The 72,089-nt window shown below is 46.0% G+C and overlaps 1 protein-coding gene across 3 annotated transcripts; it reads left to right on the top strand.

The window, feature by feature from the left end:
* The first annotated feature begins 12,148 nt into the window (after window positions 1-12,148).
* LOC146074185 (uncharacterized) lies at window positions 12,149-61,179 on the top strand. 3 transcript variants are annotated; one of them, XM_083182014.1, is made up of 2 exons: window positions 12,149-12,919; window positions 53,277-61,179. In XM_083182014.1, exon 2 carries the CDS (start codon window positions 53,441-53,443, stop codon window positions 56,225-56,227), a length of 2,787 nt encoding a protein of 928 aa, XP_083038140.1. In that variant the 5' UTR covers window positions 12,149-12,919; window positions 53,277-53,440; the 3' UTR covers window positions 56,228-61,179. The 3 variants fall into 3 exon arrangements, with proteins under 3 accessions (XP_083038140.1, XP_083038142.1, XP_083038141.1); XM_083182016.1 differs by lacking the exon at window positions 12,149-12,919 and adding an exon at window positions 36,290-36,408; XM_083182015.1 differs by lacking the exon at window positions 12,149-12,919 and adding an exon at window positions 37,398-37,543.
* The last annotated feature ends 10,910 nt before the right edge of the window (window positions 61,180-72,089 follow it).

The raw sequence follows: 72,089 nt of genomic DNA, 5'->3' as shown, positions 1-72,089 counted from the left end.
GATTCCACACACTTGTTGGCAGGCAGACCAGTGGAAGCAGTGTGAATGGGGCAGACACTAGAATTTCCCAAGTCAAAGGTGCAGTATGAAGTGAGTCTGTAGAGCTGAGTTGCTCTGTGCCCTGCCAAAAACCTGGCAATAAAAACCCGGGTTTTTGCAGGGACGGAATGAGAACATGGTATCAGTGATAGAAGTGGAAGGTGATAAACAACCAGCCAATCAGCTCCTACCTGTCATTTTTTAAACCAAGTCTGTAACATGATAGGAGCTGATTGGTTGGTTGTTTATCACTCTCCTTTTGATCACTTCTTGAAGCTTAGTACATCTGGCCCTTTATCCTTTTACATACTGACAACTTCTAATGATGCAATTTATGTGAATTGCATCACTAGTGTTCATTCTAGCACCATGCTTCTTTCAAAAAACCTTGCAGCATCTCTTTCCTGCCTGGGGTGTTTTTCTCTGCTGTGGTGCTGCTAGCACAGTTCTGGTTCACATCAGTGTTGAAATACAGACCACACTGTTCTAGAATGAATGCTAATCATCACTATGGCTCTGCCCTCTGCAAATTGCAGGAAAGATCCCAACCCTTTTACTTAAGGTGGCCATGCACACGCAGATTTATCTTCAGATCTGGCTGGTTGGAACAAAAACATGGTTATGGAAGAGAGAAAATGAGAGTTGACCATTTGCTTGGAAATGCTGGAAACTTACAAACTGTCACTCATCCATAACCATGTTTTTGTTCCAACCAGCCAGATCTGAAGATAAATCTTACTAGTGTATGGGCACCTTTAGGGCGGTATTCAATGAGGCAGTTTCGCCAAGTTTTATGGCGAATCTGTGATTTTTTCATGTGTCGGCGATTTTTGGAGCTCCAAAAGCGAATCACCCTATTCAATGAGCTATATTCGCCGATGGCGACCGGCAAATGAAGGACAATTCGCCATATGTTATTCGCTGCAAATCGCCGGGCTTTGTCAATAGGATTTTTCATTGGGATTCGCCGGGATTCGCCATGATTCGCCAATAGTGTATTCAATGAGAAGTTGGCGAATTTATTTCTTGATTCTTATCGCCGTTCTTCATCGAGTTTCCCTCGTCATCTTTTTATGGTGAACTTTTATATGAACTTCTGAAATAATTGGTTTTAAGTGTTCAATTTAACTCTGCAAGTGTAATCTAATATTATTTGCTGCCCTTGTGTGATTTTATGGTTGTAGAAGTGCTATATAAATATATATTTAATTTTTTCTGGTATTTTTTTTTTCTCCCACAATGCATTGTTATTACCCATGATTCACCTCAATTACCCATGAATCTCCTCCCCACCTCACTCCTTCGTTTGGCCTTTGAGGAGATTACACAGCTTTTGCAGTCTGCTGCAGAGGCGGAACTACCATTGGTGCAGCAGGTGCATTGCACCGGGGCCCCTGAGGACTAAGGGGCCCTTTACTGCCTAGACCAGCAGCTTGTACCTCTGTCACCCACTGTTGTGGGGCCCAAATTGTATTTTTGCCCCTGGGCCGACCACTCACAAGTTCCGCCACTGGTCTGCTGTATTGGAATAGTTTTTTCAGGGTAATTTGCATTTTTTTTGCATTTCACTGCAATTTCTTAAACACTGACTACAGTAATGGAGCTGTTTAGGGATACGCCGGATTGGCTGAGATTCGCCGTTAGGGGCGGCAAATCTCAGCCACGTTGAATAGAGTGACTCGGCGAGTCCCGGCGAATCCCCATGCATGGCGAAACGCCGCAAAAAAGCCGGCAAATTGATGGCGAATCTAAAAACAGTATCACCGTGACTGGCGATAAAAGTCATTGAATACCGCCCTTACTCTCACTATCTTCTGAAGCACAGGAGGAAAATGTCACAAGTATGGTATTAGTGCAGCATACCTCCCAACGTGACCTTCTCCAGGAGGGACAGAATGCTCTATGTCTGGTCTTTCATTTTAATTAATTATTGCTATCACCTGTTCTAAACAGGTTAATGGACAAGAAAGGTGTCTCACCACAGGTGATGGTAATCATAAATGAAGAGGGAAGTCCAGAAACAGAGCAAGGTGTCCCTCCTGGTCATGTCGGGATGTAAGGCGCAGTACTGTCACTGTTCGATCCTAAATATGTGTGATTTGTACTATCCCTGGTGCGATTACGAACATGTGCGATTTGTGCTATTCACGTTTGTGCAATTACAAACAAAAGTAAAATATCTTGTAAATACTGTTTGCATACTATAAAACAGTGGTAGCCAACTCCAGTCCTCGAGAGCTACTAACAGTTCACGTTTTCTAGATCACCAAGCTGGGACACAGGTGTATTCATCACTCATTGACACATTATAAATGATGTACATCACTTGTGATTCTGTGAGGAGACCTGGAAAACGTTAACTGTTGGTAGCTCTCGAGGACTGGAGTCGGATATCCCTGCTATAAAAGAAACTGTGGGTGTGCGCCACAGAGTGATAAAGAATACAGGTGAATTGATGTCAGCAAGTGTGAGTACAGTCTCTCTGCTCTGTTATTATTTTTAAAATAACAAATAATAATATTGAAATAATCAAAATGATTTATTATACTGTATAATTACAGGGTAATCATTAATTATCCCATTTCAGCATATTTATAAAAAACAATGTCTTTAGGCGTGAAAAGTCACATAAGAGGAGCCAATGTTTTGCTTTAACACCGATACATTGTTATATTATGCATGAAGAAAACCTGAATTGTATTGTACTATTGCACTCCTACAAGAACTATTGCTCTGCTTAAACAATTACATGAAGTCTGCCACTTTGGACACAAATGGAATGATAATAACTAACAACCAGCTGAGCAACTTATTTTCTAGAGTGTCATTAAAGACAAGCTAAACTGTTTATATTTGCATAAAGCTGTTGACACATGGTGTGATTCTGGCTATCGATTTTGACTATATAGCCGTGGTTCCCAAACTGTGTGCTGTGGCAACCTGGGGTGCCTTGGGGTACTTGCAAGGGTGCCCTGGGTTTAAGGTTCAGGACCAATTCAAATAATTTATGGTCAATTTAGTAGACAAAACCATTGCTGGTAGTTGCAAATTTTAAACTATGTGGACATAAAAAAGGAAATCCGTTCCCTTAACCTCATAACTGACTCTAAGGGCGGTATTCAATGTGAATACCTGCGAGGTGCAGCGAATCCTTTTTAGGATTCGCTGCACATTCGCCACGTTCCGGAGCCTCGCCGGCTCCGGTATTCAACGAGTCAGGGGGCTCGCTGCCCCTGACCGGCGAATATGAGCTCCTGCGGCGAACGCCGCAGGGAGCCTGAGGACGGTGGCAGGCAGAGAGATGGAAGTCTCTCTGCCTGCCCCAGAGCGTTTGTGGTGGGGAGGTGGGATCATAACGATCGGGTGCAGTGAATATATGAATATCTAATGAGCGGCTCGGCTCCGGCGCCCCCTGCTGGCTGCTGTGTAAAAAAAAAATATATATTTTTTTAAATTAAATATATATTCATGTGCTTACAGCACATGAATATAAATAGCATGCCCCGCCTCAGAATAAAATTCCTGATTTTTTTGACACCAAATGTAAAAAACAAAACACTTTATTTTAAAAGTTCACATTCCACTTCTCCATAAAAAGATAGCGATTGCTACTTGGTGAATCATGGCGAAAAAAACCTTCAAATGTATTCGCCATCTGGTCATTGAATAGGGTGATTCACCTTTTTAGTCAAAAATTTGCCAAACAGCATAAATTCGCCATAAAAACCTGGCGAATCAGGCTCATTGAATACCGCCCTAAAGGTGCACACACACGGGGGCGATTTAGTGCAAAATCGCGGGGAAATATGGTCGCTGAGCGACCATATTGCCCGCAATGGGAGTGTGCACCGGCGATATATCGCCGTGTGCGCGCTCCCGTTTTTGCCCCTGTGGTGATGATCGCTGGTCGCAGGAACATGCTCCTGCAACCAGCTGATTTCCACTGCCGGGCTCCCCCGGCAGTTTCTTTTTCATCAGCGACCATCTCTGGTCGCTGATTTAAAGGAGAAACTGAGCAATATATTGCTCAGCCATATATTGCTCAGCCATATATGGGTGAGCAATATATCTCCCCCGTGTGTACACAGCATAAGAATGACATATAAACACAACTTATGTCATTTTATATTTACTTTAGAATTTATTTCTAACAACATTTTGGCCTAGAAGTGCCGTGAAGCGAATCTGATACTTTAGGGTGCCGATATTCAAAATAGTTTGGGAAGCGCTGCTATATAGTCAAAATCTAATAGAAAGTATGAATCGCACAGTGTTTAGCCTGATGCCATGCCGATTCACTGCCGAATTAGCATGGCATGTGCTCCCCCTGTAGTCTATTAATCAAATAGAAAAACGGAGTGTGCAGGAAAGTCTGTCTTGACTATTTAGCCTGTACAATGTTTTTGGCCTAGGCTCAAATTGCAAGATAGTTTAAAGCCCCGTATACATGGGGTGACTCCGGCATCCGTGCTGAGCGTCGTGCTAAGCACAGATCGCTCAGCACACATAGCGGCATACAAGCGATGCACCCACCATGTGTGCTGAGAGATCTGTGCTGACCGGGTAGTTTTACCTATTATTTACAACTTATAAGCAAAAGCCCGCAATCTAGTTAATTCAGAAAGTCGCTGCCTAGACAGAAACAAAAACTCCCCTTGCAAAACAGAACTATTGAACAGTTTATTCATCTGCGCCAGTCTAGAGCTTCCACGGTACTCTTTACTTAGCAAGGCGGCCATCGCGGGCATTGAATGCACTAAAAAATCGGGTGCGACGCGATGCCCGCGATTTCCCATAGGGAACAATGTTAAATGTCTCAATTGACCCGATTTTCCTGTTCAATGCCTCAATTGACCCGATTTTTCCATAGGAAACAATGTTAAATGGCCCACAGAGGCCAAATAGGCACCCTGAAGTGTGAAATGGCCCCCACAATTGTTAACGCCACCCCACGATCAACGTGAACCCGAAGCGTGACGACCTTTTCATACCCCCACTATCCACGTCGGAGTGGAGTTGAGAATAGAATAGTGTGGCGAGCGCAGCGGATACCTGTGAAGCCCGCGAAGGGACACGTTTACCTGTGAAGGTATCCGCGTCCCCTCGCGGGGCACGCTGTGCTCGGCACGCTTCGGGCTCGGTGGCTCGCTGTGCTTGCCACACTATTCTATTCTCAACTCCACGCCGACGTGGATAGTGGGGGTATGAAAAGGTCGTAGGACGCGTACCGCTGCGCTCGCCACGCTTCGGGTTGACGTTGATCGTGGGGTGGCGTTAAAAATTGTGGGGGCCATTTCACACTTCAGGGTGGCTATTTGGCCTCTGTGGGCCATTTAACATTGTTTCCTATGGAAAAATCGGGTCAATTGAGGCATTGAACATGAAAATCGGGTCAATTGAGACATTTAACATTGTTCCCTATGGGAAATCGCGGGCATCGCGTCGGTCGCGTCGCACCCGATTTTTAGTGCATTCAATGCCCGCGATGCCCGAGATTTTTTTACCTGCGATGCCCACGATCAAAATCGTGGGCGCCGTGCTAGGTAAAGAGTACCGCTTCCACTAATAGGCTCATGAACCAGGCTGGAAGTGGTCATTGCTGATGTCAGAAACCCACCTGAAAAATGTCTGGGAATGCCTGCGCTTTAACAAAAGAAGCCAGGTTCCTGTCAATCAAACTGCGGCTACTCCCTGACTTCTATGCAAGCAGATATGTATTCACTAATTGCTGTCACGCATGCACAATGCAAACGCTGCACACATGCCTCTGATCAGCAATCCATAATGCTGATATTCATGGAGCAACTACCCCACCCCCCAACACTGCGGGACACTGCTGCCCATGGGTGGGACAGAGGGCCGTCCCAAAGAAACATGTCCCATGGAAATCGGGACAGTTGGGCGGTATATCAAAATGTAAGAGCTGATAGCCAATAAGGTGCGGTTTTTGAGATCCAAGTAAAACCGAGTGAATCCAAACCACACTCTAGCATTAAGTGATACACACTGTAATGGCTTGGTAATTACTGCGGCCCACCAGTCCTGTTTACCTGTTATTTGATAGTTAATAGTTTCATAGACTTACAAACCACTAGTTTGACTACATAAAGGCCAGGGAATGAATGCCGCCTACAATTCTAATCACCTGTTATATGATACATAAAAGCTTCATAGAACACACTAAGTAATATACACTGTACAGATGCAGGCCAGGAAATGTATACTTCCTACAAAGCCCACAAATGCTTAATAGTTTCATAGACTTAGAAAAACACCATCCAGTCTGTAAAAACACAATATTTTGTACCCTGTGGTATAGCATATTTTTTTACCATCAAATTTAAAATTCACGGAAAATGACCTACAAGTGCATAATACCACATGAGTCTGACACTCTAAAGCACACTATGGGCGGGATTCTCTTATATTCGCGGCAAATCTGTTTATTTACCGCGGGTTTTTCGGCACATTTACGCGCCGTTAGACTTCCTCACTTCTCCATATTCTCTAACTTTTCAGCTACCGCAATCTGTTTGCGGTAACTGACCCCTCTGCGATCCCCAGCTTCGGTGTCTAGTGCGCATGCACCCGCTGTGTGCTGAGCGGACATGCGTACTAGCACCTTCCGGATGCTGAGTAGCACAGTGATTTAAGTGTGCGCGTCTGTCTGACAGGGCGGGTATACTATATATATATATATATATATATATATATATATATATATATATATATATTATATATATATAGCAATGCGGTCCGGCACTCACTCCAAATGGTCAGCTGCCCCAGTGCCCATACAAACAATGGGGTACTTGAAAGGAAGAGACTGGCACTCGAGGGTCTTTGTAAAAAAGCAGTGTATTCACAGGTAAAACATACAACGTTTCGGGGCTGCGCCCCTTTGTCAAGGTGTATGTTACCACATACACCTTGACAAAGGGGCGCAGCCCCGAAACGTTGGATGTTTTACCTGTGAATACACTGCTTTTTTACAAAGACCCTCGAGTGCCAGTCTCTTCCTTTCAAGTATATATATATATATATATATATATAAGGAGAAGACCGGAAACAAGCACTATAATATGTGTAGATATCTACGCTGGGTGCCCCCACTAGAATAGCATAAACATGTTTTGGAGGAGATGCCGCACTCTCAGCAATAAATAAGAGACCGTAAAAGCAGGTATTTTAGGCTACATGTATATCTATATATATATATATATATTTAATTATGGGTTCATAAAATAAAATAAAAATATACCTCTCACACCTCATGAGGCACATCGTTCCCCAAGAGAGGTGATGAGATTTATCACTGCACTAGGCCATATCATAGTGACCCCCTTTTTAGTTTCAGGCATTTACATACATATATTAAATAGTCTAGCATAAAGTAGTCGATGCCCTTCCTCGATACAACCCTTAGTGCAAACCCCTCCACTGGATATCCTACCACAGTGCACCCCGAAATTGGACATGGATATCCAACCCAGCCCCCTCCTTATTTACTTATTTCAGTGTATGTAGCATATCACTTAAGCCACTTAGAGTCCTGTAATCCCCCATTAGAGTATAGTTATTGGGGCCTATCCCCCAGTACATATTTACAGACCACATACAGTAATGTCCACCCCCCATGCACTATACACTTCACATTATAAGAGGTCCCCCCTTTTTTATTGTTTTTTTCTATTTTCTATTTTTTATTTTTTTTTATTTATTATTTTTTATTTTATATTTTATTTATTTTTTATTTTATATTGTATATTTTTATTATTAGAATAACCCCTTATCACACAATTAAGGAGAAAGTCTCTCACATATTTCTGTGGAGTACCATACACATTGGAGAGTACATATTGGGGTACCATCCTATAACCCATTCAAAAGGCCCCCATACACTAGCCGATTTTGGTCAGATTTCAGCCAGATCAGTCGGATCTGGCCGAAATCGGACCAAAATCGGCTAGTTTTGATGTCCCCTCAGATCCGATGCGCGGTCCCGTGCGCATCGGATCTGCGTCGGGTGGTCGGACCTGCTGCACGTCCGACCACCCGACTTGGGACCTAGTGGGGCGGTGGAGGGAGCAGGGGGGGCTGGGGACGCTGCGGGGGACACGTCTGTGTCCCCCGCTGCTGGGGACAGCGTCTGTGCGGCGAGAAGGTAGAGGGAGCAGGGGGGGCTGGAGACGCTGCGGGGGACACAGGCTGCATAGAGCCGGGCAGGGGGAGCCGGCCGGGAGCTGTCAGTAATGAATAAAAAAAAAAGCCCATACAATGAATGGGCGGCCTGTGATTGGCTGAGCGCTCTCTCAGCCAGTCAGCAATTGGCTGAGAGAGCGCTCAGCAGCCAATCACAGGCTGCCCATTCATTGTATGGGCTTTTTTTTTTATTCATTACTGACAGCTCCCGGCCGGCTCCCCCTGCCCGGCTCTATGCAGCCTGTGTCCCCCGCAGCGTCTCCAGCCCCCCCTGCTTCCTCTACCTTCTCGCCGCACAGACGCTGTCCCCAGCAGCGGGGGACACAGACGTGTCCCCCGCAGCGTCTCCAGCCCCCCCTGCTCCCTCTACCTTCTCGCCGCAAAGACGCTGTCCCCCGCAGCGTCCCCAGCAGCGGGGGACACAGATGTGTCCCCCGCAGCGTCCCCAGCCCCCCTGCTCCCACCAGCTCTCACCTCTTAGCCCCCCCCCCCCCCCCCTGCTCCCCGGGTTTTTTACATGTGATAAATCGAGACGATTTATCACATGTAAAAAATGGCACATCAAGTGCCAATCTAATCAAGCTCCCCCGGGGAGCAGCCGGGGAAGCTCAGGGGGAAGTCGGGGGCGACTTGTCCTAAGGACAAGTCGCCCTAGTGTATGGGGGCCTAAACACAGATTATTTTTCACTATGGGTCCCTATCATAATTATAGCACTCACTTTTTTCACTACATCACCATTGCCACACTTTCACAACATTGTATCTTAATAAATCTTCTCTAAAGGCCCCCATACACTATGCGATTTTCGGCCGATTTCACCCGATTTCGGCCCTTTGGGACGATAAATCGGGTGAAATCGGCCGAAAATCGCATGTGTTTGACATCTGATCTGATCTGATGCGCGGTCCCGTGCGCATCAGATCGGATCAGGGCGTCGGACCTGCTGCACATAAGATGTATCGGAATCTGACCCATCATGGGCACATCGTGGGTGCTTTTTAGCACCCACGATGTTTCAGATCCGATATATCATTATGTACAGCTCCAGGTACCTCCTTCCGTGCGGCTGTCCTCCAACCCGGCGCAGCAGCAGAAACACGTCACTGGGGGCAGGCACAACGGGAGCCATAGCAGCAGCAACAGGTGCACTCAGCGTGACAGGTCGTCCTATCGACGCTCACAGTACATTGACATTCTCTGGAGCTCAGCCTGAGCTCCGTCCTCCCTGCCCGGCAGAGACAGAGCATTCCTGGAACTAGTCTCTACCATTCCTGTAGGTAGGAGGGAGGGAGGGAGGAAGCAGCAGAATATTTGTGCTTAGAACGGGACTCCCCCTCCCCTCTGCTCAGTGCTGGAGGTAACGGTGTGGCCAGCAGAGCCCGACCCCCCCCCCCCCCCCTTCCCTCTCCCCTGCTGCTGGAGGTCGGTCAGTGTCCGTGCAGGCAGAAGAGCCCAACACCCTCCCCTCTCCCCTGCTGTAATTACACAGGCATATCCCTATTAGCTGTCTGACAGGCAGCAGCATGGACTGTCCTGTGACACTGTACCCAGTGGGATAGGTGGCAGGACAAACACTGCCCCAGTTTACCTGTGCCAGTGTCACATTGGAGCAGTGCTGGACTGGCAGTACTACCCAGTGCCAGCCTGCATTGTCTCAGTGTCTCTGGGGCAGATATATTATAGTGGTGCTTATCGCACCACTATAATACTTCCTGCTTCGCCTCATTAGCGAGGCAAAGCAGGAGGGGAGACCAACAAGATGTATTAACATCTTGTCTGCAAAAGCGGGGGAGCGCTAACTCCCCCCTCCGGCGATGTCCCCTCTTGGAGATAGCGCATCAGTTTACACTGATGCGCTGTCTCCTGTCCCCCGGCCGGCTGGACTGGGCATGCTCGGGATCTCACTACTTGCAAGATCCCCAGCACAGCCCAGAGCCAACAGCAGGGACATCGCTGTCCCTGCTGTTGAGATAGGGCTACGCCAGCCTGCTGCTGGCGCAAAACCAGCAGCGGGCTGAATGGTCAGCAGTGCTGACCGTTCATACATTCAGCCTGCTATCATTTAGATAGCAGCGCCGATATGAACAGAGGCGCATAGCGCCCTTGTCATTTACCGCATGCTGGCTCCTGAATACAATGGGGAGAAGCGGTTTCAGTGCACATAACATGCGCTGATACCCCTTCTCCCTCATATCGATCTTTAATACATCTGCCCCTCTGTACCCAGTGTGCTAGGTGCCAGTCTGCATTGTCCCAGGGACGCTTTAAGGCCCCCATACACTATGCGATTTTGGACCGATTCCACGCGATTTCGGCACTTGGGCCGATAAACCACGTGAAATCGGCTCAAAATCGCATGTGCGCATCGGACATGCTCATCGTACCGGATCAGGCAGTCGGACGTGCAGCATGTGTGATCATGTCCGACCTCCTGCTGTGGGCGGGCAGCGGCGGCTCTTAAATGAGTGGCCGGCGGGTTGCGGCCACGGCAGTGATCATCAGTGTGCTGTGTGCAGCGGGCGGGCAGCAGCGGCAATTACAACTTTAAAATAATGTGTCCATTGACTGTCCGTCTTCTGATTGGCTGAGATAGAGCACTCTCAGCCAATTAGCGGCCTCCGGAGGGAGGCCGCTGATTGGCTAAGAGTGCTCTATCTCAGCCAATCAAAAGCCGGACAGTCATTCGACACATTATTTTAAATTTGTAATAGCCGCCACTGCAGCGGTGCACACTGATGATCATTTGAGATCCGCCGCAGCCCGCCCCCACTGCTCCTCACAGGAACCGCTGCTGCCCCCTGCCTGCTCCTCACCGGCACCGCTGCTGCCCGCCCCACTGCTTCTCACCGCCCTGCAGCTCCCCGTTTTTTTTTTACATGTGATAAATCGCATGCGATTTATCACATGTAGAAAATTGCACATCAAGGGCAAAATTGTATGTGAGCCTCCCGGGGAGCTGTCGGGCAGCTCGCAGGAGAATTGGGTCCGAATTGTCCTTAGGACAAGTCGGCCTAATGTATGGGGGCCTTTAGCCAGTGTGCTTGGTGCCAGCCTGCAATGTCCCATAGACGCTTTAGCCAGTGTGCTAGGTGTCAGCCTGCATTGTCTCAGTGGCACATCCAAATTTGCATCAGATAAATCACATGTGATTTATCTGACGCAAATTGGATGTAAAGAATGGCACATCTAGTGTCAAATTGTATGTAGGCCTCCTGGGAAGCAGCCGGGGAAATTCAAGGGAAATCAGATGCAATTTTACAGGTAAAGGCCCCCATACATTAGGCCGACTTGTCCTAGGGACAAGTCGGACCCAATTTACCTGCGAGCCGCCCGGCAGCTCCCCGGGAGGCTCACATACAATTTGGCACTTGATGTGCCATTTTTACATGGGATAAATCGCATGCGATTTATCCCATGTAAAAAAAAACCCGGGGAGCTGCAGGGCGGTGAGCAGTAGTGGGGGCGGGCAGCGGCAGTAGTGGGGACGGGCAGCGGTGGTGGGGACGGCCAGCGGTGGTGGGGGCGGCCAGCGGCGGCGGTGGGGGGGGTCAGCGGCAGCAGGGACGGGCGGCGTTTGCGGTGAGCGCAGTGTACTTACACATAGCAGCAGCGGCGGGGACGGGACGCGCAGTGGCGGCTATTATATTTTTAAAATACTTGTCAAATGACCGGCCGCTCTCTGATTGGCTGAGAGCTCTCCGGCCAATCAGAGAGCGGCCGGTCATTTGACAAGTATTTTAAAAATATAATAGCCGCCACTGCGCGTCCCGTCCCCGCCGCTGCTGCTATGTGTAAGTACACTGCGCTCACCGCACACGCCGCCCGTCCCCACCGCCGCTGGCCGCCCCCACCGCCGCTGGCCGCCCCCACTACTCCCCCGGTGTCTGTATGCATATGCCTGTCAGGTGGCAGGCATATGCATACAGGGAGGTCGGACGTGATCGTATGTACAGACCGTCCGACCTCCCTGATCCGGTCCGATGCGCACGGGACCGCGCATCGGATCGGATCAAATGTCACATACCTACGATTTTGGGCCGATTTCATCCGATTATCGGCACAAAGTGCCGAAATCGGATGAAATCGTCCCAAAATCGCATAGTGTATGGGGGCCTTAAGTGTAACCACGGAGACCGTGGAGCGCATACTGTCACTGAACACGCGTTCAGTAATGCGCTCGCAGTCTCCCCAAATAGAATGTGACACACACTGACACGCACAGCGTGATCAGTAAAGCATCCCTTTGTCCAAGCCGGTGTAACCACGGAGACCGTGGAACGCATGCTGCTACGTAGCACGTATCAGTAATGCGCTCCCGACGATGTCACTCAGCTACCCATCAGATAGGAGAGCTACAGCCCCGTGACCAGCACTCAAACAGAGGGCTGACACGCAATCTGGAACGCACAGCATTCCCAGAAGCACGTGCTATTAAGCTAAAATGCTTCATGTTTTACACACCAAGAGCCCAGACTTTCTAGAAGAATTTATAAATGGCCTTACCACGTAAGCCACCCACTTAGTATTGGATAAACTAGCCCTAATAGCCCTAGCATTGCAATGCCTCACAGCCGAAAAACAGGAAGTGAGGTCAGACACGTACTGTTATAAAAAGCCCGACAGGGCAGAGGGGAATTATCTCCCCACGCTGACCGTGACATCTGCACATTGATTCGGGTAGGTTGCGCTCAATTGGTCTTATATACCTATTGTTATTGTACAAACTGTTCACTATATGTATGACATGCATTATTATGATGTGTCTATGGCATGGAACTCTGTATTATACATTGAAGGCATGTACTATGATGATAGGAAACAGTTGTACCAGGCACATACAGACCGTGCATCCCCTTTTTCTTGTTTATCTCCTTCCTTGTATTACCACACTGAACATTTATTGTACTGTATGTAGATGTGAACTGACACATGTATATGGAACATTGGTGAAAAATTGTATTGTAACCTATTGTATTGAAGTGCTATTGTAGTATCCAGCCAGCAAGCATTTATACCTAGCCTGATGCTGTGTACCACTATATGTATACATCTGTTATATAATCTAGCCAGCAAACATTTTTCATTAAGCCTGGCTTTATGTATCACCATATGTACCCTGCTGTAACACTATCTAGCCAGCAAACATTGACTAGCCAGTGTCTAGCCAGTAAGTAATTCCATAGAATGTCACCCTCAGTGCCTGAGGTAGGACACAAACTTTGTTTCATGTTTTGAAACCTTTTTTTTGAACATATTTGTGTGTATTTCATGTGGTTGATGTGTTTAAACAGCATAAATGCAAGATACTTCAAAATACATAATTGAAATATAAAAATATTGCGAAGTACGGAATAATCCATTATCGAAAATTCTCCTGGTCCCGAGCATTTTGAATAAGGGATACTTAACCTGTATCTCACCACTCTTGGTTTAACAAAAGGGTATTAGCAGATTTCTTTCAATGAAGCTGCTAAAGCAAAAAACAGCCTTCTCTATCCAAGAGGGATTATTTCAGTATAAAATTATGCAATTTTCTTCACATGGTGCCCCAACAAACTTCCAAAGAGCTTTACACAAGTTGCTGCGGCCTGAGGCGTAGCTAGGGTAGAGCCGGCGGAGCACCAGCTCCGGGCGCCGACATGTCACCTGGCACCGGAGCTCTGCCACCAGCTCCCCACTGTGCCTGTGTAATACCCCTGTGATGGGGCATCACGGCAAGTGACTTTGGTTGATGGCTCCACAGTAGGGGGGGGGGGCGGAACAAGGAGCCCACATTGGCCATGAAGAGGAGAAGTTCCTGGTCCCTGGAGAGGAAGAGGAAGCACGGGGTCGGGGGTCAGCGCAAAGAGGAGGAGGAGAGTGAAGCTGCGTGGCGAGGGGCAGGAGGAGGAAGAGCAGCAGCGTGGCCAGCAGTGCGTGGGAGCAGAGCATGGGAGCAGAGCAGAGAGTGGGACGGAGCAGAGATTGACAGCTCCAGTCCCCGACACCCGACAGCAGCGCCCGATACCCGGCAGCCGCATCACCGCACCAGTCCACGGCACCTGGCATCATCAGACCGCAGCACCAGGCGCCACCTGGCCGCAAGTCCTGGTGGCCACAGGAGAGAAGGAGAGCCCAGGCCCTGCACCCAGCCTATGTACCCAGCACCTGGCTGGCCGCAGTACCCAGTGTTGCCCAGGCACAGCAATCCGCGTGCCTAGCAACAGCCAGAGCGGCAGGGAGCCAGAACCTACCTGGCCACAGCAACTGACCCCCCACATCAGGCAGCGACCAGTGACGGCCCCCAGCATCCGGTGGCACAGAATCGGAAGGTCTGGAACCAGACCACCCCAGACACCAGCCCAGGGCACGTGAGTTGGCTAGTGTGGCTCTATCTCCAAGGGTACCCAGAAGAACAGGCAGGACTAATCCCTGACCCCCATCTGTGCTATTACATTATTTTTCAGGTGCTTTTTATTTTCACTTTCATTTTTCTTTCTTCTTTCTCCTTTTTAACTTTCATTCAATCTAATAGCGCTCATTTTCACCCTCATTTTTTATCGCATTATTTATTGAGCAGCTTTATTCTATTAGTAGCGCAGTGTTAACCCCGTGCAAGTCTGTGGGGACAGTTAAAACCCGGCGAGCGCTCTCACTGCGCCGGTTTGGGACGCCGGAGGCAGAGATGCGGCGCCATGACGATGGGGGGGGGGGAGGGGGCATGCGAAACATGCCCTTGCTCCGGGCACCGTGGAACCAAGCTACACCACTGGCTGCGGCATATTTAGACAACATTGTCTTGTTTAGCTCTGACCTGAAATCACACATACTGTATTGAGAGTAGAGGCAGTGTTAAGGTCTCTATGGGCATGCGGGTTTACCATCAACCTTGGGAAATGTGCCTCCGGGATGGTGGAAGCAAAATATTTGGGGTACATTGTAGACAGAGGCAGTGGCATCAATAGGGTGACACCAAATAGAGTCGCACTCACACCCGCATCCGCTCTGCAGTAGGCAAGCGGTGTAGTCAACCTAGTTATATATTAATGTAGTGCTATTTTATCTCTATTTCTTATTGATTTCAATAGGACAAGGCGCCCATTTTGAAGGCGTTTTTGTCTCCAGTTCTGAAGAGGGTCATTTTTTTATTTAATATTAAGCTCAAATAGAAGAAAGGCCAGTTCTCTGCTACATATAAATACTATTAAGGATAGGCAAGCGCATAGGGTGTGCCTGACACCCCCATCACCAGGGCCAACACTCTCCCTGAGGCTGTCCTGTTGCTGTCTGTACTGCGCCTTTCACACTGTCTGACAGGTAGCAGCTGCAGCAGCTAGAAGCTCCTCTCCCCCCCCCCCCCCTGTGACAGATGATGCTGAAAAGGGGGTGGAGCTACCTGCAGCAGAGGGAGCAGAGCTACAAGTGGCAGAGGGGGCAGAGTTACCCACAGACAGCAGCGTAACTATAGCACCGCAGCCCCCGCCACCGCGGGGGGGGGGCGCTGTGCATGTGGGGGCGCTGGGGGCTGCGGTGCTATAGTTACACCCCCCCCCCCCCCCCCAATCCCTCGCAGACTTACCTATCGCGCTGGTCCCGGCGGCTCCGTTCTTCTGCTGAGGACCACCACAAAATGGCCACCCCCATATAGCAAGCAGTTCTCTGAAACTGTCTGCTGTATGGGGGCGGCCATTTTGTGGTGGTCCTCAGCAGAAGAAGAACGGAGCCGCCGGGACCAGCGCGATAGGTAAGGCTGCAGGGGATTGGGGGGGGGGGGGGGGTTTGCATGGGCGGCGGGGGATTGGGGGTGCTTGGCGGGGCGGCGGCGGGGGGGGGCGCCCAAAACTTAGTTACGCCACTGCCCACAGAGTAGGAGATCCACAGAGATGATGAGTATTATGTATATGGAATTACGGGGGAGGGGTAATCATGTATATGGCACTACAGGGGGAGGGGTAATTATGTATATGGCACTAAAGGGGGCATTATGAATATTCACTATGGAGGGCATTATGTAAATGGGCCTATGGGGTTCAGTAAGTAAATGTCACTATTGGGGGCATTATGTATATTGCACTATGGGGGGCAATATTTATATGGCACTATGGATGGCATTATGTAAATGGCACTAGTGGTGGGCACTATGTACATGGCACTATGGGGGGACATTATTTATATGGCACTATGGGGGGCTCCATATATATATATATATATATGGCATGGCCATGGGAGGGGGGGGGGGGTTTACACTATATAATTACATAAATAAATAATAAAGTATATTATTACACTTTACAATAAATCTAAAATCAATAAATCTGTCTGCTGGCAGCGAATGAAACTACATATAATTATTTTTCACACATACAGAAACACAGAGGCAATCACACATACAGAAACACACAGAGACTAGCTTTCAAAGCTTTTACTTCGAACGGGCATAGCTAGTATGTGTATATATGCTGTATATACAGTATATATATTTTTGTCCCTCTGTAGGCAGAATGTACCAAGCACGGTACACCAGCCACCCATTGCGCCAATACTAAAAGCATATGTACTAACCTAAGCGATTAGTAACGCAAAGGGAAGGTATCCCCATAAGAGCTGCCTTCTGCAGTGCACTCCGGTGCCTAAAGGGAGGAGGCCCAGTAGAGGGCCGGGTGACACCATGAGGCACTACACTGGGTGACACCAACCCTAGTGACACCCCTGGGCAAAGGACAAGTTAAACCTCAGCCTAGTAAGGTCGAAGCAGTTGTCACTTGGCCTAAACCCAAATGTAAGTCACAACTTAGGACATTTCTTGGTCTGGTGGAATATTACAGCAGGTTTGTTCATGATTTTGCCACTAGAGCGGCTTCACTAACTACTGTAAATGTCTTAAAAAACAGTCCCCAGACAACTGCTTGGATTTAGGACAAGCTTTGTGCACTGAGCCTGTCTTGCAAGCTCCTAAACTGAGTAAATCCCAACTGCTCCTTTTTAGTTACAATAATTTAAATCGCCATACACAGGGGGAGATTCTCTAAAGCTTACCGCAGCGGTCCGAGGTCCTTCTCCTCCCCGAACACTGCACCGCATATTCTGTGTGCAACCGTCGGTGGGGGAGCGGTCTCTGCACTTACGCATCCTGAAGTGTTTCTCTGTGCGCGCGCCTCCCCATTCATTAGCATAGGGCAGACGCGCACATCACATTCTCTGTGCCATGCTGCGGTATTCCCCACGGCTTATTTATTCGCCTCCTCACACTGGCGAAGAGGTACTTTAGGGCTGCTGAATATTGTGCAATCCTGGAACTGTGTCATTTCTTTTATTTGTTATCCTCTATGAGGCATTTCTTATATAGGTTTATTAAAGTTGTATTTCTTTATTTTTAAGTGTTGTACTAATTGTTTGCTCAGGTCTTTTTTTGAATCTTTGGGGAACGATGTGCCTCATGAGGTGTGAGAGGTATATTTTTATTTTATTTTATGAACCCATAATTAAATATATATAGATATACATGTAGCCTAAAATACCTGCTTTTACGGTCTCTTATTTATTGCTGAGAGTGTGGCACCTCCTCCAAAACATGTTTATGCTATTCTAGTGGGGGCACCCAGCGTAGATATCTACACATATTATAGTGCTTGTTGCCGGTCTTCTCCTTACATACATACACACATACATACATACATACACACATACATACATAGAAAGAAACAGGCTGGCACTCGAGGGTCTTTGCAAAAAATCAGTGTATTCACAGCAGGTGAAATCCAACGTTTCGGGGCTGCGCCCCTTAAAAGGGGCGCAGCCCCGAAACGTTGGATTTCACCTGCTGTGAATACACTGATTTTTTGCAAAGACCCTCGAGTGCCAGCCTGTTTCTTTCTACATTACCCCCATTTGATGGGCACCGGGGCAGTTGTTCCAGAGGAGTGAGTGCCGGACCGCATTGTTGTATATATATATATGTATGTATGTATAGCATATGTATAGTAGAGCACTACTCTAAGACCCCGCCGCTAATGGGAGTCTAATGTAAAGGATGAAAAAGAGAAGGTGTAGAGGTGCGCTCTGGAAGTGGTTTCACCAGTCCACAAATTGTAAAAGTAAATACAAAATATTTATTTAACACAATAAAATAATTTAAAATACATTTGTTTGTAATCGTTTTACAGAAATTTTCGGTGGATCATTGTAGTCCAATACAAGATTTCGACCATAGGTGCAGATTGATCATAAGAGAAACCCTACGCGTTTCGTCCCCTAGGGACTTCTTCAGGGGTAGTACACCAAGATCTAAAAGGTGGTGAAACAATGCCGTAAATAATTAAAAAATAAATGAAATTTCGGAAAAGGTTCGAAAATATTTTCCGGACCTCAGAAGCGGGAGGAAGGAACATATGAGGGAAACAAGAAGAGAGAGAGGAGGGGGTGGGTAGTTCTACACGTGGAACTATAGAGGAAATAATTTCCAGGTCCACCTCAGTGCAAAAAAAAAGTATGAAATGAACATACCAATGGACTTTTACACCTTGATAAGGTGCAGATATTTTGGGAACACACTCTTGGGTGTGTACTTGGGGTAGTGTGGTCACCGCTGTTGCTCTAACAACCCCGTGAGGCTCCACTTAATGTATAGTGTAACGATTTCTGAAAGCCAATACAATACTAATGAATGGGTTGATCACCTGGATTCATAGGAACCAATAAAAATACTGATGCGCCAATTCATCACACCAACTTATAGTCACAACCAAATTCACATCCCGTATGTTGTAACAATACAATCCCTTCCAGAGTTTCTATATTATTGTCGTATCAAGAACAGGGCAAGTGATGGGAATATCCTAGTTGGTTGGAGTGTGTTCTGCTGCCGTAAACATGTAACATGATAGGGTACAGTCCCATAACATTCAGGCAGGGCACAGTTGTATAAATACATACCAAAACAGGGGGTGCAATATAACACCTCTCCAACTGATGCCTTTTTCAACTCTGCAATCGGTTCTAAATGGTAATAAATACCGGTCTGTTATGAAGTTGTTCAATATTACAAATGGATGCATAAAGTGATACAAAGCGTCAAGTTGGATGGGTTGAGATAAATAGACTTTTGCGATATTTTTCGCAAAAACGGCCGAAATCGCATTTTTTTCCATTTTCGCATATTTAATGAGCTGCGAAAATGTGAAAAAAGTGCGATTTTTGCCAACAAGTTGGACACACTGGAAATGCGATGGCTGCTTTTCGCAGCACATCGCATCCAGATGTTTTCACATGAAAAAGTATACAAATCGCATATTTAATGGTATGCGATTTGTATAAAGGGTACTCTTTACCTAGCACGGCGCCCATCGCGGGCATTGAATGCACTAAAAAATCGGGTGCGACGCGATGCCCGCGATTTCCCATAGGGAACAATGTCAGGGCCGAAACTGTATTCTGAAATGAATTATATATTTATAAATGATCCCTCTAGAAACTATATGAACCTGAAAACAGGGACAGTGCGCGCCGAGGGGGCACGCTAAAAATTTAGGGCATGTTTTTTTTTGGGGGGGGGGGGAGAAGTGGTGTGGTCACATAGTGGTATCAATTCACATTATAGCACACACCGTAATGCCCAGTACACATTACAGCACACACCGTAATGCCCAGAGCACATAACACCACAAACCGTAATGCCCCCCCAGTACACATTATAAGCAATGGTTAATTGCTGCTGCCACTGGATAGAACACTGTCCCTGAATGATACACAATGTGCCACACACGGCAATGTCCAATATGTCACAAACATACCTCCCAACACTGGAGGCAGAGGAGAGGAGGCACGCGCCCAAAATTAGAGCGTTCACCTACTACCATGGTACTCCTGCGAGGCTACATCCCCCATTTTTTCCGCTATGAGGGCATGGTCAGCTCTCTAAGAGCTGTAGCCACATGGGGTGCGGCCATGGAAAATGGAGGTGTGATACACATATGCCCACAATAGTGCAGTGCCAGATACACATGACCCCAAAAGTGCAGTCCGTGATGCCCAATATACCTATGCCGCATACTGTGATGCCCATTATAAATATGATCCGCACCGTGATGCTCCATTATATATATGCCCCACACCTGGATGCTCATTATACATATGCCACACACATGATGTCCATTATACATATGCCCCACAACGTGATGCTCCATTATACATATGCCGCACACCGTGATGCCCATTATACATATGCCGCACACCGTGATGCCCATTATACATATGCCGCACACTGTGATGCCCATTATACATATGCCGCACACTGTGATGCCCATTATACATGACACACACTGTGATGCTCCATTATACATATGCCACACACCGTGATGCCCATTATACATATGACGCACACTGTGATGCCCATTATACATGACACACACCGTGATGCTCCATTAAACTTATGTCACACACATGATGCCCATTATACATATGCCACACACCTTGATGCTCCTTATTAATGAGCATCAAGGTGTGGGGCATATGTATAATGGGCATCATGTGTGTGGCATATGACATGTTTAATGACTCATTAAACTTTAATGAGTCATTAAACATTTGCCACAGTGCACACATGATATCCATTATACATCAGTAGGTATGCAGGCTGGAGTCAGACACAGTTTAAAAATGAAACATCGATTACCAGATGCAGGGAGATGATTGGGAGGAGCAGCGGCGTTGACGGCATGTCATGAGGCATGAGGGAAGGAGGAGGAATAAAGCGCGATTTCTAGCGCTAGGGATGGGAAGGCAAGTGCTGCTGTGCTGTGTGCTGTTCCCTCACTTGGCGGCAGGAGGTCAGATAGTGACCTCCTGCCTCTCCGCCGTCGGGAAGTGCGTCATCGCTTGGCGGCAGGAGGTCACTATTTGACCTCCTGCCGCCAAGCGAGGAACCGCTACACAGCGGCAGCCCGGCAGGAGGTAAACTTTACCGTAAAGTAAGCGCCGAGCCACTGAGCACCCGGCGAGCTACCCGTCGCTCGCAAGCGACGGGTTAGCTAACAGACACAGTTACAATACTGCGGGCCAGCAGCGGGACTCGGGCTACATCAGTCCCCGAAACCCCGCTGGCTGTCTCCCAGACCTGACAGCGCCCCCCCCCCCCCTCCAGCGCCCGGTGCGCGTGACCCCCCAGCCCCCCCCTAGTTACGGCCCTGACAATGTTACATTTCTCAATTGACCCGATTTTTCTGTTCAATGCCTCAATTGACCCGATTTTTCCATAGGAAACAATGTTAAATGGCCCACAGAGGGCAAATAGGCACCCTGAAGTGTGAAATGGCCCCCACAATTGTTAACGCCACCCCACGATCAACGTGAACCCGAAGCGTGGCGAGCGCAGCGGTACGCGTCCTACGACCTTTTCATACCCCCACTATCCACGTCTGCGTGGAGTTGAGAATAGAATAGTGTGAGAGCGCAGCAAGCCACCGAGCCCGAAGTGTGGCGAGCGCACGCGGATACCTGTGGGCCGCGTTTACCTGTGAAGGTATCCGCGTGCGCTCGCCAGGCTTCGGGCTCGGTGGCTCGCTGCGCTCGCCACACTATTCTATTCTCAACTCCACGCCGACGTGGATAGTGGGGGTATGAAAAGGTCGTAGGACGCGTACCGCCGCCCCTCGCGGGGCATCCTCTCCGGCAGACGCGCTGCTCCCGGCTGGTACCCGCTCTCGGAGTGAAGAGGCGCAGAGATTTTCATCTTCCGCGCCTTTCCTCCGGATGATTCTATTGGCCGCCTAGCGGCCAATCAGGAGCCGACTTTCTCTGAGAAGAGGCGCGGAAGATGAAACATCTCTGCGCCTCTTCAGTCCGAGAGCGGGTACCAGCCGGAAGCAGCGCGTCTGCCGGATAGGATGCCTATGTCGTCGCCGGGGACCAGGTGAGTAGAATTTCCTTCCTCAGGTACCCCTGTGGACTACTTCGGATCCTGGACCCCGGATTCTTCAGCCCAGGAGCCCCGGAACCAGGACCAAGGCCCCAGAACCGGACTCTTCTGCCCAGGAGCCCCGGAGCCCAGGACCAGCCCCGGAACCAGGACCAAGGCCCCGGAACCAGACTCTTCTGCCCTGGAGCCCCGGAGCCCGGACCCAGGACCCAGGATCCAGGGACCAACCTACGGGCTCAAGGTAGGTAAGTATCAGTGTGTGTGTTATGTGTGTATTAAACTTTTATTTTTCTGGGTGTCAGTGTGTTTTATTTAACTATTTTTTGTACTGTTGAACTACAAGTGCAAGCGGGCCCTTTAATGCCCCGCATGCTGGGACTTGTGGTTCTCCAAGTCCCAGCATGCGGGGTAGGCTTGCTGGGACTCATAGTTCTACAGTAGAAAACAATAGTTTATATTGTTTTTTTTACAGTTTACATCAGCCCGATGCCCACCGCCCAGGGGCATCGGGGACAGCCCCGGACTTTCAGCATGGGCTGGTAAGTCCTGGAGGGGGGGGACCCCTTCATTGGGGGGGTCCCCACTTCCCCAGGACCCCTGCCCATGCTGACCAGCCAGGGGGTTAATGCTTTGGCCGCGGGACTTATATAATAAGTGTCCCCCGGCTGTGGCGGTACCCTGCCGGTTGGGTTGGCTGGTTGGGTCTGGTGCTGGTTCTTAAAATACGGGGGACCCCTAGTCATTTTGTCCCCCGTATTTTGGGAACCAGCGCCGGACCTTGAGCCTGGTAATGGTTTCATTAAATCAAGGGGACCCCTATTTGTCGGGTACCCTGACAATGAGCCTCAATGAGCCCGGGGCTGGTTATGCTCTGGCGGGGGACCCCGCACTGTTTTTTTTTTATTTTAATTTGCGCTTTCCTGCAAACGTGCGATTTTCAGACATGAAAATCGCACATTTTCAGGACTAAAGACATCGCACCACCTCGCACCTATTCGCACTATTTGGCCCGTTTTTCGCATCTCATTAAATATGTGAAAAACGGGCCAATCTTGCGATTTTAAAAAGGGCGAAGTGGTGCGATTAAAAAAAAAATGCGCATTCATGACAAACCATAGAATGTCACCCTGAATTTGAATGCAAAGCAATCATTTTCTTGCACATATTTAGTGCCAGTTAAATATCATGTCCGCAGTAGTGCTGTTACAGATGTCCCCAGTAGTGCTGTTACTACTGGGGACATGATATGTCCCCAGTAGTAACAGCACTACTGCTGTCATTTTCAAACCAAGCCTGTAACTTCACAGGTAGGAGCTGATTGGCCGGTGATAAAAACCAGACACTTTATCACCTCACCGAGCTTAATACATCTGCCCCCTGAGAAACCCCCAGAGATTTACTTTATGAAAGTCTTTGCAGAATCTTAAAGCCCCTGATGGCGTAGGAACTAAAGCAATGGGGTTATTCCAATTACTTTTCCATTCCTCTATGACCCTTCGTTGTAGCATCACCTCCACCTCTCGTTTAATTACTACCCCGGATGGAGTGAAAATATCATGTTATGTGATCTGGGTCATTCCCAGAATGGCAGGAAAATATATATTGGTACTATGCTAATTAAATTCACCATTTCCCGTTTCTGGCTAGGATTAAAGGTGACTTCAATGGGTACCTGGCATTCTTGGTCTTTCTTGACCAAGATTTTAACAGGTTTAATTGGTAAATTTGACTCTTTCCTTCTACCCTCCAGTTGAACCTTGTAACTGACCGGTCCCGCTGTCTCTATGATCTCATAAAGGCCCCGCCACTGAATACAACTTGCTTTCAGTAGTGGGCACAAGCACTAGCACTCTGTCTCTGAGTTTAAAGGACCGGTTGACTGCAGTATCGTCATAACTATGTTTTTGACACTGTTGAGTCATATTCATGTGTACGTTCAAGAGTGGCGCAATCAGCCTTAGACGGCCATACAAGTAGGACACAAATGGAATGATGTTAGGTTCCTGGCATGACTGTTGTTCCCACCCTTCTTTTAAATATATACAAAATCCCTCCAGATTGTCTCCCATAGAGGAATTTAAAGGGACCAGCTAAACCCTGTAGAGGATTGGGGTACCTCTCAAATTGCAACCATCAAATAAGGTTGGAATAGGTCCCAGTCTCACTTTTCCTTAAGGCCCCCATACACTATGCGATTTTGGGCCGATTCCATGCGATTTCGGCACTTGGGCCGATAAATCGCGTGAAATCGTCCCAAAATCACATGTGTTTGACATTTGATCCAATCCGATGCGCGGTCCCGTGCGCATCGGACCGGATCAGGAGGTCGGACGTTCAGCAGGTACGATCATGTCCGACCTCCTGCAGTGGGCTGGGGGGGGAATGAGTGCCCAGCGGGGGATGCCGGTGACAGTGGGGCGGGCGGCGGTGATAATCACCGTGCTCTCACTGTGCAGCTTGCTTGCAGCAGCGTCTCTGGGTGCAGCGGGGGATGCCGGTGACAGTGGGGTGGGCAGCGGTGATAATCCTCATGCTGTCACTCGGCGGGCAGCGGCGGCTATTACATCTTTAAAATAACATGTCAAATGACTATCCGCCTTCTGATTGGCTGAGATAGCGCACTCTCAGCCAATCTCAGCCAATCAGAAGGCGGTTAGTCATTTGACATGTTATTTTAAAGATGTAATAGCCGCCGCTGAGTGACAGCATGAGGATTATCACCGCTGCCAGCCCCACTGTCACTGGCATCCCCGCTGCAAGAAGAGATGCTGCTGCCAGCAAGCTGCACAGTGAGAGCACGGTGATTATCACCGCCGGTGCCCGCCCCACTGTCACCGGCATCCCCCGCGGCACCCAGAGATGCTGCTGCCAGCCCCCACTGCCGCCGCTGCTCACCGGCACCGCCGGTGCCCGCCCCCACCCCCTGCTCCTCACCGCCCGACAGCTCCCTGGTTTATTTTATGTGATAAATCTTATGCGATTTATCACATGTAAAAAATGGCACATCAAGTGCCACATTGTATGTGAGCTTCCCGGGGAGCTGCCGGGCGTCTCGCAGGAGAATTGGGTCCGACTTGTCCCTAGGACAAGTCGGCCTAATGCATGGGGGCCTTTAGACACTGTCCTCTTTATCATCTGTTTAAAGGTCTGATTAAATCATTCTACTAGCATAGATATTTTATAACCTTAGAGACAAAAGGAGTAAGTTGGTCCGTTAAGAAATCTTTTGGCATTCCCAGGTGGTTATCCTTTGTAAGAAACTCTCAAGCAATAGTTCCAGACAAGGGCATAACAACCATAGGTGCAGGGGGTGCAGCTGCTAGGGTGCCCAGAGCTCAGAGTGGCCCTATTAGCCTGTCAAAGTATCATGTGCTATATACATTTTTCAGTATAAGATGATAATTAGGGCCCTTACAAAATTTTGCTATGGGGCCCACATGTATGTAGTTACACCACTGGTTCCAGCTTTTATATTACCCAGTGGTATAGCCTCCTATCTGGTAGCATAAACCACTACCACTAATATGCAATGATGCCCTCTAGCAGATTTTTCCACCGGCCATAATCAGATAAATACCAATTCTCTCAAAAGGCACAGCAATTATAGGGAGGGGTACCAGGGGAACCCTAAACACTAGCAAAGGTGTTGTCTTCTGAAACACTGCATTCCTGACAATAACCCTTTTCTGCTGCATGGATGCGTTGGAAAAAGAGGTACTCTTTACCTAGAACGGCGCCCATCGCGACCATCGTATGCACTAAAAAACGGGTGCGATGCGATGCCCGCGATGGCCGTGATTTCCCATAGGGATCAATGTTAAAAGTCAGATTGGACGCGATTTTAGTGTTCAATGCCTCAATGCCCGCGATTTTTCCATAGCCGCCGCTGAGTGACAGCATGAGGATTATCACCGCTGCCAGCCCCACTGTCACTGGCATCCCCGCTGCAAGAAGAGATGCTGCTGCCAGCAAGCTGCACAGTGAGAGCACGGTGATTATCACCGCCGGTGCCCGCCCCACTGTCACCGGCATCCCCCGCGGCACCCAGAGATGCTGCTGCCAGCCCCCACTGCCGCCGCTGCTCACCGGCACCGCCGGTGCCCGCCCCCACCCCCTGCTCCTCACCGCCCGACAGCTCCCTGGTTTATTTTATGTGATAAATCTTATGCGATTTATCACATGTAAAAAATGGCACATCAAGTGCCACATTGTATGTGAGCTTCCCGGGGAGCTGCCGGGCGTCTCGCAGGAGAATTGGGTCCGACTTGTCCCTAGGACAAGTCGGCCTAATGCATGGGGGCCTTTAGACACTGTCCTCTTTATCATCTGTTTAAAGGTCTGATTAAATCATTCTACTAGCATAGATATTTTATAACCTTAGAGACAAAAGGAGTAAGTTGGTCCGTTAAGAAATCTTTTGGCATTCCCAGGTGGTTATCCTTTGTAAGAAACTCTCAAGCAATAGTTCCAGACAAGGGCATAACAACCATAGGTGCAGGGGGTGCAGCTGCTAGGGTGCCCAGAGCTCAGAGTGGCCCTATTAGCCTGTCAAAGTATCATGTGCTGTATACATTTTTCAGTATAAGATGATAATTAGGGGCCCTTACAAAATTTTGCTATGGGGCCCACATGTATGTAGTTACACCACTGGTTCCAGCTTTTATATTACCCAGTGGTATAGCCTCCTATCTGGTAGCATAAACCACTACCACTAATATGCAATGATGCCCTCTAGCAGATTTTTCCACCGGCCATAATCAGATAAATACCAATTCTCTCAAAAGGCACAGCAATTATAGGGAGGGGTACCAGGGGAACCCTAAACACTAGCAAAGGTGTTGTCTTCTGAAACACTGCATTCCTGACAATAACCCTTTTCTGCTGCATGGATGCGTTGGAAAAAGAGGTACTCTTTACCTAGAACGGCGCCCATCGCGACCATCGCGACCATCGTATGCACTAAAAAACGGGTGCGATGCGATGCCCGCGATGGCCGCGATTTCCCATAGGGATCAATGTTAAAAGTCAGATTGGACGCGATTTTAGTGTTCAATGCCTCAATGCCCGCGATTTTTCCATAGGAAACCATGTTAAATGGGCCACAGAGCCCAAATAGTCACCCTAAAGTCTGAAATGGCCCCCACAATTGTTAACGCCACCCCACGATCAACGTGAACCCGAAGCGTGGCGAGCGCAGCGAGCCCGCGAGGGGCGGCGGTACGCGTCCTCCGACCTTTTCATACCCCCACTATCCACGTCGGCGTGGAGTTGAGAATAGAATAGTATGGCGAGCGCAGCGAGCCACCGAGCCCGAAGCGTGGTGAGCGCAGCGAGCCCCGTGAAGGGACGCTGATACCTTCACAGGTAAACGCGTCCCTTCGCGGGCTTCACAGGTATCCGCGTCCCCGCGCGGGCTCGGTGGCTCGCTGCGCTCGCCACACTATTCTATTCTCATCTCCACGCCGACGTGGATAGTGGGGGTATGAAAAGGTCGGAGGACGCGTACCGCCGCCACACTTCGGGTTCACGTTGATCGTGGGGTGGCGTTAAAAATTGTGGGGGCCATTTAAGACATCAGGGGGACTATTAGGGCTCTGTGGCCCATTTAACATTGTTTCCTATGTAAAAATCGCGGCCATTGAGGCATTTAACACTAAAATCGCGTCCAATCTGACTTTTAACATTGATCCCTATGGGAAAATCGCGGGCATCGCGTCGCACCCGTTTTTTATGTGCATACAATGACCGCGATGCCGTTCTAGGTAAAGAGTACCGAAAAAGAACCTCAACTGTATGCATTAGAGAGTTTTCTCCTCCCCTAAATGGCCTCCCTACAGATGCACATGTGCAGCTCATAATACCATCTGCACGAATTTGGGGGGAACTAACAACCCTTTTTTCCTGTAAAGTGGTAACATGATATAACAAATAATTTTTTTAAAAATAAGATATGAAACACCTTCTGGTGGCAGAGCTGCAACCACCTTACCATTCACCACTTTCACACTTCAAAGGCATGAACCAAATTTCCATTATCCCATTGTTCTTGCCCAAAGTCCTGCAATGACACTTGCTCACCAGCAGGGTTCCACTGGGCCTCTGTCTCTATTTTCATCAAGCTGTTCAGTGGACTTGGTAGCTCTCCCAGACTTGGTAGTTCTCCCGGCTTTTGTATTCCCTTGTCTCCAGGCTCCTGAGACGCCTCTACTGCTGGCCGTTTTCTAACATTATGCCAAGTAATCATCTTCTGCAGCAACGGAAATCACAGCCAAGGATCAGCAGATAAGGTGGTCTGGCAGTCACTGCAGCTACCACCTTTAATGGTTGGCCTCTTACTATCAGGGGTAGTAGGCTCTCCTGGACATCACCATGTATACACACCTGGTCAAACCCCAGATCAACCACGTTAGCAGAGATGATGGTATGTTCACTGCCATTGTCAACTAATGCCAAGATCTCCTGGGTTTCCAACTGTACCATTATACGGAACATGGTGGTCTCTGATGGGGATATGTTTCCAGCAGACATGTTGACCATAGGTCAAGCTGCTTTCCCCGCGCTGCAATCCATGGGTTCACCTGCCTTGGCCAGTCCAGCCATACGGGATGCGGTTAATTTGCCGGCGGTTGGGATCCCGGCGGTCGGAATCCCGACACTGGAATCCCGACTGCCGAAATCCCGAAACTTTCTCCCTCCGTGGGTGTCCACGACACCCATAGAGGGAGAATAAAATAGCGTCCGAGCGTAGCGAGGCACCGGGCCCGCTGCATGGCGAGCGCAGCGAGCCCGCAAGGGGGGGCGATCCATGTCCCCCCCTTGTCGGGATTTCGGCGGTCGGGATTCCAGTGTCGGGATTTCGACCGCCGGGATCCCGACCGCCGGGAAATCGTATCGGATCCCAGCCATACATGATTGGCTTGCCACAGTCAAATCACACAGTGGGAGATGGGGCCTTAGTCTTAGCAACTGGTACCTGGATTCTGGGCTTTGGTACTGGTACAAACCCCTGTGTATCTGTAAGTGCCCATTGTTGCACTGTGCAGTTGTCACAAACCGTGGGTCTCAGCCCCGTCTGAGACCACGTCCATTACCTTCCCGGTGGTCAGCGGTGAGAGTAAGGCCTCTGGTAACTGTCAGCGCCTGGCGAGATGTCCCATGTTTGGCTGATGTTGACCCGTGCAATCGACATGCCGGCACGCTGGAGCCCGCGCGTCATGGGCGCCGCCATGACACATGCGCTCAGCTGACCAGAGGGTCCAATCCCGCGGTCCAGCCAGGGTGACCTCTGACCCGCACACCTGCACACCTCTCAGGTGTACTCACTCTTTCCCTGGACTGATTGGTGCTGCTGACGCTAACCAATCAGTGCGCAGCAAGGGGGATATATTCCGGCTTCTAACTCACAGTCATCGCCTTGAATATGTGTTCATCTGACCTCAGTCCCTCCCGTGTTCAGCTGTTTCCAAAGGCTCCTGGTTATCCGGTCTCCCCGTGTACCTCTCGCAGTTTCCTGCATACTACCTGGTTTGTCATCTCCAGAAGACTCCTGCCATTCCACTCTGCAGTCGAGTATTACTCCTGTTACCATCTTTACCTGGCATACCATCTCCAGAAGCCTCCTGCAAAATAACCATCGTGCAGTTGAGTGATCTCATCGACCCTGCTGTCGACATCAGTGTTGACACTTTCACACTGTGCCCTCCAGAGACTATTCCAATCCCCAGTGTCTTCAATATCACTACCACCCTCCGCCTACGTCCAGAGGACCAGGGCAGAGGGCCGCGACCTGCCTGTCAGACGCAGCGAAGTCCATATCCCCTTGCGGGGGTCTCTGGTGAATACCGCTGGCAGGTTAGACTCCGCGCCTCTGTTTCTGGTTTCAGCCAACACTCTGGTACGCAAGGCAGTGCCTCTGTGCATGTCATTCATCAGGCCTCCGGCCTTCCGCTACACAGCGCCCTCCACTGGTCCACCACGGTCAGGGTCGGGAACACAACAGACCCAGAACCTGACAGTATATTCAAGGCCGATGGACTCGGCCCAAGACCCAAGTGTGGGACCAGCGGTTCTTCAAAATGTTGCTGCCAGAATGGAGACCCAAGAAGCTACTCAGCAGCAGGTGATTAAATTCTTACAAGATGTATCCAGTCGGTTGGACACCCTGCAACAGTCCCTGTCGACTTCTGTGTCAACCACTACCGTAAGATCAGCAACACCAGCTTTATCATCCCGTCTCCACCTGCCAGCACCCACCAAATACGATGGTGACCCCAAGACCTGCAGAGGGTTTATCAACCAGTGCCAAATTCAGTTCGAATTGGTTCCTCATAATTTTCCTACGGCCAGAATTAAAATCGCATACATGGTGTCATTATTAACTGGCTCGGCCCTGAAGTGGGTATCACCCTTATGGGAAAAAGCAGATCCTCTGCTGACAGACTATGACCAATTCCTCCTGACCTTCCGCCGCATATTCGACTTGCCAGGTCGACCCGTGTCAGCAGCTACTGACATCCTCCAGGTCAAGCAAGGGTCCCGCCCCATGGGGCAGTATGTAATCCACTTTCAAACTCTCGCGTCTGAATTACAGTGGAACAATGAAGCCCTGACAGCTGCCTTCTGGTTAGGAGTTTCTGACCGGATCAAAGATGAGCTGGCATCTCGCGACCTTCCTACCCCCTTGGAAGATCTCATATCTCTATGTGTCAAGATTGATCTACGTCTTCGTGAGAGAGGACTAGAAAAACACAAGAAGTTAATTCCCAAAGTTTCTCCCAAGATTCGTTCTGAGTCTCCTACGCGTGAAGAACCAATGCAAGTGGGTAGATCACGACTGACTCCCGAAGAACGCACCCGTAGGCAGCGCAATCGCCTGTGCATATATTGTGCTGCTCCTAGCCATTTCATTAACAATTGTCCCGAGCGTTCGGGAAACGACCGGGCCTAACCTGCAAGGGAGGAGTCAGGTTGGGTCAAGTGGCAAAATCTCCTCCAGAATATGACTTTGTCTTACCCGTATCTTTGAATACCCCTACTGGTACCCATTCCAGTACCGCCCTGGCAGACTCCGGCTCGGCCGGGAACTTTATTTCTCAGGACCTGGTTACTAAACTGAAGATTCCAATGGAACCATTAGTTCCACACCTAGCTGTGACAGCAGTTGACGGCAGCAGAATCCCAGGCAGTGAGGTTCGCTTCTGTACCAGTCTCCTCACCCTCAGAGTCGGCATGCTGCACCAGGAACAGATCAAATTTCTCGTTATTCCCAAATCTTCTTATGAAATCGTCCTTGGTCTTCCCTGGTTTCGTCTTCATAACCCAAACATCAATTGGAAGACGCTACAAATCGAGCAATGGAGTTCTCATTGCCAACAGCAGTGTATCAAGTCAGTGGTGCCCACTCGTTCAGCCAATGTAAAAATTCTTCCTGGCCTCCCTGAAGTCTATAGTGAATTCGCTGATGTGTTCTGCGAGCAGTCCGCTGATATTCTTCCTCCTCATCGTCATTGGGACTGTAAAATTGACCTTCTCTCAGAGAAATTCCCCCCTAAAGGTCGAACTTACCCATTGTCCGTTCCTGAGACACAAGCCATGTCGGCATACATACAAGAGAATCTTCAGAAAGGCTTCATCCGGCGCTCAAGTTCACCAGCAGGTGCAGGTTTCTTTTTTGTAAAGAAAAAAGATGGAGGCCTCCGCCCGTGCATCGATTACCGGGGTTTAAACAGTATCACAGTCAAGAACAGTTACCCGCTTCCCCTTATTACAGAACTTTTTGACCGAGTGCGAGGTGCCCAGGTCTTCACCAAGTTGGATCTCCGTGGGGCATACAACTTAATAAGAATCCGTGAAGGTGACGAGTGGAAGACCGCATTTAACACCCGGGATGGTCATTACGAGTACCTGGTAATGCCTTTCGGTCTTTGTAATGCCCCAGCAGTATTCCAGCAATTTGTAAACGAGGTCTTCAGGGACATGCTCTACGTTTGCCTTGTGGTATACCTCGATGACATCCTCATTTTTTCAAAAGACTTATCCTCTCATCGAACTCAGGTCAAGGAAGTATTGTCTCGCCTTCGCAGAAACAAACTGTATGGCAAAATCTCCAAATGTACTTTCGAAGTCCCTTCTGTGCCCTTCCTCGGATACATCATTTCTGGCTTCGACCTACGTATGGATCCAGAGAAGTTAGAGGCTATTAATGGGTGGTCACAACCCACTTCCCTCAAAGCAGTCCAACGCTTCATAGGGTTTTCCAACTACTACAGGAAATTCATTCGAGGCTTCTCCACGCTGATTGCACCCATCACCGCACTCACAAAAAAAGGGGCTAATCCAGCCAACTGGCCCTCAGAAGCCATCGCAGCCTTCCAGTTTTTAAAACAAGCTTTTGTCACTGCTCCTATCCTGTCCCAGCCTGATGTCGACAAACCATTTTTTCTTGAGGTAGATGCCTCTCACATAGGAGTCGGTGCTGTACTCTCTCAAAAGAACAGTGATGAAAAACTCCACCCCTGTGGGTTCTTCTCTCGCAAGTTTCTTCCAGCAGAAAGAAATTACTCTATTGGAGACCAAGAATTACTGGCCATCAAATTAGCTCTCGAAGAATGGAGATATCTTTTAGAAGGTGCCAAGTTTCCCGTGACGATCTTCACAGATCATAAAAACCTCCTGTACCTCCAGTCTGCCCAGTGTATGAACCCTCGACAGGCTCGTTGCTCCTTGTTTTTCTCTCGTTTTTCTTTCAAGTTGTTATATCGTCCTGGCACTCAGAATGTGAAAGCGGATGCCTTATCACGTTCCATGCAAGAAGATTCTGACCTACAGGAAAATCGGCCCATTCTGGACCCCATCGCCTTTGCTCCCACTCAGGTGTCGCCTGTGCCTCCTCCTGGTAAAATCTTCGTTCCCACTGAATTACGTCAGAAGCTTCTTTCCTGGGCTCACAAGTCATTATTCTCTGGGCATCCTGGCGCTCAAGGGACATTAAAAATTCTTCAGAGATCCTATTGGTGGCCGCAGATTGGCAAAGAAGTAAAAGAGTTCGTGGCATCATGTCCAGAATGTGCACAGCACAAAGTATCCCGACAAGCCCCAGCCGGCCAGCTCCATCCTCTGTCCGTTCCATCTCGTCCCTGGACTCACATCTCAATGGACTTTATCTGTGACTTACCCAAATCCCAAGAGTACAACACCATATGGGTAATAGTTGACAGGTTTTCCAAGATGGCCCGATTCATCCCATTACCCGGCCTACCGTCCGCTCCCACTCTGGCTCAGCTGTTTGTTCAGCACATCTTTAGAAGTCATGGCTTGCCTAGCGAAATTGTGTCCGATCGGGGGGTACAATTTGTGGCAAGGTTCTGGAGAGCTCTGTCTAATGCATTCCAAATCAAATTAAAGTTTTCTTCAGGCTATCATCCCCAGTCCAACGGTCAGACAGAAAGGGTGAACCAAGACCTGGAGACCTTCCTTCGTCTTTATATATCATCCTCGCAAGATGACTGGTCGAGACTCCTCCCGTGGGCAGAATTTGCTCATAATTTCAGGTACCATACAACCACTGGTCATTCCCCTTTCTTTATAGTCTATGGACAAAACCCCCGGGCCCCCAATTTTGAAATGTTACCAGCGATAGAGGTACCTGCAGCCGCAGCAGCCATTAACCATTTCTCTCAAATCTGGCGAGAGGTTCATTCCAACATCACGAAAGCCTCAACAAGGTATAAATTCTTTGCAGATCGCAAGAGAAGAGCTGTTCCGGAGTTGCACCCAGGAGATAGAGTGTGGCTTTCCACACGGAATCTCAGACTGAGAGTTCCCTCTATGAAATTTGCTCCCAGATTCATCGGTCCCTATACGGTTCTACAAAGGATCAATCCTGTCGCATACGAACTGAAGTTGCCCAAGTCTTTACGCATCCCCAACTCATTTCACATCTCGTTGTTACGTCCTCTCATCCTGAATCGCTTCCATACTTCCTCACCCTCACTACCCAAAGTTCAAACCAGCAGGGGAGTAGAATTCGAGATTAACAAAATTGTTGATTCTCGTCGGAGGTATGGGCATCTCCAATATCTCGTTGATTGGAGAGGATATGGTCCTGAGGAGAGGAGTTGGGCAGACGCAGAAGATGTACATGCCCCCCGACTAATCAAAGTATTTCACGAAGAGAACCCGTCCAAGCCTAAAGGGTGTTCGGTGCCCACCCTAAAGGGGGGGGGTACTGTCACAAACCGTGGGTCTCAGCCCCGTCTGAGACCACGTCCATTACCTTCCCGGTGGTCAGCGGTGAGAGTAAGGCCTCTGGTAACTGTCAGCGCCTGGCGAGATGTCCCATGTTTGGCTGGTGTTGACCCGTGCAATCGACATGCCGGCACGCTGGAGCCCGCGCGTCATGGGCGCCGCCATGACACATGCGCTCAGCTGACCAGAGGGTCCAATCCCGCGGTCCAGCCAGGGTGACCTCTGACCCGCACACCTGCACACCTCTCAGGTGTACTCACTCTTTCCCTGGACTGATTGGTGCTGCTGACGCTAACCAATCAGTGCGCAGCAAGGGGGATATATTCCGGCTTCTAACTCACAGTCATCGCCTTGAATATGTGTTCATCTGACCTCAGTCCCTCCCGTGTTCAGCTGTTTCCAAAGGCTCCTGGTTATCCGGTCTCCCCGTGTACCTCTCGCAGTTTCCTGCATACTACCTGGTTTGTCATCTCCAGAAGACTCCTGCCATTCCACTCTGCAGTCGAGTATTACTCCTGTTACCATCTTTACCTGGCATACCATCTCCAGAAGCCTCCTGCAAAATAACCATCGTGCAGTTGAGTGATCTCATCGACCCTGCTGTCGACATCAGTGTTGACACTTTCACACTGTGCCCTCCAGAGACTATTCCAATCCCCAGTGTCTTCAATATCACTACCACCCTCCGCCTACGTCCAGAGGACCAGGGCAGAGGGCCGCGACCTGCCTGTCAGACGCAGCGAAGTCCATATCCCCTTGCGGGGGTCTCTGGTGAATACCGCTGGCAGGTTAGACTCCGCGCCTCTGTTTCTGGTTTCAGCCAACACTCTGGTACGCAAGGCAGTGCCTCTGTGCATGTCATTCATCAGGCCTCCGGCCTTCCGCTACACAGCGCCCTCCACTGGTCCACCACGGTCAGGGTCGGGAACACAACAGACCCAGAACCTGACAGCAGTCTAATACTCACATATCATGTTCAGTGTGACCATCTCTACAATTTCCAATGCAGAGTTTTGATCTGGTTGTAACCAGGCTTTAGTTAGCTGGGTCAATGGACGCATACAGCCACCAGGCATGAAACTCTTGGGTTTTGCTGGGCTGTCGCCACAATCCTGCTGTGTGTGGAAGGCCAGGTTAGGCATGTGCCTCAACCACAGTCATATTAATCATGAATGTTAATGGTTAATGGCACCAACATTTCACATTCACACAGGTTTACTTAATATTTATTAACAGTTTCTTGTATAGAGCAGCAAATTCCATTACGTTTTACAGTTGGAAACATTCATAAAAAAACTGGGTAGTTACAGACAGTAAAAAGCTAGGAGGGCCCTTACAGTCTATATTCCTAATTGCATTCTAATACATTTTGTAACCTACATTTACAGCCTCCCCCTAGGTGTTCCCCTGCACGCAGGGACTGTTTTGAGCCACCTCATGTTCGGGCTGTGCGCCTAGGTGGTGTCGATAATGAATTAACTGTTGGAGAATTGCTGCTGGTAGTCATGCTGGCATTAGGATCCTATAAGAATCCCAACAGTTTGTCCCCTAAACTTTGCAGCATTACACTTTGCTCACATATAGCTAAGTTTTGCTGTTCCAAAAGCCATAGAAATTTACCTTGTTTGTCCTTCGTGTTGCCGCACATTGTCCTGCTTCATTTGTTTTAGGCAATTGGCCATTCTGGTTAATTCATTGCCTAACCCCACCATGTGTTTATTTTGATGCCGGCTGGAATTTGCACTTGTATCAGCTTGTTGAACCTGGATACATAGCATTTGTATCTGTTAAGTTTGAAATAACAAAATTTTCAACCAGTATGAAGGGTCTGGCTGAGGTGGAGGGTAAATACTGCCTAAGAGTGGTGTGGTAGGGGGTACGATGGGTGTTGCTTAGCATTTGTGGTGGTCTAGCAATCAGGTTCAAAATGATCATTTGCTCCTGATGCAGGACACCATCATAGTCATCAGTGAACAGTGGCTGTCGTCTGCTTCCCTGCTGTTCTGAGGCTAAACAAGAGAGAAGAAGGGTAAGTATTGCTTCAAATATATATAAATAGATGTACAATGGAACAAATTTACACTTGCACTAAGTGTTTACTGTTTTTTCCACTAGCACTATCTCTTTAATATTTCAATTACATTTCATCATCTTTTTCACTCTTCGGCTTCCTATCAACGTGCGCAGCACTAGAGGTATTACATGCCATGTAGCTATGTCAAGAGAATTACTGTACCACAGAGATGGAATAACAGAATGGAGGGGGGCAACGCAGTGTAATGAGTACAATTGGCTGTCTGCAAGAGGTGTGGCCACATGTCAGCAAACAAAACAGTCAGATATATGTCGGCCACTGGGAATCTCCCCACTTGGCCGGCTCCACCTCTGTGAAAAACAATGGATTAGTGTTCTGACAATTACATCATACATTTCTAAAAAATAAAAACAAAACCCCAAAAAATAGAACTTTGGACACATGGGGGCATATATGTGAAGAACATGACTCTGCAGCTCCACCTCTGGAGGTATGACCATTTTAAGGTTAAAATAGGTCAGAAAAATGCAAGTGTTCTCTGTCCTGCGAATAGTGCCCTCACAGTTCACAGCATCAACTATTTGCCCCAAATGGGGTGGTTTTGGGGCCAAAAAGCAAATTGTGGTGAACTTAACGATGCAGGCAGTTTTTGTCTTGCATCTCTAGGGGGCCCCCTCATCACTATCTGCAGAGCTAACATTGTCCTACAGAGCAGGCACCTGCTCTCCCTGCCTCTCTGGACCAGCATATTCATGTCAGATCAGCCTCAAAATGTTGGTATACAATGTTCTGTTATTGAAAATAACAAATAAGCCCCATTTCAAATAAAATACAATTAAATGATAAACAAAATAATACATAATGCCCTTATTAGTAGCAGGTTACACATTGCCTTCACATACACAGCCAAAGTGTGGTTAGTAGAACACAGGAAAACAGGATGCTGCCAGCATATTTTGTAACAAATGGAAGATTAAGAAATCGTTGGTACGCAGTCAGTGAGCCAGCATATGACTGCGGTTTCAAATTACTGTATTATACCTCCTGTCCCCGCCTTTGTCACCCAACATTGATCACTACACTTTATTTCTCATCGGCAACTAAACCTGGCAACATTAAATACACTAAGGTAAGTACTTCAACAAGTTATTTATATCAGTATCGCTAGTCAAATGCCTATAACATGTCACAACCTAGAATTATTATTGAATTCCTGTTTAAACACTGCCAAAGTTTGGAAGAAAGAGTATATACCAGTGGTTCCCAAACTGTGTGTGATGTGGCACCCTGTGGTGCCTTGGGACACTTCCATGGGAGCCTCATGTTGGTGGTCCAGGATCAATAATATATTGTATAATAAGGAAAACTATTGTTTGTGGCTTCATATTATAACATTTGTGGACAAACCTTAATTAATCCAATCCCTAACCACAAGATTAACCTTTAGAATGACATTAATACAATGTACTTCCTTTATTTTATTTTCTAAATTTATCAATAAGAAACTTTTGGCTTAGGGGTGCAGTTAATCAAATTCTGATACTTTTGGGTGCCGCGATTCCAAAAAGTTTGGGAACCACTGGTATATACAATTATGTTTGTTTGATTTTTTTTTGTAATGCTTCCTATCTGATATCTGACAATTTTTCATTTGGAAACAAATTTGAATACTGGTCACAGGAATTTGAAACGGTGCCAATAGGCATCAATACCAACATTGTCACCCGCTAAAGGTTCTATTTAGTCCAGTGCAATTATAAATCCAGTGGTGCCCAATTTCTTATTTTATCACAGTTATAAATGAAGGGTTTTTATTTCAGTACTTATTTAAATGTTTACTTTATTTTGTTGTGCAAGAAATAGCTAAAATATATTTTTAAGGTTTTGGCCCTGCATATATACTGTATCTCTGCTAGTGCCTACTAACTAAAGCCTCATACACACTAGGTGATAAAGTAAAAGCTATCATTCTGAAGGGCCTTACTAAGCGATGTTAATGCCCCCTAAGGTCCTCATTAGCTCCCGCTCCCCCTGTCACCTCCAGACCGTCACACTTACCAATGCCGGCATCCCACCAGGTCCCTGTCAATTCCAGTATCAGTGTTGGTCAGTGGCGTAGCACAACGGTGCTGCATTTTTTTGGCCGCTGGCAACCTGCATTGAAGAAGCCTGATCTTCGGGAACTGCTGCATTCAGTCAGTACACTGAGCGCAGTCAGCACAGATAAGGAGGGGATGAGGGAGCAGGTGTCGGGTGGTAAGTGAAGGGGGGGTGGGGAACCTGACTGGAGATCAGTTCCGGGCCCCAAAATTCCTAGTGGCAGCCCTGAATGGGAGTTCTATCGAAGATGGGATGTTGCTGCGGGCAACCAATAGATAGAATCTGATTGGTTGCCCGTAGCAACATCCCATCTTCAACAGAACTCACATCTTATTAAATAATACCCTTAGGGCTAGGTGTATCAAGCTTAAAAAAGGAAAAAAAATGGAGAGTGAGGCATGTATTATGTCAATTCTCCCACATATCCTATTATTGCTAAGGTGATTTAAATCATGTTTTCATTAAAGTTATTATTCATCGAGGATCATAGTGTGCAGATGTGAATGTGGGTTACTGTAATATTATATACCCAAGTAAGGTGGGTCGTGTAAGGGATAACAGTAAGGTTGGGTCCGTATGTGCTAAATACGTGACCATGTGACATTTGTTAATTAAACTGATATACAGTATAAGGAATAACCAATGAGCGAGTCCTATTAGTGACTTATATGAAGTGACAGTGAGTCATTGTGTCTAAAATGTGATGGAACTTGATGGAACGCGGGTGACCTGAGCTTTGACAATTGGTGAAAAAAAAAAAAACTTGCTTAGCAGTGATGGTGTGAACGTGTGAACAGCAAAATAAAGGGGAAATGGAAGAAAGTGATAAGAATTGCCAACGTACATGCCAAACACATCAACCCTACAATTAGAATTATCACTTCCCTATATGAATCATTAACCCAGTTAATGATTACACCACTCTACAATCATAACCATTATCTCATTATATCAGTTATGAACCCAGTTAATTATCACATTGTCTCCAATATTACCTCGGAGACTAGAATAACACTATCCGGATGCCAAACATACTCAAAGCTGGCCATATATGACAAGACTATTTCCCATAGAGGATAATAGCCCTTCATTACATTAATAAATTATAAGCAACGGTACTTGTTTCCCTAGCAGGGCGCCCACGCATTGCATCACGTATAGTAGTAGCATGCGATGCAATGCTATTTTCCCGTTCTGGCTCCCTGTCATTCCCGCCCCCTGTCAGATCCTCTCAGAAATCACTCTGAGGTGATATTCTGTCGTGAGAAGAAGCATACCTCAGAGCTGGTCGTGATTTTTGGTGATTCTTTACTGTGTTATTGCGATTATCGAGATGGCTGGATTTATTAACGTATTCTCGCTGCCGCAGACGGAGGAGGAGGCTGTGGCCTTTTTCCAAGCTCATGATCTGCTTCCGGTGGCGCAGAATTGTGCAAATGGGCATGCCATGCGCCTTTCTTTAAAGTAGTCAATGTGGCGCTGCCATGTGAAAGTGTGTCGGCTGAAGGTGAGCCTGAGAGCGGCACACTGGTTTCCAGGGTGCCACTTGTCGATTGTGACCATGCTGCAGTTCATTTATTCGTGGGCCCAGGAGCTCACCTCTGTCGAATATTGCAGCCAGCAGCTGGATATATAAAAAAAAAAAAAAAGGCTGTCCTGTATAACCGCTGGATGCATGAGGCATACGCCACGGACATAATGACGCAGCCCCAGTGGAGGATTGGTGGTCCTGGCCACATAGTTAAAGTGGACAAGACCCTTTTCGTGAAGAGGAAAAACAATGCTGGCCGCATTCTTCCACAGCAGTGCATTTTTGGAGGGATATGCCGGGAGACATGACAGTGCTTCCTGGAAATGGTGCCCAGGCGTAATGCCACAACCTTAATGGACTGCATCCAGCAGAATATAGAGCGGTGTACCATGATTTATACAGACTGCTGGAGGGCATATTCTACCGCCCAACGCGAACTGGCTGGATATCATGATTTCACGGTGAACCACCGGTTCAATTTTATTGATCCGGATACAGTGGTCCACACCCAAAACGTGGTAAAACTTTGGGGTGCATGTATGTGGCGGAATAAGCACCAAAGAGGCACTGCGCATCATGAGCTGCAGTCATACCTTACAGAGTTCATGCGGCGCAAAACTTTGGGAGCTCAGGACCCTTTCCTCATTGAGGCCCTGAAGCTCCTCCCAAAGGACGATTAATAATGTTTTTATTTTTTATGTTCCATGTATTCTTCTTGTTGTTTAATCATTAATGTTTCTGATGTCAAAGTTGTTATATTTTAATGATTAATGCATGTTCTTAATTATTTATGCTACATGAATCAAATTATTTCAGTAAATTAGTTATTAGTTAACACATGTCGTCATTACTGTGTCAGCTGTATGAATTTGCAGGTGTGAATGTGTTCCTAAAACACCAGCAGTATCCACACCACCCCAAAGTGTGGCGAGCAGCGGCGGAACACGTCCTCCGACCTTTTCATACCCCCACTATCCACGTCGGCGTGGAGTTGATTTTATATAGTGTGGCAAGGGGACGCGGATTACTTTACATGTATTCTGAGTCCCCTCGCGGGGCTTGCCACACTATAAAAATCAACTCCACGCCGACGTGGATAGTGGTGGCATGAAAAAGATGAAGGACGCGTTCCGCGACCCCACGCGGGGCTCGCTGTGCTCACCATGCTTCGTGTTGGCGTTGATACTGGGGGTGACGAAAAACGGTCGACCAAGCTGTGCGGATGTCTTCAGAGCACTGTCATTTACTGTTGTCTGTGTACCTGTATAATCAGTCCTTGTCAAGACTCTAATGTACCCATTTCCTAACACTGTAGGTATTAGTCCAACCGGTGACCGGCACTGAGTGTGCCGACGAGCACACGCTGGGCTGCCCTACAGCTTGCATCCTCCTCACAGGGAGACGCTGCTGACGGTAACAGCGTGTCAGCCTATTAGTAGTGGCTGTGATTTAAACTGTTCAGATACGGACGTGTTATAAACAACTTATCTCACCAAGGCAATGCAATAGCTATATCTATATAATAAGTTGAAGAGTCTGTGTGCGTGTGTGTGTGTGTGCGTGTCCGTCGCATTGCGGACACACCGTGGCACTCAGAGACACCAAATTTGGCAACAAGATACCTCTGGACCCGGTGGTGTGCACCTCGAAGCCGTTTTTGGGAAATTTCACTTAGAATTTTAAAAAACACCAAGTTTTAATTTTCCTTCATTGATGATCTGGGGAAAAGATCGACGATCTGGGAAACCGTGGACGAAGGAACAACTCCACACCTGATTTCATTGCTGTCATTGAGTATGACAGACACATTCTAACATTATGGTGAAGGCTTTAAACAATTAGGAAATAATTGAGGATATACATAGACCACACATAACACACACGTACACATTGTACACACACACACACACACACACACACACACACACACACAGTACACCACATACGCACACATAACACACACATTTATACGTAGAGCACCTCACACACTTAAGCTGTGTACACACGGGGGAGATAGGGGCTGAAATCGCTGGAAACACACCGCATGCAGTACAATACAAATCCATACACACTACAACACACACCCAAAAACAGTACAACAAACACGCAACTCCTGGCTTCAATCAATTCTATGGAGCCGGACCACGATAAAATGGCCGCCCCATAAAGCAGACAGTTATCTTAAACTGTTTGCGGTATGGGGGCGGCCATTTTATCGTGGTCCGTCTGCATAGAATTATTAATTGAAGCCAGGAGGAGAGCCGGGACGCGCAGACAGGTAAGCCTGCGGCGATGGGGGGGTGGCACCGGCGGCCGGGGTGGGGAGGGTACAACACACACCAACATTCACTACAACACACACCCAAAAACAGTACAATACACAGAACACACACTTAAACATTGCACAGATACACACACATAACATACCTCTAACAGCACAACACACACCCACATTCACCACACACACCCAAAAAACAGTACAACACACACAAAACACACATTTAAACTTTGCACAGATACACAAAGACACAACACACACATACTGTATATACATAGCACACCTCACACACTTACGCATTGGACAGATACATACAATATAACACACAAAACCACATACATTACAACACACACACAAAAACAGTACAACACACACAAACACACAGAACACATAAAAAATAATTTGCCGTTTATTTAACAGTCTGTACCGGCAAATAAAAACTGTACCTAATGTACCATTTCTACTTTGTTCCCCATATCCGTCTCTCCAGTTGCACTGCGAAATCTTTGTCCTGGTCAATGCACCCATTGATCAATACAAAGTGGGTACACTACACTCACCCTGTTAGTCAGTTGGATATCAGGCACTGCTCTGCCTTAAGGGTTTCCCAGACTCTTTTGGTTCCTAGATAATGTTTGGTCGATGGGCATGAGCGCTGCATGCATTTGTTTGAATGTTATGAGTGTAAGAAGTTGAAGAATAAGACTGAGATGAAGATTTGTCATGTTATAGTGTACAATTTACTCAATAAATCGTGAAATAAATATGTGTACATAGAAGTACAATTAAGAAATGAAAGTAGGATTAAAAAATAAATTATGATTCAAACTGATAATTGTTTGGATGGCGGAGGGTTGCGAAACAAATCTATAGGTGGAGGGGGTATGGATATTGTGGGCATAATTGGTGTTTGGTACACCTACAGGGGGTACCCAGATGATGAGAAATTTTCACTACAGTGTCACCGTAGGGGGATTTCCAATTGGGGTTCAGGTGGTCTTTTAGGGACCCCTTTACAATTCCGTTGGTCTCTTCTCCTGGAGCCTATGGTCTCCCTCAGTGATTGACTATCATTAAGGGAGACCGTAAGCTCAAGGAGAAGAGACCTACAGGATTGTAAAGGGTCCCTAAAAGACCACCTGGACCCCAATTTGGAATCCCCCTATGGTGACAATGTGACCGTGACACTGTAGTGAAAATCCCATCAATTGAGGGCCCCATGTAGGTGTAACAAACACCAATTATGCCCACAATATCCATACCCCCACCTATAGATTTGTTTCACAACCCACCCCATCCAAACAATTATCAGTTTGAATCAGAACTTATTTTTTAATCCTACTTTCATTTCTTGATTGTACTTCTATGTACACTTAAATTTTTTTCACGATTTATTGAGTAAATTGTACACTTTGTAACATGGCAATTCTTTTTCTCAGTCTTATTCTTCAACTTCTTACACTCAAACCTTATCAATGCACCCATTGATGATTGTGATGGCTGGATCAGTGAATTGGCTCGGCGGGGTAAGTAACGCCCACCCCGGTCCCTTCGCACTCAGCGCCTGTAATTACTCACCCTAGAAACTGTACAATTTGAAAGTATAGAAATGGAGGTGTGGCCACGTCCCTTTCTGATTTTGTACCGATTTCTGACCCTCCAGATGTTGGAGGATATGTCATACAGTAGGTGCTAAATCTCAGGAGTGGATGTGGAATTCATCAACACATACAAGTTATCAACTCCGGAGCGTTGTGTTTAAACAACAACACCACACCTGATTTCATTGCCGTCATTGAGTATCAATGCAAACACATTCTAACATTATGGTGGAATCTATAACAAATTACAATCTTAGGTCTTTGGCACAGCATATTGTAAGATGGCATTTTTCAGCAATTTTGAAAATAAAGAAACCCCAAGGGTTTCCCGGGCAACGCCGGGCGGGTCAGCTAGTAATAGCAATATATGCTTATAGCTATATAGCATTTAGGAAGTGGCTGTATTGTAATTACCATTAACTTAACATCAAACAGTTGAGAGAGCAGTTACTGTTACAATACAAATCACCAGTGTTTGATTGTGTATAACAGTACTCTTTTACTTTGTATGTGGCGTTTAATAATAGTACACTTATTGGTGCCTCTGCACCGTAAGGAACTACAATAGCCGGCATTACAATACCATCTGACTGAACAGTATTACCATTACTACTGATACCTTCTTGCAATGCGAGTATACAAAGTATCAACAAATATTTAACCACTCAGAATTTTGCAGGACTTAGTAAAATAAGTGACACAGACCTCAGTAAGAATTTGAAGACACCTTTCCTCTATATATAAACAATTAACTAATACCCCTTTCACATTGCAGCTGTAACACGGTATATTGCCGTTTATTTAGTGCTTTAAAACGGTTCCAGCTGCAATGTGAAAGCTACATTGTCAATTTACCGGTTACAGAAAACCGGTATTTTGACACGTGTTAAAAGCCGTTTTCCCTGCAGTCTGAACAGCTCAGAAACGGTATTTGCTACAAATGATAACCACACTTGATCCCCGCCCACAAGCAGGAAAAAAACGGTACTTATGTAGTATCTGGGCTGCCGATTTTTTGATTGTATGCCTTAAGTTAAGGCATACAATCAGATGCGATGCGATGCGATATCGCATCGCATCGCATACGACCATGCGATGCGATGCGATGACCCGATTTTTCCATAGGATTCAATGTTAAAATGGACTGAGTCCATTTTAACATGGAATTCAATGGGAAAAAGGGGTCCTTTTCATTTCCCTACTATCCAAGTGGGCATGGAGTCGGATATAAACCTGTGGCGAGCGTAGCGAGCCACCGAGCCCGAAGCGTGGCGAGCGAAGCGAGCCCCGCGAGGGGACGGTATTCTGTGTCCCCTCGCGGGGCTCGCTACGCTCGCCACGCTTCGGGCTCGGTGGCTCGCTACGCTCGCCACAGGTTTATATCCAACTCCATGCCCACTTGGATAGTAGGGGTATGAAAAGGACCCCTTTTCCCATTGAATTCTATGTTAAAATGGACTCAGTCCATTTTAACATTGAATCCTATGGAAAAATCGGGTCCATCGCATCGCATCGCATCGCATGCGATATGGTCGGGTGCGATGCGATGCGATGGACCCGATTTCAAAATCGGCAGCCCAGTTACTACATAAGTACCAAAAAAACATTTAAAATGACATTGTATGGCTTTCTATGGGTGAAACGGGTTGAATCTGAAAGGTACAAAACGGTATTTAAACTGCAATATACCTTTACATCATGCAATATGAAAGGGGTTTAACTGGCTTTTGACCAGTTTTAAGACACGTTTAGAAAATCGGGATGAAAGCAGGTTTTTGCAATGTGAAAGCAGTATCACTTGGGAAGGAATATTGTAAGGTGTCACCTATTATATTACATTAAGCTTACATTATCATTATTTGACAGTTGCTCTAAGACTCCGCACGTGCATTTTAAAATTGCACTGTATTCACTTGTTTTCATGTTACATGTTGTTTGTTATATTTTGCAGCTTTTAACCAACAAATAATAAAAGGTATATTTTATGACTCTTCTCTTGCAACTGGTGCACCACTAATGACAAACCTGTCTCTTTCCAATTATTAAATCATTACTCCTTTTTTGTCTGTGGTAGCACACCCCTGTGACCTGTGAATACATCCAATTAATCACACAATAGGGGGCCACTTTGTATTTACTACCCTGAGTCTCCCAGTCTTGTGCAACAGACCCCCAATCCCCAGCCTTCCCTTTTTTTTTTTAACCAGCCTGTAACATGTCAGTTAGGAGCTGATTGGTTGATTGTTTATCACTCTCCATTTCATCACTTTTTGAAGCTTGATCACGTTTGTGTCTAAAGTGACCGGATTCAGATATGGAGAGAGTGGTCAATAGGGATGCAAGCAGTGCAATTGCATACCTCCCAACATGACCCTCTCCAGGAGGGACACAATGCTCTGCTCCTGCACTTTTCTCTTAATTAATGATTGCCATCACCTGTGGAGAAACACCTTTCTTATTAGTAAACCTGTTCAACACAGGTGATGGCAATCATGCATCAAGAGAAAAAGTCCAGAAGCAGAGTAATTTGTCCCTCCTGGCATGGGTCATGTTGGGAGGTATGCAATTGTTATCCATTTTGCATATGCTAAAGCTGGGGTAGCCAACCCTAGTCCTCGAGAGCTACCAACAGTGCATGTTTTGCATGTCTCCTCACAGAATCGCAAGTCAGCTAATTAGCTCCATCTGTGTATCTTTTAAAATGTGTCAGTGATTAATGATTGCAGCTGTGCAGCAACTAGGTTGTCTGGAAAATGTGCACGGTTGGTAGCTCTCGAGGGCTAGGGTTGGCTACCACTGTGCTAAAGCCACACTGCACAGCGACAGATTTCAAGCAATGCACAGGCTTTAATATAGAAAAAGTTTAAAACGGGAACTATATGCTAAGCCAGTGATGGCTAACCTTGACACTCCAGCTGTTGTTGAACTACATCCCAGCATTCCCTACATCAGTTTTTGCATGGCCAAATAGTAAAACTGTAGCAGGGCATGCTGGGATGTGCAGTTTAACAAAAGCTGGAGTGTCAATGCCGTCACTGTGCTAAGCCATGCCCTACAGCCACCACCCACCTCCCTGAGTGCATATCCTTTATAAATTTGTGCCCAATGAGGATTGTGGGCAGGTCCACCATCAAAAGTTCAATCCTGCACCACTTTGAGCTTCCTTAGGACTGTGCAGCCTGCAGGTTTTGAGAAAGAAATGGGCTAAAGTTGATGCAGACCACTTCCCAGCAGTCAGGATGCCGGTGTTCAATATACCAACACCAGCATCTCAACTATGAGTACAGGTCAGCATTCAGACGCCACAATACCAACAGCCGGCATCCCGATAAGTGAGTATTCAGAGAACAGGCGTTCAAAGCCACGGATGGAGGGATTCGATTTAGGCACTAGTGGGGTGGAGGGGGGGGGGTTTAGGCTGCGGGGAGGGGAAGAATAAGCTTAGGTGGGGGTGAAAGTTAGGGTTAGGTTAGGTTGCAGAGAGGGAAGGTTAGGGTTAGGGGAGGGGGGTTCGGTTTAGGCACTTAAAATGGTGGTTATGGTTAGGCACTAGTGGGGAGGGTTAGGCTGTGGGCAGAAGGGTTAGGTTTAGGAGGCAGGATGCGGGGGTTAGGCACTAGCGGGGTGGTTAGGGTCAGGCTGCGGGACGGGAGGAAGGGTAAGGCTTATGCAAGAGAGGGAATTGTTAGGGGGCTACAGAGACCCTGTTGGGATTTTCAGACTCGGGATGCCAGATGATTTTTGACCACCAGCACCCTGAACGACAGGATATTATATGTATTCCTGCTAAAGACATGCTGGCCAGCACTTTACTAGTGATATTGGCTGCAGGGTGTTGAATTGCACAGATAGCCAAATGCAGAGACAGCAAGGTGACCACACACTCCATTTGTTGTTGCCAAAGTGTCTCCAGGCTAGCACTAGTTAATGGCGGTGGCAGGGACAAACACAGTTGCTGATGTCGGTGGGGGTGAGCGAGCAAGTGGCAGGGGGTGTACACGCTAGGCGAGATATCTTCTTTCTCATCTAGTGTGTGTGTGTGTGTGTGTGTGTGTGTGTACGTCTTTAGTAAATTTATCTCATAGAATCTATTCAAACAAAATTGAGGGTTTTTTTAGAATTGAGGAATAAAAGAGTGATATAAGCAGTATTTCATATTATGGGTCAGGTGTGGTCATTTGGTAGAATGAAGCAAGAGAAAATATGCCATCACCTTTGAATGCAAATTGTTAATGTGATATTTTATAGCATGCAGTTAGAGTGCGTAATGTTTCTGGTGATTTCCTCTAATCATTTCCTTATATCATGTTGTCCTTAGATTTAAATTTGACAATGGGGAATATCCAGAATAACAACATGTAGTTAATGCAGAGGGGTATACTATTTCCATTAGTCTTATGCCAAAAGGGGTTGGTCCTAATAGTATACCACCCACTGCCTCTCTTGTCATGAGAAGAGCCACTGCCAAGGACTTTTTTTTACTCTAACCACATGAGCATAAAGTGTTTGTCTCAAGATCCCCGCCACCTCATGAAATAGTATAGGAGGAATGTCTGTGTTACTCATTTCAGCTGTAGATAGGGTGCAATATTTAATTTGTGCACCCAAAGTCATTGGGGGAAATTTACTTTCTACTTCACATGTGATGTTGCTATGGGCAACCAATCAGATCCTGTCTACTATATTCTAGAGGGTGCTAAATAAATAAGAAGATTCTGATTGGTTGCCCATAGCAACATCACATGTGAAGTAGAATACACATCTTAGTAAATTTCCCCCATCATCTTTCCTTGAAAGTATGTCATTCTGTCAGGCAGAAGGCTGGCTGTGCTATGGTAAATTTGAGTCCACATTGCGTGACATATATAATTCTGACATGTATCATCAACATTGCATAGTTGTTCCAGCGATTGAGTGCTCCCAGCCATTATCCGTGGGGCTGTGCCACCGGATGTACTGCATCAGGTGGGCCAACCCCGCACACAACAGCATGCAGGTAAATATGGGATGTATGGATATATCGTGCAGTGTGTTTGCCAAGCGCAATATCCATGTACAACAGTCGTGCCTTCGCTGGTTACACACAATGTGTACCGTGCACCTAGCTTAAGGTTATCCTCTGGACCTCAATGGAGCTGGAAATATATATATCCCTGTCGGAGATATACTCCTTTATGTGGTGTGCTAATCCCGCCCATCTTTTGCTGACCATACATACTGTATATTCATATTTTCTCAATAAAGGTCCATTTACCTCACATAGAATGTTCAGACCAACATGATTGGTGAACCTTCCAGGTTGGTAATAAGGCAGAAATTTTTACAAAGGAAAAGATGGATGGTGGAGCGCTAACTATTTTTGGATATACTAGGATATATACTTGGATATAAAAGAGAAAAATTATAAACCCTGCCACCTAGATGGCAGAGCCTATTGGGCGCTTGAGGAGATGTGTAAGAATTGCCAAGCTGCTCACACCTGGGGGTGGTAAGTCCCCTATATAGCTATATCTATAATTCAAGTATATCCAAAAATAGTTAGCGCTCCACCATCCATCTTTTCCTTTTTCTAGATATAGCTATATAGGGGACTTACCACCCCCAGGTGTGAGCAGCTTGGCAATTCTTACACATCTCCTCAAGCGCCCAATAGGCTCTGCCATCTAGGTGGCAGGGTTTATAATTTTTCTCTTTTTTTCCCTTTAGAAATTTAGACAAGTCTTCTGACTGAAGTATGAAGTAATTATTTAATTTGCAATGATGCTGGCCTGTGTTAAATCCTAATATTTCCCAAACCGATGGACTATAAGCAGGGCCGGTGTAATGCTTCTTAGCACCCTAGGAAAAACTTCAACTTACTGCATCCCCCCCATACTGCCACCAATAACCATTTTTCAACCCTGTAAGGCATGCTTGCCTAACATTGCGGAATGGCAGGGAGGCTCCCAAAAACCAGTACAAGGAAGAGGGGGCAGCAAAGTAGGGAAGTACACTTCAAGTGAGAGTATGGCGGTGTGGTCTTAGAGTTGCCACAGCCACCACCTGCATTAAGTACAAGGATCCCCATAGACATATTTGATTTTTTGGTAGGCAGACTTGGTGGCGCCCCCTTAGAACCTGGCGCCCTAGGCAGCTGCCTAATGGTAGAGCCGGCCCTGACTAAGTACGTTTTGCAGTTTACGTAATGTGTCTGTAAACTTTTACTCTTTATTCCTAATTACGGGCGAACCAATGCATAGAGCCACATAGTGTGCCGTATCTCACGCTGCACATCGTTCCTGTAAATACTTCCGCTTATTGCGAATAAATTACACAAGACTTGGTATAAATTTGAAATTAGGGTACAAAGTTCTTCACCGTATGTATTAAGTCTCTAATGGACAAAAGGGGTGACAGAGTATATCGAGATCATACAGTATACAAATCTTGAATACAAGGAAAGGATTTTGTGCAACCCTGGCGAAATACACAAATACAATCCACTTACACAATTTTTTCTATAATCGATTGCTTTCAACACCAAGTAACCCTGTATCTTGGGAGAAAGAAACAGACCATTGTGCAAATAATGTATTGAACAGTATCCAATTTAATGGTGATTGTTTGCACTCACATGGAACTGTGCTTTGATTGGCATATAAAGGGTCTTTCAATCAATAGTAGTCCACAGGGATCCTAAGAAGACTTTAAAAAATGACATCTAGTGCAACATTGTATGTAAAAGATAAAATGCTAATTTAATGGATAAACTCACAATTGGTTGGGAATAAAATAGCATATCACCCACATGGGGTATAAGACTCTCAGAGGACCATCAGCGGCGGCAGGAATCGTCATTTACCCATCCTATCCTAAGGAGTCCGGTCGGCGGGACTCCTTAGGATAGGACGGGTATCTGACGATTCCTTCTGAGCACAGTCAAATAGACTGTCCCTGTCCGTGCGCAGCAATATAAAGGGTCCAGACAATGGGGTACAATAAAGTTCTTCATTGGTCAAGAGGTCAGGTTTCGCCTCTCCTTTTTGGTGTAGTAAAGATGCACAGCTGGTTCCTTGTTCAAGGCTTCGTCATCATGTCCAGGGGTTCCCTGCTGTGCATCTGGTTTCAACTGTATTTCCTCAGTTAGCCCTTCCTCGTGACAATGTACAGATTAATAAATATAATGTCCATAACTTATGAATGGTATATGTTGCGCATTTCAAACAAACACCGGAGGACTGCGTGTGAGAGACTGGTCACATAGGTACTAAATATGTCCAGGGGGAATCATGCATTATCCTTAGTACTATGTGTTGCGATATTTAACCATATAACTATATTTTATTATTTGTGATTGTGGAGTATGATTCTATGTGTATTAGTATGGCTTCCCTTTGCGCTCACACAATAATCGTACTCGCTCCGGTACACTCTTTACGTAAATATGCAGACGAAAATGGCGGCTATAGTATACTAGCGCAGTGATTATGCAATACGACTTTGACACCTTCATTTCCTCATTATCCAGCGGATAGATAGTCAATAGTTCAACCCCAAATACACATTATGCCACACAACGTAATTCCCATTACACATTATGACACACACCTTAATACCTATCACATATTATGCCACATCAGTGCAGCTAAACTATATGTTGTTGCCAGGAGATATATGCTCATTGCCAGGGGGTTTCTTGCTCAATTTCAGGGGTTACATGCTCATTGCCAGGGAGAGTTACATGCTCATGGCCCAGGTGGATTACATGCTTGTGGCCCTGTGCCCCCCACTCACACACATACTGTACCTCCTGTATACCCATCACACATCCCTCCTTGTGCCCCACAATCATACACAGGTGTGGGTCGTGTAGGAATATCTGACTTGACACAAAAATAAGAAGATGGAGTGTCAGGGCCTCCTGATGCTGAATGTGGCACCCCACTGCCCCTACAGATGGACAACAGCTAGCCTGGGGGCCCTGGTAGAGATTTTCAGGTGCTTTGCTCAGCACTCAGCTAATTCAGTCTGTGGCAGACTTTATAATCAATCTAAAAGCCTCCTGGCAATGTAAGCAGTGTTTTGCTGTGAGGATTTTTGATTGATTATAATGCCTGCCACAGACTGGATGTGTTGAATGGAGTCTGTGCTCGGAGCTGCAGTGGAGGGGCCAGGTGCTGCCTGCTTTTCATGCTGCCAGCGCCGCTGCTTGTGTCATAGCAGGCGGAGGGTGGCAGCACACATCAGCAATGTAGCAGAGTGGGGAGAGCGACTATCCAGCTGGGAGCCTCCCTTCTTTCAGGACTTGCTGAGTGGGTAGCACCGGCTCTGTGTGTGGCATTATGTGTAATAGGCATTACGATGTGTGGTATAATGTGTAATGAGCATTACAGTATGTGGCATAAGGTGGACACTTCCCTATTGTCATGTAGCCACTACCCTAGTTATGTTTGACCACGCTCCCCATGACACGTGACCATGCCCGTTTTTGGCACTTGCTGCAGTCCCACTAGGAAAAAAATTATATTTGCACCACTGACTCTAACACTACTATTGAAATTCTTCCAATGAATCTTACTACTCTAACACCCCAACCCTTACCCTTATCAAAACCCTTACCCTGACCTAAATACCCTAACACTAGTACAATAACCAAACTCCTAACCTAATTCAACTCTAACCTCTAACCCTAATAGCCACACGGCAAACTAAATGATCCAAATGGTTCTTATCTGCCATCAAATTCTATGGGGCCAAATGTAATAGGTTGAGGTTGTGAGAATCAGAAAGTGAGAAATTTTGGGAGAGTTTTCCAATATTTTTTTTAAGCGACAATCATTTACCCTGCAAAATCAGGTTGATTTTGCCATGTAATTGATTGCCGCTTTAAAAAAAATGGGAAAACTCTGTCCGCCCTTGGCCTTCCCCGATCCCTGCAAATGGCTTCGGGGTCAAACTAGCAAGAATGGCAGTAAACCAGAATGCCAACCATGGTTTCCACATGTCACTGTTGAACAGAGCCTAATTAATTGCCAGTCTATTTTATTTATAGTTTTATTTGTGGGGGAGATGTATCAAATCTCAGACAGAGAAATAAGTACTAATCAGCTTTTGTTACAATTACTGAAAGTTAAGAGCTGATTGATTAGTACTTTATCTCTCTCCACATTTTGATAAACCTCCCCCTACCTTTACAGGTTGAGTTATAGTACAAATTGATTAGGATTAGCATGTATGAATAAAATTGATATGCTAAAGGTGTAAAAGAGACATGTAAAAGTTATAAAAGAGACATTAATATGCATTACACTCTACTAATATTGACATTATCTTTTTATAATTTAGAATTATCTTTTTATTTCCTTTTCCATAGGTTACGTGGTCACAGATGGAATGAATTCTGGAATTAAACAATTTTACCGGGAATATTTAACACGGTTACAGAGATTTTGGGAAATGAATTGATGTTTTCAATGAAATCCAGAAATTATTAGTTTATTTAGATGTTTCTATTCTGATCTGTTCCTTCTCACAAAGATGATATTCATTCCACTAACATGGCTAATATATCTATCTTTAATCAAACAAGGAGATGGTTATGCAATACGGGGATGTGAGGTTAAGAACCTAGCTCAACCCAAAATACTTTGCTACAACAAGGGCTTAGATCATGTTCCAGAGCAATTACCACCTACAACAGTCATTCTAGACATTTCCTTTAATAGAATTGAAGTTATAAAGGCTGCAGATTTCAGCAATGTTAGTAACATTGTGGAACTAAATATTTCAACAAATAGAATACACTTCATGGAGAACGGAAGTTTCCAGAAATTATCTCGACTGAAGCTACTGAACCTCAGTAATAACAGGTTAGCATCTCTAAATGCTGGCATGCTTGAAGGACTACAAAACCTTAGTACTCTGTTATTAGACAATAATGGCATTGTGACTATACAGCCTATGGCTTTTTCTGTTTTAGGAAATCTAAGAGTTCTTGATCTTTCATCTAACCCTCTCCGTACCCTTAAAGTTATAGGTGATGCTTTTCAGATACACAGATTGGAAGAGATTTATATTGGAAACTGTAGCCTTGTATTATTTTCATCTTCAGACATTGAAAACATATCTCCTTCACTTCATATTATTGATGCTTCAAAAAATCAATTTTCTGCAATAAATATTAAAACCCAGATCCTACAGAACTTAACTTCCCTAGATATATCATTTTGTGGGCCACCTGTTGTGTGGACGATACAGGACCCATGCTTCCTGAAGGGACTAAAGAGATTAATCATGGAAGGTATAAAACTGAAACCACCACTTGTATCACAAATTATCCAGAGTCTCAGTTGCAGCTCCTTGGAGGAAATTAATGTTGGTCATTTAAACCTAGCAGACTCTGACCACATTATCCAAGAAATATGCCAGAAACACCCCAAAATACAAGCTCTTCATATCCAAGGTAATGATTATACTGGGTTTAAATCTAATACTTTTCAAAATTGCACATCCTTAAAAAATTTGGATTTGTCTCATAATAAATTTAAGCATGTTCCTGAATCAACCTTTTACCATTTATCTTCACTAAAGCAGCTGACGTTGGCCAATAATGAATTAACATCACTTCCAGATGATTTATCACAGATTCATTTTTTGGAAAGATTGAACCTCAGTTCCAATCAACTTACAACAGTCTATCTAAATGACACCAAGTCATATAGTCAACTAAAATATTTAGATTTATCTAAAAACAAGATTTCATTTTTTCACTCCTCATCGCCCATCACTTGGAGTCTACAAAATTTGAACCTTGGACAAAATTACCTTCTGGATATTTCAGAGTCATTTGCAGCTAATTTAAAAAATCTGCAGGATCTGATTTTGAGGACAAACAAATTAAGTTATATTACTGCAGATACTTTTAAAAACTTAACATTCCTGAAAGCTTTAAATTTGATAGACAATCAAATAGAAGTCATATACCCAGGAGCCTTTGAAGGGGTTGGAAACTTGCAAAAGTTACTACTTGGCAGCAATAAAATAACCAGAAATAATTTGCAAAATAATACTTTCCAAGGACTGAACTCACTTGTTGAACTGCAACTCTTTAGCAATTTCATAGAATATGAATCTTCCAAAAAACTGGATGTTCCACCTTTCCAAATCTTGAAATCTTTAAAGTTTCTTACGCTTAATAGTCAGGGCCACAATGGCATGAGGAATTTGCCCGTTAATATTTTTGAAGGCTTGGTAGCTTTAAATAAAATCCAGGCAGGGAATTTAGCCCTGACCGAAATTGACAAAAATGTGCTTTCATATATTCCACAGCTCAAAGAATTGGACCTGGGCAACAACCCTATCCAGACCCTGGATAAGAGTCTATTAGAACCTGTACAGAATTTGACTGAACTTCACCTGAATCGACTGAAGCTTGAATCACTTGACTTTCTCACTGCATTAAATTTCTCCAAACTAGTGGTCCTTCGAGTCTCAGGTAATCAGCTAAACACGTTCACTGATAAGCAACACCATTCTCTATCATCTGTCAAGTTCCTTGACCTGCGCAGTAACCCACTGTACTGCAGCTGTGACAACCAATGGTTTCAAAAGTGGGTGCAAACTGACATAAAAACCCAAGTACTTGGCTTTTACGACTTCGAATGTGCTTATCCCCCATCCAACAGGGGACAGAAATTTTCCACTTTTAACATTGATTCCTGCATGCCTGACTATGGCTTTATACTGTTTTTGACCACATCTGTGTTTATCAGCATTTTATTGGTGTCTTTGACTGTGTGGAAGTGTTTGAGTCGGCAAATTGTGCACTATTATTACATGCTCCAAGGTTATTTGTATGACAGGAAATACAAAGGGAAGAAACAAGACTATCAGTTTGATGCTTTCATTTCCTATAACTGTAGTGATGAAGACTGGGTCTTTAGTCAACTCGTTCCGAACCTAGAAGAAACCTATCACTGGAAGCTCTGTCTTCATCACCGGGACTTTGAGCCAGGAAAGGCTATTGTAGATAATATCATTGATAGCATCTACAGCAGCCGAAAAACAATTTGTGTCATTAGTAGACATTACTTAGCCAGTGAATGGTGTTCACAGGAAATGCAGGTAGCCAGCTATCGCCTTTTTGATGAGCATGCTGATGTACTGATTTTGTTGTTTTTAGAGAAAATCCCCAATCACAGGCTTTCCCCTTATCACCAGATGAGAAGATTGTTAAAAAAGAAAACATACCTCATATGGCCAAAGGATGGAAATGATTTCACAGTCTTCTGGCATATGGTGAATCAAGCCTTGAAGGATGATTAAGTGGCATGAATGCATAATGTGTACATGTATATAACTATAAAATCTAGGACTGATCAACTGTCGTAGCCAAGACAGTTTGCATTGTACTCAGGAATTCAATTCTGACTTGTCTATGGTAGTATTGGTATTACACACCTTTGTCTGAATTGCAGAGAAAGTAAAAATTACACAAATGTATAATAAAGATATCAAAATATACTCAAAGCCAATATATTGACCGTAGAGTAGCTTCCATGAGTAGAAAAAGTGGATGTCAAACCGAGCAGATTACACAAAATCCTTTCTGTGATTTAAATACAGCCACCATTCTTTGCAAAGAGGTGGATAAAGCATCAGATTAAGGGCCCAATTTAAGAGTGGTATTAGGTTCTGTTGCATATTTTATTTAGTGCCCAGCCTGTGAATACCTAATGTTGATAGTGGTTTACAGGTTGACACCAAGCTCCAAAAATATAAAATGTAGTTTTAGCCACTTACTTTAAATCGGTTTAAAGCCACATGTTAGTATCTTTTTTGCTTTGTTTTACTCAATATTTAGTTTCATAGTTACAGAGTAGTTAAGGCTGAAAAAAGACTTGTGTCCACCAAATTCAACCTCCATTATTAAAGTGCATTTTCTATTTGCTTCATCCCTTATATAACTGATATCTGATTAAATTATATACAGATTAGAATTGTTATTTGTACAACTGGATGTTTTTGTTTCTAGTCAGTGAACTTCAGTTTTAATTTTAATCTAATTTTAATCAATGGTTTAAAAAAAAATGTAATGATACTGTAATAGATTTTGATAAAGAACATTTCTCTAAAAAACACCTTGATAAATTAGCATATTTTTAACTATGCACAAGATTAGTAATCTAGGCTGAATAGGCTGAGAATGTGTTACACAGTGACTTTCGATAGCCCAGATGTACGACTGCAACCTGTACTAGAGGTATTCTGGAGAGATTCTTGAAGCCAAGATTTGAGTGCTTGCATGTCCTGTTTGGGAGAGGGCATCTCCACATGTTTAAGTATCTCCACAATTTTGCCTCACAAGTGGATGATTTGGGCAGGAAGATCACCAGGGCCCTTATTCTGGTCGGTGCGGATATATCCGCGTGCGTTCGGCCCGCCGATGTTTTGTGTCTGCGCATGTGCAAAGGCGTCTCTGCGCATGTGCGAGCGGGGCGTACGGCCAAATCCCGCATGATATGTGAACACTCCGAACAGGGGGTGAAGAGGGGCGTGGAGGGCTATTTGGGCTCATTACCATATGCATACGCCCCGCGTTTCATGGGCGTTCCCATTAAAACACTGGGCGTACGTATGGTAATGCGGCCGTGACGCACGTGTAGGGGGCGGACATATGACATCGCCGGATGTCAGCTGCCCGCCCAGATCCCGGCTTTTGCACGGAAAAATGTCCGTGTGGTCTAAGGTTGCGGGAGCTGGTGGAGCACTCGGTCCTGCATTCGATGGTCTGCGACCATCGAATGATGGGGGAGGTTCCCTTAGATGGAGGAGGCGTATTCCGTGAAAAATACACGTGCGGTCCGTTCGGCCAGCTTCTTACCGCGTACGGACGGAGTTGGCGATCCGTATGGAAGGCGGGGTTTCGCACGCACGGTCCTGGCCGCATAATCGGATCCGGCCGCACCGATCAGAATAAGGGCCCAGGTGAAGGGGATTGAGCCATGTTAGAGCAGAGAAGAGGGATCATCTTAAAGACGTTCTCTGTAGTATCTGAGATGTGTGAAATTGACAGAAAGTAGATTCGCATGTGATGAGTTATCTAGTGAATTCTGGGAATCCTTCTATGATCCTTTCCTATCTTTGTCTTATGGGGAACTGACAATTAAGAAGACGGCATGTTGAACACACAATGCCTTCATGAGGCCACTGGAGTCAGGACTGAGAAGCAAATCAATGAGACTGGAAGTCACACATCACACCATGAAGATGGTGTGCTGCATGCAAAAGGAAAATGGAGCAGTTAGTCAAGGTGGGGAAGAGAAGTGGGAGCCTGAATGGTAACAGGACAGAGGAAACCACTACATTTTTTAACAGGCCACTCTGGTAAAGAGCAACAGTGTAGTAGTTACCAATATACTGGGACTGTGAGTGTGGTAAGGCTGTGTAAAGGTTGGAACAGGGAGGGAGAGGAACATTAGCCTGGGTAACAGAAGGCTAGGCTACAGATGAGGCCCTGTGAAATGAACAGGAAGTGTACGAACAGAAATCAACAGTGTGCCACATTGAGTATACCTGGGCTGGCTAGATTACATATGAGACAGACATGGACTGCACACCCTAATTCTAAACATAATGAGGGGTGAGGTGATTCCATAATGAGATTAATACAAGGTGTGTCTATTAAATTCCAGGACTGGGGCTAATACAAAGGAATGAATAATAAAAAACAAACATACATTTAATAGTCCTCAAAATAATCACCTCCAGCACTCACACACTTTTGTGCACGGCGGTACAAATTCTGGAAACAGTTCGTAGTCCTCAGAAGATATGCTTCGAAGTTGAGCATTTACGTTTTTCTTTATGTCCTCTACGTTCTGAAATCGATGCCCTTTCAGTGCAGTCTTAAGTTTTGGGAACAAGTAAAAGTCAGGAGGTGACAAATCAGGAGAATATGGAAGATGATTAACCTCTACGATGTCATGTTTTGCGAAAAAGCGCTTCACATTGAGAGCACAGTGGGGCCTCGTGTTGTCATGCAGTAGGAGCCAGCTGCCTTTTATCCATATTTAGTCGCACAGGGTGTACTTGTTTAACTAACCGATGCAAAACAGCTTCATAGTACTCTTTGTTGACAGTTTGATTAGGTGGCACAAACTCGTGATGGATCAGTCCATGTGCATCAAAGAAAGCGATCAACAAGACTTTCACTTTCGACTTCTGGAAACTGATTTTTTTCTGTCTTGAAGAAGATGGTGACCTCCATTCTTTACTCTGTCTCTTTTTTTCGGGATCGTACTGGTAACACCAGGATTCGTCGCCTGTCATGATCGATTGCGGAAACAACGGATCTCGGTCAGCTGCGTCGATTACATCCCCACAAGCTTCCATTCTGCATTGCTTCTGTTTTAAAAATTTATATTCACTCTTTGCTCCATCACCGACCGTGACACGCGCTCTAATGAACCACCTGCATTTACCTTCTCCAAACCGGAAATGCTGACGCAATGACTGCGCATTTGTTCCACCTTCGCGCCTCATTGTTTACGCTATCACATCCGCATGATGACGCGTTCCTACACATTTTCATTCATTAACTACACGCACAGTCCAGGAATTTAATAGACACACCTTGTAGTTCTACACAAAAAAAAGAAAAAATGCAGCTGCACACACTGCTAAATGAGAATTATAATAAACTGTGCACTATAACATAGAGTATAACTGAGGTGTTTAGCATAATTCTGGCCAAAAATATGGCCACGAACCACCACCTCATCTGGTGGGTACCTAACAGTCCTAAAGTTCAATTCTAGAGCATGGGATTCCACAGGCCAGCACAAGCCAACCACCCCAAGGCAACAGATTAGTGAGAGGTTTCATTGTTAAAAGGAGCTGAATTGGTAAGAAGTAGCAGTTACAGTGTTATAATGGATGAGAGGTAATCATTACAGCAGTGGTTCCCAAACTGTGCGCCTAGGCTCCCTGGGGTGCCCTAGAGAACTTGCAGGGGTGCCTCGGTTTGCTGGTCCAGAACTGATTTAAATTATTTATGGTCAATGTAATAGGCAAAACCAGAGCTTGTGGCTTCCAGTTTTAAAATATGTGGATAAACAGAAGTGAATCCTGTCCCTCACACACATAACTAGACCGAAGGATGACCTATAAGCACAACTTATTTAATTTAATATTGTTTTCTGAAATTCTCGGTGGCAAACTTTGCACCTAGGGGTGCCGTGACAAATATTCTTATAATCTAGGGTGCCGTGATGCAAAAAAGTTTGGGAACCACTGCATTACAGTGATAAAAAGTGATAAAAAAATGGTAGATTCCAAAAAAGTGTTAGATTAAAGGCCCATACCCACTAGTCAATGACACTGGGATACCAGGGAATAGCTACACCAGAGGTTTGGCGGAGACCAGATACAGGGGCGTGGAGTCTAACTCGCCAGTGGTTTTCACCAGGGAGCCCCACATGGAGCTTTGGACTTAGCTGCACCTGACGAGCAGGTCACGGCCCCCTGCTCTGGTTCTCTGGTACTAAGCCGGCTGGTACAAAGGATATTGAACTTTGTAATTGGCTGGAAAAAAAGGAGTTGCTGGAATTGGCTGAAACTAAAATAGATACTGGAATCAACTGCAATCAAAGGAGATGGGTCATTAGGTTGAAAGTGTTAAAGTCGACCACTATTGGTTGACAGGCTATAGGGGTTGACACGAAAAAGGTTGACGTGCTTTAAGGCGATTTTGTGTAAGAATTCTGAATTAAGTACTTTAACATTACCATTTATTACTACCACTGTCAGACCACATCTTCCCCATGGAAGTGCAGTCTTACTACCAGCAAAGGATAAGATAGCAGTGTTATTGCCAGCGATGACCCTATGAATTGAGAAAAAGTCCTGATGATTAATTGGAGCAAAATAGACCTTGAGAGATTCAAACCATGTTAGTGAGAAGCTGGTGGGGAACCTTGAGCGTTTGGATAAATTTTTCTGAAATACTGAGGATCTTCTGTTTCCGGGAATTGTGTATCCAGTGTTATCTCTGTATTAATCGGACTTGTCTCCAAAATATGCTGCAATAAGATTGTAATCAATCTTAAATTAAAGCATCCATTTAAGAAACAATGCCTTAGTGAGTATTTGAGAAAATAAATATGTGTATCTTAAATGCAATGATAGAAAACTTATCCAAATCCTAGTTGTGGAGGCTTTAACATAACATAGCTAGTACCATATCCTAGCTCAGTAATGGCTAACCTTGACACTCCAGCTATTGTTGAACTACACATCCTAGTATGCCCTGTATCAGTTTTACTATTAGGCTATGCTAAAACTGATGCAGGGCATGCTGGGATGTGTAGTTCAACAACAGCTGGAGTATCAAGGTTAGCCATCACTGTCCTAGCTAGCACCATATCCTAGCTAGCGCTATATCCTAGCTAGCGCTATATCCTAGCTAGTGTCATAACATTACAAGTGTATCAAGCAAAAGTGTGTTTGCTTAGGTTAAATGATGTCACATTGGGCCCAATTCAGACCTGATTGCTGAGCTGCGAATCTTTGAAGCCCAGCAATCAGGTAATCGCCACCCCACACATGCAAATTTGTTCGCAACTGTGCACATGAGAGGAAATCGATTCGCAATTACTCCCCCACTGTTCACAGCTCCAAGTAAGCCAGGACACATTTAGCACTGCGATGGCCTTGCATGGGGAGATCGGGGCCACTGATGACCACTGATGATGTCAGCAGCCCTCCCACTGGCTGGGGAATGCAGGGCTACCATCTGCAAATGGCTGTAGGGCAGAGCCAGATTAAGGACAGTGGGGCCCTGGACAACAAAATTGTGGGGGCCACCTCTCACCCCCCACCCCCCCAGTCCACCCCCTGGAGTATTTATTTTCGCTGCCCATCAGAGTCGGAGCTGCTGCACGGGCACAGCCTCTTCATGGCACCTGGGACACGGGGTGATCAGGCGGGGAAAGCGGGGTAGCACCCCCGGAGACAGTGTGACGAGAGCAGGGCAGCGGGGAGATGAGGGGCTGGCAGGTGAGTGGGAGAACACGGTATCTATCCCCCAGCACTTCTGCAATGCTTCCCACATTGCGGTGGATGAGCAGTGGTGGGGTCCCTGCGATGGATGGGAACTAGTTCCCATCCGCCGCAGGGACCTTGCGGCTGACTGTCCAGCCACCGCAGGGACCCCCTGCCACCCTGCGCTGCCCGGACCCCAAGGAAGCACTGCCCGGACCTCACTGCCTGACACCCACCACCCATCTGGAGTGTGGGTGCCCCTGATGCGTGGGGGCCCCAGGGCGACCGCCCCTAGTCGCCCCTTCACTGCTGTAGGGTGTCAGTCAACCTGCGAGCAGCCAGCAACACCCAGGAACACTGCAGTATACAGCCTTGAGGAAGAGCTTTTCAGCTCGAAACGCGTTAGCAGATACTGCAGCATTTATCCAGGACACCTTCCCAGCCTCAATCACCTGGAGCCTAGCAGGGTGCATCCGGAGGCACTCTGCACTTTTACACCAGTGGCTCCACCGCCAGGCTTGGGTAAGGAACTAATCCCTGGAACTTTCTTTACTTGTCATTGCATTTTTTATGCATCATCATCAATTTTAACTCTGTGTATAACAGTCCACATTGGACCAATTATCGTTTTACTTTGTATGTTCTGTGTAATAAATTTATATTTGTGAACTTAGAAAGCGCCTGTGGTCCCTGCAACTTTTCTAGACTCTATTTCAGCCACAGGGTCTGCCGCACAACTGTGGCTGTGTTTGGGTCCCCACAAAAAAAAGAAGCAATGCTCTAAACAGCACGTAATGGTCACCACCGTCTCACAGTATCGTAATAACACAGCTAGGGTATGGACAGCAGTCACAGTACCGTATAAACAGATGTGGTACGGGCATCAGTCACACTACCATATAAACAGATGGGGTACGGACAGCAGTCACACTACCGTATAAACAGATTGGGTACAGACAGCAGTCACACTACCGTATAAACAGATGGGGTACGGACAGCAGTCACACTACCGTATAAATAGATGGGGTACGGACAGCAATCAAACTACCGTATAAATAGATGGGGTACGGACAGCAGTCACAGTACCATATAAACGGATGGGGTACGGACAGCAGTCGCAGTACTGTATAAACAGATGGGGTACGGACAGCTGTCACAGCACCTTATAAACAGATGGGGTACGGACAGCACTCACAGTACCTTATAAACAGATGGGGTACGGACAGCTGTCACAGCACCTTATAAACAGATGGGGTACGGACAGCACTCACAGTACCTTATAAACAGATTGGGTACAGAGAGCAGTCACAGCACGTGGGACAGAGAATTTTTTTTCTTTTAATAATTTTATTAATGAAAAAAAAAACAGTGGGGTACGGCCTGCGGTCACAGCAGTACCTTATAAACTGGTACAGAGCTGCGGACAGCAGTCACAGTACCGTATAAACAGATGGGGTACAGACAGCAGTCACAGTACCGTATAAACAGATGGGGTACAGACAGCTGTCACAGTACCTTATAAACAGATGGGGTACAGACAGCACTCACAGTACCTTATAAACAGATGGGGTACGGAGCTACGGAGAGCAGTCACAGTATGTGGGACAGAGAATTTTCTTTTCTTTTTTTAACTTGTAATAATTGTATTAATTTTAAATAAACAGTGGGGTATGGCCTACGGTCACAGCAGTACCTTAGAAACTAGTACGGAGCTGCAGACAACAGTCACAGTACCCTATAAACAGATGGGGTACCAGCAGTCACAGTGACGTATAAACAGATGAGGTACGGAGCTATAGATGGCAGTCACAGTATCGGCATATACTACACACAGTGGGTGTACAGTATGCAATGCACTGCACACACTGGGTTATGTGGAGTTATACACTATAATACAATACTGCTGGTGGTGCTACTAAACTTAAATAAAATTAAAACTTGCGGCCACTGCCTAAAGTGCCTATGAAACAAAGCTGGTGCCCATGCCTATGAAACAACAAATCTGGTGCCTCTGCCCACTGACTTTGAAACAAAGCTGGTGCCTCTGCCCACTGCCAGTGCCTTTAAAATAAAACAAAGCTGCCCACTGTAAAAGCTGGCCACTGTAAAGCTGCCTACTGTAAAAACTACCCACTGTAAACTTAAAGCTGCCCACTGTAAAGCTGTCCATTGTAAAAGCTGCCTACTGTAAAGCTGTCCAATGTACAGCTGTCCACTGTAAAGCTGCCCACTGTAAAGCTGTCCACTGTACAGCTGCCCACTGTAAAAGCTGCCCACTGTAAAGCTGCCCACTGTAAAAGCTGCCCACTGTAAAGCTGCCCACTGTAAAAGCTGCCCACTGTACAACTGCCCACTGTAAAAGCTGCCCACTCTAAAGCTGTCCACTGTAAAAGCTGCCCACTGTACAGCTGCCCACTGTAAATGCTGCCCACTGTAAAAGCTGTCCACTGTAAATGCTGCCCACTGTAAATGCTGCCCACTGTAAAAGCTGCCCACTGTTTTTTTGTTTAAAAAACTTTTTAGCAGAGCGCACCAGCGGAGCGTGATGTCTGCAGGCTTGGATCCTATATATTTTGGCGCCGAGCCACGGGCTCAGCACCTTATATGGAATCCAAGTTTCACGAGAATCCAACGGCGGGAAGGCGCCGTTCAGCCTCGCTTTGGAATCCGAGTCTGGCGGGAATTGCCGAGCCGCGACTGGGCAATACTCGGATCCCCAAGTTCATAGTAGTTCCTATTCTTCAGAATATGGACCGCACATCTCTAAAACATTCACATACATTTATGCAACTTCTCAGACCATCGAGTCTTACTGATAGAGCCATAGTGTCGCTTGATGCTGAGAAGGCATTTGACATGGTGTTGTGGGAACACTTGTACAAAACCATGTCAAAATTTGGATTCCCTCCCCAATTTATCACACATATATATATATATATATATATATATATATATATATACACAACACTGTATACTGATCAGTACACACAAATATCTTGTAATGAATACCTATTCCAACCATTTAAAATACAAAAGGGCACTCGTCGGGTATGTCCACTTTCCCCCTAATTGTTAATAGCTATAGCATAGCTTTGGATGTACGATAATCCCCCCACTTCCAAGGTATATTATTAGGTGATATTGATTTACGTCTTGTGCTATTCGTGGATGATATGCTGCTGTTTCTTTCTAACCCTCCACATTCCCTTCCTATAGTATTTGATCTTATTTCTGTGTTTGAAAAATGTAAAGGTTATAAAATCAATATAGAAATATCAGAATTGATGCCATTATCTGGAGATTTTTCTTTCTTATCTACTACCACTACCATTCACACCATCAAAATAGTTAAAACCATTTTTTTTTTTAATAAACAATTTTTATTTTTCAAAATGTATTTAACAAAAACAGCATTGATGCATACAGTTTACATGTGTCTAACATTGCTTGTTAATTACAATGCGGCCGAGAGATTAGTTATCAGTTTCCTGAATCAATTTCTAACTTATTACTTTCAGGGACTCCGCATTCTAGATGCACTCAAGAAATAAGTGTTGTGCGGAGACTGGATTTTATCAAATTGTGAAGGCACTGGATACATTTAGGGATGGCCATCGACCATTGATGATTCGAAATCATTGATGGTTCATGACCGATGTCTAATACTTTTGCCATCGATGGGGGAGAACCAGATGTTTCCCTCCATCGATGGAACAGCAACGATGTTTTGCAGTGTTTTTTTTTCTTTCAAAGTGCCAGGACACTGAGCATAGCTCCGCCCCCTGCACCTGTGAAGCCCCGCCCCCATGTTTTGATTGGCCCACAGGCCAATCAATCAAACACAATGGATGACCATCGATATGTAAAAATATCGATGGTCATCCATTGCATAGTTTAGCACTATCGATGGCCTGTTGCAGAATTGCCATCGATGGCAACCATCGATAACAATGGCCATCCCTAGATACATTGCGGAGATAAGAGCAAAAGAAAGAGTGAGAGAAAGGGAGGGTGAAGGGGAGACATGAGCTCAATAAAGAGAATGTTTACATCTCTATGTGTCCATGAGTCATATTCATTTCTTGGTTTCTGGAAATGGGTAGTACAATAGCAAAATCTCCTTTTGGCCGTTTCACAAATATCAACAGTTGGATAAAAATACAGTTATAAATTTAACTGATTAATACATCACACTGACAGACAAGGGAAGTGGGGGGAGGGGGTAGGACAGAGTTGGGGGGGGGGGGGTGGCATCATGACAAGATTAATTATAGGTTTCGCAACCCAGAGTTTCACACCTCGTCACACTTCATACAGAATTATCATCCGTTTCTTTCTTATACGGCTAATTGCCTTAAATGATACCATGAGGTGGACTCAAAGATTTTTTTGTATTCGATCTTGAGTCGACTGGTCAAGGCTCTGAATGTAAAGTCCCCATTTTTTGTAAAATCTTGGTGCTCCCTTTTCCAAATCTGAGATTGTTGCCTGACGCTCATAGAACAGTATATTTAGTATTGCCTTTTTGAATTCTAATATAGAGGGGGATCTCCTATGGATCCAATGCAAGAGAATTAGTTTCTTTGCCAGTGTTAGTATGATTGTAAGCACCGGTATAATTTGAGCCTTTTTGGGGCCAAGGTCCCATATCTGAAAGTGTAAAAACAGACATGCCACTGGGTTCTTTTGCAGTTTGAGGGAGTATATGTGGTTAACATATCCTATCAGTTTGTCCCAGAAATTCCTGACCTTGCCACACTCCCAGAAGTTATGATAATATGACGCTTTTGATTTCTGGCATTTATAACAGCAACCTGTATCCTCAGGTACAAAGTGTGCAGTTAAAACCAGTTTTAAATACCTGGGTATCCATATACCTGCATACTTATCATCTCTATATAAAATAAATTATATCCCACTGATTCAGGCGATAGCTAAACTATTAGACTCATGGATGTTATTGCCTTTATCTTTACTTGGTAGTGGCAGTGATCAAATCGATTATTTCTTAAAATATCATACACTATGCAAATGCTACCTATTTCACTATCCAATATGGACATTAAATGATTGAATTCGATGATCTGCAGATTCTTTGGAGAGGTGGAAACCTAGAGTAGCTAGGCCAAAATTGCATAGTACTTGATTGTTAGGAGGCTTAGGATTACCTGATTTACAACTTTACTCCATGACCTTCTTTTGAAGATATATAACGGATTGGCTTTTAGAGAAGGACAACTTTGTATATTTGTATATTATGCATTCGATTCAGCACTGTTGGTGCCATATACTCCGAATGCCTTATTGCATACTCCCCGTTCTAAAATACCACCACAATGTATTTCTAATACCATATTTTATTACACTTACTGGACATTGCTTTTGCTAAATACAAGATTTAAGAGATATCTCAGTTACACTAAACATATTTAATTTTTGTGAAGTCCTATGTTTACTCCTGGCCTTTCAGAATCAATTTTCCTCAGACTGAAACATAAGGGTATTCTTTTGACAAAAGATGTTTTTGACCCAGGGGGCAAACTTCTTAGCTTTCTAGAATTAAAGAGAAACACAGTCTTCCACAGTCAGCCTACTTTGCATAACTTCAGCGTATTCATTATGTCCACTCTATACCAAGACCTACCACTGAGATGTCTGCACCGGACCCTATTGGAAAATTACTTGATCTATTTAAATTTGTACCATATAAAGCAAAATATTTGTAAGTAGAATTGTTGAACTCCATGCCACGGAAGATGTGGTCTGGCTTGGAATTGGCATGGCGACGTGACTTATCTCTCAATGATTTTCATATACAATTTATAAAATGTTATGATTCTTCCATAAAGTATTTACACTCTTTGTATTTACAAGAGGTGCACTTTAAGACGATTCACAGGGCCTACACTTCACAAACAATATATATCAAATTCCACTCTGACTCTCCAGATAATTGTCTAACATCCTCTACTCTGAACTGTCCTTTATTCCTCACATTCAATCTGTCTTTAAATACATGCATCTAAAAAACATATCCAAAATTTGTCTGTACCTTATATAAGACACTGCAAAAACTCTAATCCATGCACTCATTGTATCACGCAGTGATTATTGCAATGGCCTCCTTACCGCTCTTTCTAAGAAAAGACTCTCACCACTACAATCCATTTTGAATGCAGCTGCGGGGCTGATCTTCTTGGCTAGATGAACAACATCTGCTGATCCGCTCTGTCAGTCCCTCCATTGGTTGGGTCGGGTCTTCCTTATCCGTGTATTCCAAAAACCAAAGTATTCCGAAAACTGTGTTTTTTCTGAATATTTTGTTTTTGTTGTTGTTGTCCCCCCCCCCCCCTTTTTTCATACTTACATCGTCCTCCGATGTTCATGGCGGCCACCGGGATCCTCTTCTGTGGCATCTCCGGTCCCAGGGGTGCATTGCGCGAGTGCACGGTTGCGCAGGTGACGTCACCGGCGTGACCACGCACTCGCTAAATGCACCCCTGGGACCGGAGATGCCACTGGAAAGAATCCTGAAGGCCGCTGCAGACACACTGTGGACATTGGGGGACCATCGGGGCACCACCAGGGGGCCAGGTAAGTATGGTTAAAAATAAATATTCCAAAAACCGAATAAAAACCTTATCCAAAATAATTGTGGTCCCGAGCATTTCGGAAAAGGGATACTCAACCTGTATTACCGTATTCAATATAAAATACTTCTACTTACATACACACAAAGCCATTACTCCGACTACAATGACTTATATCTCTTTGCTTATCTCAAAATATTTCCCCACCCAACCTCTCCGCTCTGCACAAGATCTGCGTCTCTCATCCACACTCATTAATCGCTCCCACCCCACGTCCATGCACAGTTAGACTCTCCTCTAGCCTCCAAACTTTCAAGCGTTCCCTGAAAACTCACCTCTTCAGGCAAGCTTGTCATATTCCAGAACCCCTACACAACCTCCAGTAGCATTCATATCTAATTGCATCCCATCAGGAATGTCTTGTTTCTATCCTTATGTATCCCTCCTATTATCCCTATAGATTGTAAGCTTGCGAGCAGGGCCCTCCTACCCAGTGGCGGAACTAGAGGGTCGTGGGCCCAGGTGCAAAAAATGCTTTGCCCCCTCCCCTAACATATTGAAAAATGATTGTGCGGCCCCCAGCCCCCGTTTTTATACGCCCAGAACCCATTTTATGTATGCTCGCGCCCCCCCTTTTATTGTACTTACCTCGAGTGAAGTCTGGCTGCCTTGTACTGGACGATTTTTGCTGTGCTGTCTCTCGCTCCTCCGCTCCGCCCGTATGCTCAGCTAGTCAGCTCAGCAGCTCCCTTCGGCGTCTCAGAGAAGCAACAGGCAGCCTGCGATTGGCTGCCTGTTGCTAGGCTACCGCCCGGAGTTGGCCACTCCGGGGAGGAATGAATACATAGGTGCAGCAGCAGCACGGTGCAGGCAGGCAGGGTGCTGCTGCATCTATTCTGCATGCCCCGGCGGCGTCCGACACTGCCACTCAGCTGCCACCAGGCAGCCAACCCCGTCCCTACGCCGCCCGCCCGCTTCCCCTCCTTCCCCCACACACAGTGACGGCGGCGCACAAATAAAAAATTCAAATGTTATGCCGGGCAGACGGCGCGGCGGCATCGGGCCCCTTTAACCTCTCGGGCCCCGGTGCACTGCACCGTCTGCACCGGCGGTAGTTCCGCCCCTGCTCCTACCCCTATGTCGGTTTGTTTCTACCCAGTTTGTTTAAGGCTAACGCTGCTCCTCACCTCTGTGGGGGAATTCAAGTGTTTTACGTTGCGCTGACATCACTGTTATGTTGTTCTGTCATTTTCATGGGCAAGTAACCAGTACAAGATAATTACACATCACCCACCAGAGACTATAGTCAAAACTTTAGAATGCTATCTCTAATGCTGTGTACACACGGGGGCGATAGGGGCTATAATCGCTGGGAATATGGTCGCAGGTGACCATATTGCCAGTGATTGGAGTGCGCACCAGCGATAAATCGCCGGGTACGCGCTCCCGTTTTCTGCCCCATTGTAATCGCTGGTCGCAGGAGCTTGCTCCTGCGACCAGCTAATTACCTCTGCAGCTCCCCCAGCAGAGGTCCTTTTCATCAGCGACCATCTCTGGTCGCTGATGCAAAGGAGACACTGGGCAATATATTGCTCAGGAATAGATTGCTAGCAATCTATTCCTGGGCAATATATCTCCCCCCCGTGTGTACGGGGCTTAACAACTGACATAAATGTGAAGAATATACCATATTTACAGCATACATACAGGCAAGCTATATTAATAACACTGTTACTAGCTTGATGAATAAATAACTACATAGTCTAAGAAGATTTCTGATACAGGTGGAGCTACTTTTATCTGAGCGTCTTTCCAGCGTGCCATAAAGCGAATGAGATGCACATGCGTGTAAGATGCATGTGCGCCGCATTCGCGGCAACGAACGCATGAGCGTGTGAGACGATCAAGGGTCTGGTGCGCCGGCTCGCCAAATAAACGTGGCTCCATTTGTATATAAGCTGGCATTATACAAATGCTAACTGTATGAGCAGCAGAATAATGTACTTTGCCAGAAGATGTCAGTGTTGCACACGATTTAGTCAAGGAATCCCTAGTAGTAAATGATAAACGTGTGTGCTGGATATATACCCATATATGGACTGCTCTGAAGCCATGCCAGGCGTGGCCTGTCAATCCTTCCACAATAAGAGGATAAGACTGGAACATGCAATCAGTAACTACAGTAGCTGCTCTTTAGACTTTATATTATGTCTGCAGACTATATTAGCTCAGGGTTGCCGACCCTCCCGCATTTAGCGGGAGTTTCCCGCTTTTTGGTCCTTACTCCCGGTCTCCCGGGAATATATAGGATCCTCCCGGTTTTTCCCCTGCCTGGCGAAAACCAGTGACTGCGCATGCGCAAGTCACTAAGCGTAGAGGCTGACTGATATCGCCCAGCTGTCCTAGTAATCCCGGCGGGGCTTGTGTGGGACATAGAGGGCCGGGTATCGCTGGCCGCAGCACAGCGCGGACGGGGTGGCTTTGGGAGCAGTGGAGAGAGAGCCGACGAGCAGCAGAAGGCAGCGCCGCAGAAGAGATGGTGAGTAAGTTAGAGGCTGGCTGCTACGGTGCTGCCTTCTGCTTCTCTCACTCAGCTCCCCGGCGTCCCCGCTGTTTTCTTTAATAACGTTCCTCAGGCTCTGTCTTCTCCCCCTTCATTACTCCACGCTGCTGCAGCAGCGCAAGCTTCATCAAAATCGTTCCTCTCCCACCTCTCCACTGCTTTATATCCTATTTATGATAGGAGTAAGCGAAGAGAAAGGATTTAAAACTTGAATCGAAAAGTAATTTGGTTAACTCCGCCCATGGCCCCGCCCAATTTACGTCACGGTTGATGTCCACGCCCCCCAGTTTTTGTAACTTGCTGCCCTCTCCCGGAAAGGGCACAAGAGAAGTCGGCAAGTATGTATTAGCTTCTCTTATTCTAGCCATGAACCACCTATCTTAAAGTCATTTTGAAAGCCTCTAACTCTGATGTATGGGGAACATATAAATAAGGAAGTACATGGAGAAATACTTTTGATGTAAAATGTCCTGACAACAAAAATACCATAAATATTTTTTTAAGCACAGACAAGGAAACCGTACAGACAAGGAAGCAAATGTTATTTTCTAAAAAAAATGACATAGAAAAAGAGATAGTCATTGATTTATAGGGATGGGACATCAAAATAAAACACTGGTTAAACATTTTTTTTTTTTTAAACATAGGTTAGAAAATATTGGTTATACCGAAACACTGACTCTGTGAGACTGATGTTAACTGATGTGGATGCTGGGAAGCCAAGAGGGGGAGGAGCAGGTACTAATTACCCAGGCCCGGGCTTGCTGGAGGGGCCCAGCGGGGGCCCTGGTCCGTCCCCCTCCATCCCTCACGGGCAGCAGGCTCCGCATAATCCTCTGACAGCGTGAGAGCTCATGCTGAGCCTGCTGTCAGCACAGCACATGCTGTAAGTGTGTGCTGCTGCTCCCCTTTAGAGGCTTTTTTCACTCTCCCCGTAATAGTTTTGGGGGAGTGGCTTAATCGCGGGAGGTGGTCATGCCTCCCGCAATTA

The sequence above is a fragment of the Crinia signifera genome, chromosome 4, assembly GCF_055691185.1.
Source record: "Crinia signifera chromosome 4, ASM5569118v1, whole genome shotgun sequence".
Classification (NCBI taxonomy): domain Eukaryota; kingdom Metazoa; phylum Chordata; class Amphibia; order Anura; family Myobatrachidae; genus Crinia; species Crinia signifera.
The sequence above is the reverse complement of the archived record's forward strand: the minus strand, read 5'-3'. Positions and strand labels throughout refer to the sequence as shown.

What these genes read in the sequence shown, in the direction of transcription:
- LOC146074185 (XM_083182014.1), top strand. Translation starts at nt 53,441, where the DNA reads ATGATATTCATTCCACTAACATGGCTAATATATCTATCTTTAATCAAA.